Source organism: Thalia democratica, chromosome 1, assembly GCF_965202585.1.
Source record: "Thalia democratica chromosome 1, ktThaDemo2.hap1.1, whole genome shotgun sequence".
In the NCBI taxonomy this organism is placed as follows: domain Eukaryota; kingdom Metazoa; phylum Chordata; class Thaliacea; order Salpida; family Salpidae; genus Thalia; species Thalia democratica.
The window spans coordinates 30,535,481-30,607,569 of NC_139165.1; the positions used below are offsets into that span (position 1 = coordinate 30,535,481).

General features: G+C 25.5%; 2 protein-coding genes across 2 annotated transcripts; both read right to left on the reverse strand.

Moving 5' to 3' along the window:
• Positions 1-18,279: 18,279 nt before the first annotated feature.
• LOC145835168 (protein phosphatase EYA1-like) lies at positions 18,280-21,378 on the reverse strand. The gene is made up of 5 exons (XM_082942725.1): positions 21,331-21,378; positions 19,448-19,614; positions 19,134-19,304; positions 18,732-18,951; positions 18,280-18,360 (listed from the first exon to the last, which is right to left on the reverse strand). The coding sequence occupies exons 1-5, from the start codon at positions 21,376-21,378 to the stop codon at positions 18,280-18,282; spliced, it is 687 nt and encodes a 228-aa protein (XP_082798851.1).
• Positions 21,379-54,250: 32,872 nt separating this feature from the next.
• On the reverse strand, positions 54,251-62,675 carry LOC145835172 (protein phosphatase EYA2-like). The gene is made up of 9 exons (XM_082942737.1): positions 62,614-62,675; positions 61,855-61,925; positions 60,449-60,605; positions 59,765-59,949; positions 57,905-58,081; positions 55,968-56,125; positions 55,468-55,635; positions 54,893-55,115; positions 54,251-54,361 (listed from the first exon to the last, which is right to left on the reverse strand). Exons 1-9 carry the CDS (start codon positions 62,666-62,668, stop codon positions 54,281-54,283), a joined length of 1,275 nt encoding a protein of 424 aa, XP_082798863.1. The 5' UTR covers positions 62,669-62,675; the 3' UTR covers positions 54,251-54,280.
• Positions 62,676-72,089: the final 9,414 nt, after the last annotated feature.

The window sequence follows — 72,089 nt, forward strand, 5'->3', positions numbered from 1 at the left end:
ACTGATTCTATTTAAATTAAACACCATTTAAAAGTATATAGAATTGATATAAGTCGATTTTCTAACAAAAAGTTTCTCCCTGGCTGCATATATTTAAAATGTTTGTTGTAAAATACTTTTTAAAGCCATAGATGTCATAAAATTGTGAAGAAAAGTAAGATAATAATAATGTTTTGTCAGTCAGTCTGAGTTGAAAAAAGCTAAATCAGAAATCTTTTTTTCAAAAGCTTTTTTTTCAATTTATACCCTTTTCCCTAAGCCGTTTTATTCAAACCAACTAAAGCATAGTTTTGATAATTATAATTTTAAAATAATGAAAAAAAAGCTTTTATTTTGCTGACTTGCAACTTTTTTAGCTCAGACTGTCTTATAAGTGGACGCACGACTATTCAAATTTTCAAAAAAAATTGAAACTGCCAAAAATAAAAAAAGCAATGTATATTTGTCAAAAATAAAAAATATATATGTAGGTCGTAATAATATCTACAATTCATTTTTATTTTTGAACAAAATTAAATAATTTTTGATATGTGGCTTAAATAAAGTAAAAAACACAGTTAGTTTTAATAATATTAAAGAATTTGAAAACAAATTAAGGTTCTGCAAAAAAAAAGTGGCTTGTAGATAATAATAAGATATATGTATATATGATTAATTACTGCTTGAAATATAGTCTTTTAAATACTTTTTTAAGAATTTGTATTGTCCGAATTTGAATTGTCATGTTACCCTTTTAAGTACAGTAGCCAATATTAATAAACTAGGATAAGTTTATTTTGAAAGTTTTGTTTACTATTTATCATCCTTTTTCATCTTTTTTATACAAATTACAAAAAATATTTAAGTACATTTTAATTTCAACTTTGTTTAATTTAAAACTCATGACTTAAGTTCATAATAAAATTGTTCATGTTAACTTTTAAAGCAGAAATGGTATAAAAAATATATTAAAAAACAGTAAGTAGTTTACCGTTGTATAAACCAATGTCAAGAACTGATGTGCACTAATTGCTAGACAGAAAATAGTGTTTTTAGTAAACAACAAGTAAAGCAGACAACTTAAATTCACTGTTATTTCAATAAGAAAAACGAAAAGTGTTTTTTATTGTTCATTTTTTATAGATAGTCAAATTAAATTATGTGCTCAATTTGTTTCTAAAAAAAGTATTATTTTATAGTAAACACTTATTTTTTGAACAATTAAGACTAGTTTTTTTTTTAAATTGGTAAAACTTGACTGAATTTACCTTGATTAGTTTTATATTGTTTTTCTTTAGTTAAAGCAAACAGTTATAAAGTTAAATGATTTGGAAAATTCTGAAGTTTTTAAGCAAAACTAAATGTTTATTTCACTTTAAAAAAGTTTTTTTTTTTGCCTTAAATACTAAATGTAACAGGTTATAGGTAATATAAGGTAAAAGTTTAAAAAAATATGATTTATTAAATTTTTGAATGTATTTTTAAAAGAAAATAAAATCTAAAATATCAAAACTTCAAACAAAATTTTAATAGAAGTAAACCTACATAGCTAAAAACTAAACTAAGTTTAGTTAAATTTATCCAACCCACTAGTTCATTTACAGAAACAACCACATAATTTGGTTAAGTTTTGCACTCTTATGAGATAATTTGATATATAAAACCTCTTTAGCACTTTTAGTGTCTTAAAGCTTTAACCAATTGAATACATTTAAGTTATAAACAATTAAGTCATTTTCAGATTTCTTTGTTAAAACGCTTTGCAGTGCAAAATAAATCTAAATAAATCAATTAAGCTTTATTTCTTTTAATGTGAGAAAAAAAATAGTTATTTACAAAATAAGAGAGCTTTTTTTTTGATCTCACTCAGAATATATTTTACTGAAAATTTACTTAATATTTTTGTTTAATGAAAAGTATAAACATACAGAATAACTAGAATAGCACTAAATAAAAACAAGCAGTATATGCAACAACATGTAGTTTGTATTTTGAACAAGATGAGGTTTAAATTAACAAAACTAAAAAACTATAAACTTTTGATTAGGTAAAATAAACTTACTAAGTTGTATGTTTCAAAATGAAACACAGTGGTTGACAAACATACAAAAAATTAATACATTCCAAACAGTGAAGATTGTATTGTAAAGTTTTAATCAAAAAAAATTAACACGTGAACCTTTATTTGAACATATTACATCACAAGTATCAACTTTTGATTAAATTAAAATAATTTTTCGAGTTCAATGTTACAAGATCAAATCTTAGTTGATGGCAAAAACAAAAAAAAATAAAAAAAACCATTTTGAGCAATAATGATTTCATTTTTTGAAGTTTTATCAATTTTTCATCAAAATATATAAAATTTTGATAAAAGATACCAGGGGCGTAGCGTGGGGAGGGACACTGGCGCATGCGTGCCACCCAAAAAAGAAAAATTAAAAAAAAAGAATGTAATATCTTTGTCCTTTATAGTTTATTTTTTCTGCTTAATTTGCCTTTTTCAACTATGTTTATCTTGTATTCAAAAAGTTAAACAAAATTTGGAATACCAATTAGTGACAAATTAGGAAAGTATATGTTATTACTCAATATACTGATTCGGTGCGTAATTGCAAATGCGCACCGATGTTGATGAAAAACTCCATAAGGAAAAAATTTATAAATTCATTAACTTCATAAGAATTTAGACTCAAAAAGTACGCAATTAATATAGCGCACCGCTGTAGTATAACCTTATGGCAGAATATTTTTCTACAAAAAGTTTACAAAAATACGTCACGCTTAAAGAAATATTAAAAAATTTTACAAATTTTTTTTAATGCTACATTGTTAAGACTACTGCTAGTTTTCTGAACTTTATTTTTGTAAACATACAAGATAAGCGGCCTATGAGAAATAAACTTTGTTTGTGATTTTTATTTTAAACAAATACAATCAAATGAATTAAACTTAATAAGTATACTTTTAACTATTTTACAAAGTTCTAATAAACTGTAATAACAGTTATAAAGTTGGTCTATTTTAACTTCTGTGTAACTTTATTAAAATTATGTGCAATGAGGTGTTGTTATTACTGTTGTATTGTATATTAAGGAGATTGATATTTTATCGTAAATAAAACAGATACTTTCGTTTTATTGAATATATTAACTTTAAAAGATATAAAGTTTACTATAAGTAATAAAAACAGTTTTTATTGAACAAGTTTACATTTTCGCAAGTATAAGTAATTCTAATGAAATTTATACTTTTATTTAATTGTTTAATTTTGTAATACATAAATATTTTTTAAAACAGTTAACGAACTTTTTTACTTAATAAATTTATTTCAATTATATTACGTATAAAAAGTTTTTTTATAGCTAATTACAACAGTTTTAATTTAGAGGATTTTTTGAGAAAAAAATTTGCGCACCCCCTGACTAAAATACCACGCTACGTCACTGAAAGATACCATATTTTTTATCCAAAAACTTAAAGGTAAATATCGAAAAAAAAACACAACAAGACAAATAGATTTCAACATGAAAGACAAAATAAAAAACTCTAATATTTAAGAACTTAATTTTTAATAAAAATTTGTTTCATACACATTATACTTGTTTAGATAAAGTTTTAAATACAGTTATTAGCTTAGTAAATCTTTTGTGATGTACTTAAATAAGCTTAAATACTAAAAATTCTAATTAGAAAATATCAGATTTTATAGTGTAGTCTTAGTTGGCTTATGTTAAAATGTAAATTCAGGTGACAAAGGCTTAAGAAGTACCAGATTTTTTACAAAAACTTATTTTGACACTTGTTTAAAAGCTCAATTTATGGAGTATGAAATGCTAATTAAATAACATAAAAACTCTCTTTAGGTTTTGAGATATAGTCTTTTTAGAATTTTATTTAATTGTTTATTATCTCGGAATTTTAAACAATATCATATTGAAGATTTATTATTTCTTTAATAATTTACCTTGTATTGTAAAAAAAACCTAAATTACAATATAAAAAAAAATATCGAATTAATTATTTTACAGTGTGGTTATTTTAACTAAAGTAATATGTTTGTTTAATATATAAAGTTAAATAAATAGTTTTATATAGTTTTTTTGCAAATCAATTTGTTTTCTATGCATATTTTTTATAATATGAAGATGTTTTCAGAGGTTTCACTTTCTAACTTATAAAGGTTTTTCTCTATCTAGGTTTTTTTTCTTTGTATTAACAAGTTGTAAGGTGATTAACAAAATTTATCTGAATTATTAGCGTTATTTTTATTTTTAGTTATCTCAGCATTTCGATAACTGTTTTTCGAGTTTATTTTGTTTTACTACTTTAAACTTGGTTAACTTTGATTAGTAACCAAAATATTAAATTGTTTTGAAGAATTTTTTGAACGTAATTTATATAAAGCTAGACATTAAAGTTGCCCAGCAACATTTTTGAAGGTTTGTGCTGATTTTATGATGTGATTTCAAGATTTTGTAAATGTTAAAATCCATAGGGACCTTGTATTATGAGATGTGGAGCAACATACCTTGCATGCAGTTTTTTCTCATACTTCAGCACTTCATTTTTTATTGAAGTCTTAACATAACTGCAAATTCTAATATAAATACAACAAAATAAGAGGTAATTTACACCCTATCACACTTTATGACACCCTGTTACGCCATCATGAGGTTTAAATTTTTGTAGATTCGTAACTTTTTCGAGCTAGCTACGTCCCTTTTTTAGTATAATACATAGTATTATAATAAAAAAGGGTGTAGCGGTGTTTATATTTTGTATAAAATCAAAAACTAACAGCCTATTCGTTTAAAAAGTTTTACTTTTAACATTTTTTTTTTATTCTTACAATTTAACTTTCATTCAAGTTGTATCTTACAGTACAGACTAAAGTTGCGTTTAGTTAATGTTTACAAAATTATGAACAGTGTAATTAGTTACATGATAATAATAATAATAATAATAATAATAATAATAATAATAATAATAATAATAATAATAATAATAATAATAATAATAATAATAATAATAATAATAATAATAATAATAATAATAATAATAATAATAATAATAATAATAATAATAATAATAATAATAATAATAATAATAATAATAATAATAATAATAACAATAATAATAATAATAATAATAATAATAATAATAACAATAACAATAACAATAACAATAACAATAACAATAACAATAACAATAACAATAACAATAACAATAACAATAACAATAACAATAACAATAACAATAACAATAACAATAACAATAACAATAACAATAACAATAACAATAACAAAAACAATAACAATAACAATAACAATAACAATAACAATAACAATAACAATAACAATAACAATAACAATAACAATAACAATAACAATAACAATAACAATAATAATAATAATAATAATAATAATAATAATAATAATAATAATAATAATAATAATAATAATATTAATAATATTAATAATATTAATAATATTAATATTAATAATAAATACTGAGTAGGTTTATTATTTTAATTGTAATTGACACTTTTTTACGGCAACATTTTTTATAATTTACATACTTAAATTTTATCTACATACTTATCATGATATTGATTAAAAACCTATTGAAGAAAACTAGTTAAAGTAATATAAAATAGCTTGTATGGATGTTTGTTATTTATATTTTACTATTTGTCAATTTATTTTATGTATTAATACCAGTGTTATAGAAACAGGTCTAAATTGTACAAAGATAAAATTGCACGAGGTTACTAAATTGCACGAAAACAAAATTGCACCAAGAGTCAGTTTTGCTCGAGCTACATTTTGGCACAAAATTAAAAAAATAATCAGAAAAAAAAACTAATTAAAAATATTTAAAAAAAAATACTGACCGATGGTAAGGGTAAGGGGGAACAGTAATAAAAGATAAAATACCAATAAAAATAGATAAAAATAAAAAAATTTTAAAATGAAATAAAAAAACTATAAAAAAAATATATAACAACTTACCGATTGAGGGTAGGGGTTAAGGGAAACAGCGATAATAATAAAATTAAAAAATAAAGATAAAAAAAATTATAAATAAAATAATAATAACTCGTGCAAAAATGTCTCTATGCAAAATTGTCTGCTCGTGCAAAAGTGACCCTTCGTACAAAAATATCTTCGTGAAATTTTATCCCCTCAGGAAAAAGTATCTTTGTGCACTCGTGCAATTTTGTCCCCTCGTGTAATTTTGTACTTTCATGCAATTTAGACAGCTACCCCAGTGTTGCATATTTACTGTTTAATTTATTACAGAACATATAATAAAGTATGAATATTTTCAATAGCCCAGTGGTACTTTGGCTTTTCATTCTTAGCTTCTTTATTTGGATGTGCTGTGGAGGTAAGATATTTCTTTAAGCAAAAGATCTAACAGTGTTTTTATAATGTAATGAGTTGCTTTGAACGATGACAGAGATTTTTTTTTGATAAACCAGGTACTTAAATCAATTATCTCTTATGTTTTTTGTTGCATATATTTAACAGTTTTCCTTTAATTACAATCAAAAATTTTCTAGAAACACCAAAATACTGCAGGGATGATACTTTCTCAGGGCCGTGCATAGGTAAATGCATGTCAGTCAAGAAAAACAAAAAGGTTAAGGAACTTTGCATCGAATTTGAAAAGGTGGATAAAAGTAAGTAAATTTTCATAATAGCCATACAAGAAATTTATTTGATTTTTTTCAACGTGTTTAAGTTTGTAACTAAAAGTTATGTTTATTGGTTTTTAAAAAAGAGTTAACCTAAATAACAATCAATAGTAAATAAAAGTGTTTTAAACAGTTATATAAATAATGTTTTTATTTTTTTCTATCTCCATTTGTTATTTACTCTGTTTATGTTGTTATTAAAAAAACTGTTTCACAACGACAAACGCTAAATCATATTTTGTACAGTAAGTTAACTTTAAATTTAAGTTTTTTTTTATCAACAAAATATACCTTTCATAAAACTGAGCACAAAATTTCACTTCAAATTAAAAACTGACCCAAACTCTTTACTAAAGTTTTGGAATTTTAAACTGTACATATTTAACATTTGCTTTAATTTTTAAACTTTTTATAATTTTTTAAATTTTTATTTAACTAGTCATCTGCCCGAACATTAAAGAAAACCAAATCTGCCTCTTACAACAAGAAGACAAAAGTAACCTGCAACGTATTGTCCAAGACGTTGACCCTCGAGAGTTTTTGGATGACGGTTTGTATAACTTCATTAAATAACTTTTTTGGAGTAAAAATTTATGTAAATAATTACGAAAAATGCTTTTATTTTTTGTTGAAGTTTGGTAGAAAAAATTTCAGTAATTTTCAGTAAACTTTTAATATTTCAACTTTTGTTACTTAGTTTTGATACCAAAAATTTTTTTTGACATCAAAGTATTTTGGAGCCAAGTAAAACTAACCAGTTTTATTAACCACTTGTTATTTTCAAAGCAATACACATATGTATCTATCGAACTATAATTTTAAACAGCATGTCATAAAAAAGTATTATTTTAGTGTTTTTAAGTATTTCGATAAACTACGTTTCAAGCAAAATTTCTGGTTCTCAATGTCCTTCTTAGTAAAAATAACATATAATTATGTTTGAGCTGTAAAAAATTGCAAATATGGTTTACTTTTGCATGCTTTTACGTTCTGGAAAAGACTTTATAAGATGTGTAACATGGTAAGCTAAGAGTTCGTTGTGCACCAGTTACTAGGACTAAATATTTTGAACGCTTTTTTTAGTCGTTCAACAAACTTAATTAGATACCCGTTTAGTGCATTCGTAATCAAACATCACTATTTACAGTAAAATCTAACAAAACTTTTCTGGCCCTCGAAGGATGTTCTGTATATAATGTAGCCCGCTAATAACTTGTCTTGTCCGTTCCTCATTATTTGCTGCCAAGTTTTAATTTAATGCTGCTAAAAGTCTTAACATCTCAAGTATAAGTTCTATAACTTAAGATGTTTTAGGTACCTTTTATTGCTTTTTTTTTAATAAGTGTTATTTAATATAGTTATTTTAAAAAATTTGATCACAAAACTTGTTGGTGCACTGTAAAATAAACTTAACTAAAGAGAATCTCGAATAGTTTGTTTAAAAAATGTTTAATTATTAATTTTCTACTTACAATTTTAATCTACATTTTTTTATCAACCTAAGTTGTTTTCAAATTTATCACTCAAACAAAAGTAGTTTTAAATTTTATCTTTAGTTAGTTAAATATTTATTTTATTCTTTTTTTTTAGGTTTTTTTTATTCCTTTAAATTTTGAAAATTAAAGCTATTAAGCTTCAAACATTTTTCAGTTTAATCTTTATGGTTATTTAGATAAAAACTACTTTATAAAAATTTAATATCTTCAACTATGTTTTTTGATTAAATGAGCAAAATTTACTAGTACTTAACTAATCCATAATAAGGTTCCAAAATTTTATGTATTCACTTAACATGTTTATAAAAAATAAATCATCAATATTCAAGTATTTGGTACATAAATTGGTAAAACAAAACAGAATATTAAAAAAAAAACACTTTAAAACAAACTATTTAAAACAATTTTACTAAACACCGATTATAAACAAATTTAAACAGACAGTCTGTGTGGCGGCTGTAATGGAGGTGTTTGTATGGAAACAGAACAAAAAATGCTCGAAATTGAGCTGGTTGACGACAGTTTAAAAAATAAAATGTTTTACATTTGCATTGATGAAGAATACAAGAAAAAGCTTGCTAAAGAAACCGACGATAAAAAACCTGGTAAATACTTTTTTTAAATTTGATGCGTTTGTTTTTGGTGTTTTACTAGATTAAAAATTGTTTTATTGTTTATTTATATTTAATTCAGGCTTTAAGTTTTTACATGATACCTATATGTATATATTTGTTTATTTTAAAAGTCGTACTTGTTTAAACTTCTATTTAAAACTTTGTTTGATCTACAAAATACAAGACTTTTATTATTGCTGTGGTTAACGTTTTAAGTTGCTTTTAAATTTATTGCCGTTAACATTAAGAACAGCATATTAAAACTTCCTACTAATTTATAAAAAAAAATAATTTCCCATATAATTGCGACATATCTTATACATTTTTTTTTGGTAATTTGTAGAATTTCTTTTAGTTTTATGCTCATAAATAGTTCATTTAATTTTCAAATTACAGTATTAACGCCTTACATGAAGTTTTAACAATCTGCATATTATTCCAAGAACATAAGTCGATGTTGTAAATAAACATTTAGAATTTTGGATTTTTTATTCAAAATTGAGCATTAAGACATCAAATCTAGTGTACTGGTGTTTTATAAAATAATTTTTTAATGTTTAAGTTAACGATTTAGAAAACAAACACTTTTTTCTTAGATCAGTCATCAGAGTCGGTAATTTTAGAAGAATACACAAACACAGACAAAAAGACAAAAACAAACGGAGACCACCCAGATCCAAAAGAAACAAGTGGTGGAATTGAAGCAGACAAAAAGAGTAACAATGGATCCTATTACGTGTTCTTAACTGTTATGATTTCCCTCGTACTAGTTACATTTGCGAACGTTTTGATTACTTACAACTTTTTTAATAGGTACTCATTAAGCGACCTTAGAAGTGTGAGTTTAAAAGATTTTTTCTAAAACTTAAGAAAAGAGTGGTTTTTTGTGATAAGGTTCTATAACGTAAAATTTTATTTAAAACCTAAAATACTATTTTAATAGTCTTTAAAATTACATACGTTATTATGTTTTAAAAGAAAGTTTTAAGTATATTTTTAGCTCTTACAAAAAAAAATTCCATGATAATTTACAAATCTTTCTAGTGACATTTTTTTCCGACATATTTCTTGATTTAATTAATTAATAAAGTTTATTGTATGAGAAATTAGTGCATTTTGATTACTGATTGAACGAATAAAAGCTTTTTTTCTTTTTTCTAAGGTACGTATAAATTTTAATAAGCAATAAATTTAATATAAAATATATAGTTTAAGTTATTAATTAGGACCTAATAGTTTATTTAAAAGATTAGTTTTGTTTTTTGAATTTATAGTCAAAATTACACTATTAAACGTGTTTGTCTTTTATTATAACTTGTTTGTTTAGAACTAAGAATACAGTCAGAAGAAATTATACTTGATTTAATCGAAAACTAGGTTTTTATCACCAAGTAAGCATGAATAGAGTTAAGTAATTAATTTTCTTTATAAATCACCTAACTTTAACTTAACTTCCTAAAGACACAGCAAATATTTATCTATACAATTTTTAAATTTATCCGAAAATTATGATTTCTTTATATCAAAGTAAAGCATAAATACAGCTATCTAATTAAATCTTTTTAAGGATTCCTAGAATTTAATTTAATTTTCCAAAGAAACAGCAAATACTGTTTTTTTATTTATGCAAACACTCATTTAGAATCATTGTTAATTAAGATTTATCTGTTGAAAATTGAAACTAAAAACATACAAACGTTTTTAATTGTTTTTAAATATTTTTTTATTTCCCTTATTTTTTATTGTTAGTAAACATTTTTTTATTTCCCTTATTTTTTATTGTTAGTAAATATTTTTTTAAAATATTTATTGAAAAGATAAATAAAACTAATTAAGTAAACAATTCAAACACATACTTAAAATTGAGCTAAGATTACTGCAACGATCTAATTCAATTTGTTGAGTTAAGATTTTTAACTTACAACTTTAAAAACCTTTAAAGTCATTCTGAATTAAAAAAAAGTTACTTTAGAAAGTTCCAGTTAAATTTTTTTAAATTTGTCAACATTAATAAAAGATTAAAAACAAAAACATCGCAAGTAATTTGTAGAAGTCAAACTTAATAAGTTCTAATTACATTGTTAACTGTGTTTTGTGCAAGTTTAATTAGTTTAAACACCTCATCAAGCAAAAAACTAATTCATTTTCTCTTTAATTGCAGTTAAATTAACTTGAATTTAAATTACGTTGCTTCTGGTTTTATTTTTGTAACTGACTAAGTACTTTTTAAATACATTATTTATTTATATTTCAATATTAATTTTCGCAATACTGTTTTAGTTTTCCTCTAAGAAGATCAAACACTAAATTTAAACATTTTTTATTACTATTTTCTTTAATAAAAACAGTTTTATTTGTTTCCTAGGAATTTTTTATACATATATCAAATAAAAGCAACTTTTTTTTTAATTAAATAAAATTATATCAAGTTTATAAACAATTAGAAGCAATAAAATAAAAATTATCTAAAAGACAAAACTTTTAATAGAGTTCTACAGTAGATATTTTTTAGATAGATACTAAAAGAGTGATTTTTATCTTAAACTAAAAATAAACACTCATAGCTCAATCAATACGATCATTTTAACTAATAGTTTTTTATATATATACGTTGGTAAAACTACATATATTTAATATTTTAAATTGAAAGTTACTGCTTTATCTGTAAGCGCAGTGCGAGTACTAGACAATTGACTTGTAAAACTGAAAATCAACGGTTGCAAAAAATGTAAAAGTTCAGTAGGAATAGATTTAAACTGCTTCAATGAACTAAATTAAAATATGATAAATCAAATTTTAAAAAAATTTAATGTAGATATGAGTACTTAAATTACATAGAAATTACCGCAGAGCATTGTTAAATTGAATTACAAACGAAAATAACGTGACTAAGTTTAAAACCAATGATGTGTATTTTTTAGAGACATATCTTAAATACCTTAAAATAATAAATTAGGGTATAGAGACATATTTAATTAGCTTTGGAACTGATAAAGTTTGACTTTTTTTAATTTTTTTTCACAACGATTTCGTTAAAAATAGACAAACATATACTTTTGTTACACTTTATAACATTTTAATGTCATTTAAAAGAAACTACTTATTTTGCTTTCACTTACAAATATACTACTGCATTTCTTTATTCGAAAAAAAAAAGTTTAAAAACTAAGACATTCTAAAACAAAAAATTGTCTCTCATGAAATTAAATATATTATACGTTGTGTTGTTTTGAATAAACAAGCTTTGAAATAACGTTTTTATTCTATTTGAATAAAAATTTAAATTTAAGCACTGATAAGTTATATGAGCGAAACTTTTTTGCGTAACAAGATTTAGAAAAAATTTAACAGTGTGAAATTAAATAAAATAACTTAAGGTCATCTATACTCATAAGTAACAAAAACTTTGCTAATAAACATTAAAAAAGCTTACACTACACTTATAGTATTAAAATGAATATTTTAACTAATATTTAGATAAACCTCAATTATAACCCTAAATTCTCAACCGAGAATCGATTCCTCTTTAAAGAACAACTTTGTGTCTGACTACACAAAATGTTCGTACCTAATTCAAAAATCAACTTTTAATAGCAATAAAGTAATTTCATTAAAGATAGCAAAACTTTTTTACGCTGATTTATTATACAAAACATTTTCTTTAGAACAACATCTTAGTTATATTAAATATAAAGTTTTACAAAAAAAAATCAGACTTATCTGTCAAAAAATATTATATGAAATGTCTTATGTTGTAAATTATAGAATAATTCGAAACTATTTTTGCCATAACACTATTATGACGTTTTGCAGTCTTTTTTAAATTAAAATCTTTGTTGAACTTTTCTCACAAACAGTGAAACTACGAAAAACATTTATATTGATAATTTGATAATTATATTGAGTATTGATCAGTGCAACTATAATGCAAATGCAATTTGGAGATAACATGCTGAAAATGCAGCTTGTATATAAAATGAAGAATATCCCAGAAGATGAAATGAAGGCTTTGGAAGAAGAAGAAAAGATGAAAAACATCCAGCTTGAAGACGATATGAAAGCTATTCTTCGCAATGTAAGTCTTTAACTAATTGTCAAGTAATTTTAATACTTTTAAAACAACCAACTGTTTCTATTTAGTTTAAAATAGGAAAAGTACTTCTGGAGTCTAACGCATATTTTGAAGTCAACCAAAACAAAACTGAAGCTCTGAAAATATATTGTTACATTTTTTTATTGTTTTATACAGATAGCTCAACCATAAAATAAGTATCTAGTATATATTTTAGTTAATTTAAGAATTAACTAAGTACTCTTTAATGTTGTTTTACACAAGAATGAAAAAAAAAATTAAACTTGTAGAGTATATTCTTTTGTTTGTTGTTTTACAACTTATGAAAAAAAACTTTAAGGTGCTTCAATTGAGCTTAAATGACGTAAGAGGATCTGGTCTTAAACAATATTTCCTTGTTGAGCAAGTAAGTTTTGTTTAAGTAAAACTTATATATTTTTTTTATTAACAAAAGTACAAAGATTTTGTTTTATTGTAAACAAATAAAGGATTATATTGGTTACCCAAAACTAATTATAATCAAATTTAATTTGATCTAAATAGCACAAATTGTAATTTAAGGGTTTATACGTTAAGAAGAAAACTTTAGTATGCATAACAAAATATTAAGTTAGAATGCTATTTGGTTCGTTTAATGTTATAATATCTATTTTAATAAACAGTAATAGATTGAAATAGTTTACAGCCTCGACAACTGACAGACAACAAAATCAGATAAAATCATAGAAAAGAACAACAGTCGAGTCACTTCGTTAGTTTTATTTAAATGTTTCCCAAATATATTACAGGTCGTATAATAATTATATAAATTATTACTTTTAGGACTTTAAATAAAAAAATTCTAGTTTGTTTCACTTCGAGAGTTTTATTAAAAATTTTATTTAAGTTTTACTTTTGAGCAATATTTTTTTCATCTTTTACAAAATCGTACAGATTAGTAACTTCAAGTTATAATTTTTATCATATATGTTTAAATTTTTAATAGTAAAGTAAAAACCCTTAAAGTGTTAGCATGCTTAATATAAGATGTAGATAGATAACAATTGCATACTTTACAATAGTTATTACATGCATAAAAGATTTAAAGTTAAAAAAACTACTTGGTATCATTTTAACTTTTTAGTTTTATTCTGAGCATTTTGAAAATCTGTAACAATAAAGCTTTTCACCCAAGTTAATTGTGATGTTATAAATTTTATACAAACTTTGACGATTTTTCGTGAAGACAGCTTTGGAAGAAGCAGCTTCTTCTCTTGCCGACTACAATAAAGAAACTTTCAAAAAGTATTTGCAGTTTTGCACTTTGATGATGACAGAGTTAAGTAAAAGTAAGTTGAGTTTATTAATTTAAAACTTCAAATTATAAACTGTGTCTTAGTTAATAAAGTAATAATCAAAACTAAAATAAATTACCAAAAATATATATTTCCGAATTAACTTTTTTTAAAACAGAGAAAATTCCGAATAATACATTTGATGTGATTCTATAAAGAGAACGGGTCAAAAGCAGTCGAAGCGGGCGACTTTTACGAGGATGATTTCGAAGAGGACATTTCTCCACAGTCTTCTTTGATCTCCTCCAAGTCGTCCCACGGCTCCGTCGACTCCGACAAAAGTTCCCTGGACTCGATCGCCTTCTGCTCGCCTGAAGAATCGGAATGTCAAGCTAGTTGACCGGAACCACTAAACAGACACTCGACATCTTATGCGGACATAATCGAAAAAAAACTATCCAGTGTTCAGAGTTTTGAATCCTACAGTAATGCCTTGGTTTTCGAAGATGAACAACTTAGTGACTGCATTCAAAAAGAAGACAAGGGTGTTCAAAGCTCTCCATTGAGAGACAGGGTGACACTAGTTGATACGGCAACTGAAACAACAGAATCTATTATACTTACTGAATCGCACAGCGATGGTTTAACTTTTGAAGATGCACCGAATTTCAGCTGCGTTCAAAAAGAAGATAAATATGTACAAATAACTCATTTAAACTGTGACAAAATAACGCAGGTTGATACCGCAACTACTGAGAGTAAATTCACTCAAAGTCTAGTACAGCTTGGAGAAAAGTCTAGTCAAACCTCCAATCTCCAAATAGACGAAACTTCAACAGCACTAGAAAGTTCAAAAAGATCAACTTTTTCTAACCTTAAACCCTCCAAGCTCCAATTAGACGAAATTTCAAGAGTACCAGAAAGTAAAACATCATGTTTTTCTAACGGTCAAACCTCTAAACACAAAATGTCCTCTACTTGTGACCAAATCACAGAGTATCTTGCATCAACTGAGATCTGGTTTGCTGAACGTCTAACAAAACTCGATAAAAAGTTCAATCAAAACTCCTATCTCAATTTATAATACACAAGCTCGAAAACATTCAGTATTTCAAATGCTGCTAAGAAGTCTGAAAAGACGAAAACCTTAACGTCAAAAAGTTTTAAGGTAAGTTAAAACTTATTTTTAAACATACTTTCTAGTTTTTACGTACATTAATGTTTTTTAATATTTAAATATTTGTTATTAATCATGTCAACACAGGGTATAAGTGGGTTCTTTCAGAAAAATACTAAAAGCAGAAACCTACATCTTGACAAAAGTTCTGAAACTGCTAGCAATTCGAACGCTGATAAAAGCACAAAACAGAAGAAACTTTTAAGCTCCAAAAGTTTCAAAGTAAATGATTACTTAATTAGTTCAGTGTTTTTTAAAGTTTTTGAGTTTATTTTTCAAAAATTATATCTCTGCAGATTTTTCGCGAGAAAAAGTCTAATCAAACAGCAAATCTCCATTTAGACAAAAGTTTAAGACCAGTAACTAGTTCGAACGCTTTTGAAAAAACAAAAAAGAAGAAAACTTTCAGCTCTAAAAAATTCAATGTAAGTTTTACTGGAATACTAGTTTCCTTTAAGTATTAAAATATACTTTTAAATTCTAATCTTCACAGGGTGTTCGTGGTTTTTTCCACAACTTCATGCAGAGAAAAAGCAACAAAATTTATTGCGAAAAGAAGAGCTGCTTGAAAGTTGAAGGCGCTACTGACGTGGAAAACTGAGTTTCCACACAAACACCAAAACAATTCTTATTGAAAACTATATGTTGAATGTAATAAACCTATATGTTACATGTTAAATTCATAGTAGTTTGATTCTTTAGTATATTCAAAATAAATCTTAAGATGTATATTTACTAAAGTTGCTTAAATGTTTATATTCAATATATAGTTTCTATTATTGTAACTATTTTTGAACCATTTTAATAAAAATGAAGTGAACAGTTGTATGATAAACATTAAAATTTGTGTTAACATACAATTATATTTTAAATTTGAGAAATAGATTAATTAAAAAATAAAAATATACTTTTTAAAACTGCTTATATACCGAAGAAATAACATTAAAAATGACACGTTCTTATGAGTATATTGCTAAAAGACAACTATTAAAATATAAAACATATAACATATTTTCAGACAGTAGCATTATTTTAATTTCAAAAGCTGCTTATTAACGTATTTTGACATATTTTGATTTATAACTATAAAAGAAGATTTGTCGTATGTTTGTTTTTATTGTTAGCAGTGTAAAAATACTTTCTTACAAATAGTATATGAAAGTTTTAAAGTTTTAAAACATAAATTTTAAGGAGTAATAAGAATAATAATAAAGTATTAAACAAAAAAATCATGACTTATTATCATATAAGCAAAGGTAGAGCACTAGTAATGTGTAATCATTAAACTGTTTTTAAAAAAGTACGTTTTGAGCTGAAAATACCACGTTGGCCGCAGGTTTTAGCTTTGAGGACCGAATTTGGGTCGCAGTTTGCTGAACCCGGCTTTAAATTAAAAACACAATATTTTGCATTGATAAAGAAAACTTGAAAAGTGTGCTTGTTGAATAAATAGTTGAAAAAAAAAACATACTTAAGTAAAACATAGCTTGTTAAAAACATAAAAACAAAATAAAAATATCTAGTTTCAAATATAAATCAGGTTACAAGTTGTTAGTTTTATTTATATTTTTACAACAAGTATTGAACACACTTTTGTTAACTAACACGTTTTGTAAGAACTAGAGCAAAAAGTAACTGACCAAACAGCAAAGCTGTTTTCATAAGGATAAAATTATTGATGATTATATTTTTAATGTGCTGGTACGACCGATTAAAGTCTCGTTGATGATGTTACTTAAATACGAAACTGTAGTTGTCCAAAACTAATGTTTTTTGGATTTATTTTTGATGTCAGTATTATTAGAACTACTATTAATATGTTTTTAGTTTCGAGAGTTCGGATTAACAACATCCTATATTTTCTTAAGTTGTTAAAAGTGGTGAAAAATTGAAAAACCATCCAGATTTTTAATTTTTATTAATACTATTTAATACAAGTTTTAAATAAAGAATAAAGTTCTTTCTGCATTTCGAACCTTTGTTTGGCAATAGTCTAAGTTTAATTTTTTTTGCTTGAAAAGGTCGCAATCTCTTGCCACCGAAACCGGTCGCGAATAAAATATACTATTTGCATAAATCTTTTGCAATAGTCTAAGATAAAACAAATAAAAGGTTTCCTCGTACAAAGAACAATTTACCGAATTCAACTAATTTGTCAATTAGCTTGTTGTAATTATTAGAAATAGTAGGCTTCAGATATATTACATTGCTAGTTATAATATTTTTTTAATGCTTTTTACTTATCTTCAATTTTAATTACCAAATCATTGACAGTTGTTTTTATATGTTATTATATATAACTCTCTTTTTTAGTTTTATTTCAAAACTTACTATATTTAAAACCAAGTAAAATTTGATACATTAGTAAGTATATTGTTACCATCGATACTTCAAGTATTAAGCTAGTTTGGTTCTACAAATAAAAATATTACTAATTGTACAAATAAACAATGAATATCCAGAATATTTATTATAAAATAAATCTCTAAGTAGTATGCAACTGCTATATCTAGTATACAATATTTTTTGAAATTTTTTTAATCTTGAGAAATAATTATTATTATATTATCTCTAAATTTTTTTTTAATTAGCTATTATCTATCTGTTTAAGTTTCTATTGGAAAAAACTTCCAAGAAATTAAAAATTCTACGTTGCAACTAAATTTGTTTTGCTCTTTATCAGCCTAATTGACGTAAACTTTAAAGTAATAAAGGCAGTTTTTAAAACTACAAAAAATATCAATTAACAAAAACTAATACCTTTATAAATTAAACTTAAAGTACGCTAATCATAATGAAAATATTAGATCAACGAGTTTTTCAAATCAAAAAACGCAAAACTTTTATGCGGAGGTTTAAATCATAAAATGTAGAGCAGCATCAAAGTGGAACGTTTTAAATTTATTAGTTAAAATGAACAAGAAATATCATGTACTAAAAGTAAATAATCGAGAGGCAAATAATCTAGTAAATGTTGTTTTCTAAAAAACTTTTGAATAACTTCAAGTCTCCCATTTTGCGAATTGGAACGAAAGTTTTGATGCTCTGTAAAAAGTAAGTTTTAATATTTCAAACTGTTGTAGTTTTTATAAGACTACTGAATAAAAAACGTTGTAAACTATTACAAAATAACAAACAACACTTTTTTGGTTTACATATTAAACTAATAAGTTATATTTTTTCTATTATCGTTTTACTTTAGCTTGAGTTAGTCGTCATTTAAGTAAGAATATTTATTTTTTACATTAAAGTGATCTAAAGGGTTTTTTTAGATACCCAAAAATTTATCAAATCAAAATTGAATACCTTTACTTTTAGTCTGTCACAAACACAGTAATATTTAACAAACTTAAAAATGTTTTTTGACATTTACTTAAAATTTCGAAATTAATAGGAAAATAATTTGCAAATATAACCTGTTGGGCCTGCTGTTTGCTGTACACAGTCCCAATAACCACATACGAGTTCTTGTCCCCATACTCCTTCTTGATGCGGGTGTACACCGAGCTCTTGCCCACCTTGTGAGAGCTGTACACGTTCGCAATGTCCACGTACCGGTCCAGACCGAACACCAGGAGCTTAGAAGCCGCCTCAACCATTTCGCTGTTCGTGCAAATCACTATCTCGGTTTCCGATCTAATCAAGGAGTTATAACTTTATAATATAATTAATTGTTAGACCAAGACATATAGAATAAGAAAAAAAATCAATTAGAGTCCTAAAAAAGCAAAGTTTATAAGCAAAATGTTTAAGTAAAAAAGCTATTATAAAAATAAATAGTTTATGATTGAGTTTAATTAGTAAGAAATAAATCTAACTTGTTACATATAACATCGAGAACGGCGGTGGACACGTCCAACCACATCTTCACCGGTCCAGTCATCATCCGTTCCTTGTTTCTTGCACATCTCTCCTTGGCGTCTCCTACCTCATTCTGTTCTCCTTGCCAGTTATGAAACTTCCGGTAGGTGTCACGGATCATGCGGTACCTGAAACGTTTAATGAACGATATTTATAAAAGTTCAAAAGATTTTTTTTCAAAATTCACCTATTAATGGTTGAATAAAGTTTGCTAAAAATTAAATATGGAACAACAACTTTTGATATTTTTTATTAAAAAAAACCTGCCAACCTGTAAGCAAGCCTTTGCAGAAAACCAATTGAGTCATGGGAGGGATGCGTTCCAGGGGCATAAAGAGCAATATCGTAAAATCCATCTTTGGTGAAGTCGTAATTGGACAAGTCTTGGTTCAAGTTGTCGTCTTCGGCAACATCTTCTACATTGCACTGGCCATAGTTCTGATTAAATAGTTTATTTCAAATAGCTTTTTGTAACTAACTTGTCAAATATTTAACTTTTAAGCATGTCGAACATTACAACTTTAAATTATTTCAACAGTTTAGATTAGTATAGTAAGACCTATATTAACACAGTTAAAAAATAATTGAGTCACATAATTGATATTTGATAGAATTGCAGCGTAATAAAAAAAGATATGAAACTATTGTTTATTTACTAAAGATTTATAGCAATTATAGCACTTGTTTTTATTAAATAGTTCTGTTGCCTAACTCTTAAAAGTTAAAAAAATTAAAAGATCATTTTCAGTAGTTTTCCATTATAATAAAAATTACACAACATAATTAAATTAAATTAAATTAATTTTAAACTGTACTTAGATACCAGTTAAACATTTTAAATTATCTTTTTTTACACTTGAAGACACTTGGAATAGTTTAAATGCAACGAAATATATTTATGTTACAGGAATTAAATTCATTTGGCAAACTAAATGTGAATTTGTTTATGCAGTTTACATTCTCATGCATTAAAAATAATTGAGTCACATAATTGATATTTAGTAGAATTGTAGTAATTATATAAATTTAAGTACTATAAATACGATATGAAACTATTGTTTATTTACTAACGCTTTATAGCAATTATAGCTTTTGTTTATATTAAATAGTTCTTTTGCCTAACTCTTAAAATTTCAAAAAAAAATCAAAAATCATTTTCAATAGTTTTACATTATAATAAAAATTACACAACATAATTTCATCAAATTAAATTAAGTAGAAACTGTACTAAGATGCCTGTTAAACTTTTTTAAATTATCTTTTCATACATTTAAAGACACTTGGAATATTTTATATGCAATGCAGTGTATTCATGTTACAGGATATAAGTTGATTAGGCGAACTAAATCTAAGTTTGTTTTTACAGTTTACATTCTCATGCATTAAAAATAATTGAGTCACATAATTGATATTTAGTAGAATTGTAGTAATTATATAAATTAAAGTATTATAAATACGATATGAAGCTAATGTTTATTTACTAACGCTTTATAGCAATTATAGCTTTTGTTTTTGTTAAATAGTTCTTTTGCTTAACTCTTAAAGTTTCAAAAAAGTCATTTGTTAATTTTAAGTTTGTTTGGCTTTTAAGTAAAAGATAATTTTCAATAGTTTTACATGGTAAAAAAAAATTACACAACATAATTAATTAAGCTAAATTAAGTTAAGTTGAAACTGTACTAAAATGCAAGTTAATTTTTTTTTAATTATCTTTTCTTACACTTGAAGACACTTGGAATAGTTTATGTGCAACTGAAAGTGGTTATGTTACAGGATTTAAATTGATTAGGCAAACTAAATGTAAATTTGTTTTTACAGTTTACAGTTTCTTTTTAAATGCTAATTAAAAATTTATATTCAGTATAAGAATACAATGCAGTTCATAATTGGTATAAATATGCATAGTAGCTGTTACAAATTATTTTTTATATATGATTTACAACTATGTGCTTGAATAAGAATAAAAAGCTTGTATGAGTTTTTGATATTTTATTAAATTAGTTGAAATCTCATTTCATTACACTATAACATCTGAAAACTGTGCGTGTAAAAAAATTTTTGACGGTGCAATAGCGATATATAAACAACAAAATAATTTTAAGTGAACAAATTAACAATGCAAACAATACAAGATACTTAAAATTCAAAACAAACTTCAAAATCTTGCTTGAAGAAGAAGTTGTGTCCGATGTAATCTATCATGTCAGTGGACCACTCCAACAGCATTTTGATGTCTTTCTTGTTCCTTACCACTCGATGCAAGCATTATTGCTGCTCCAAACACTTTGATGTCCGGTATAAGTACGTCGTTTAAGTCGAATACATACACTCTCTGTAAATAGAGTTGGTTTTAATACAACTAGTAATATGTAATGAGTTAATTATAACATACGTTAATACATGATGGTATACATAAGGCTGACTTAAGTTTGCAAAATTTTTTTTTTTTTGAGTAATAGACAATGATCAACTATAAATAATCGGGTTATAAGTAGTAGGTAAATCTCAGTAAAAAATGTAGTCGACGACATCAACTCTTTTTTCAAGTTTGAGAAAAAAGGAAACAAACAAAATTATGACACCTTTGGTAAAAAGTAAGAATATTACTTGTATTATACATTAGTTTGAGGTACTTAAAATAGTACAGTACGGACGTAATAACAATATAAAATTTAATTATTACTTTAAGTTACAACAAAAAAGGTTATACACAAACTTCAGCACGTAAACAGTTCCTAAACTAAGTTTTTTTAAAAGTTTATGGTACTTATTTAGATATAACTTTACATTTATGTTTCAAACAAACTTTTTTAGGGGGAGGTATTAAAGCTTGCTGGGTTCCATTCTTTCGTTTTCATGGTCGTTTGTTGAAATAACTTGCTGGATACTTCATCTCAAAATTCTTAAAAGCTGGAGCTGAAAATGATTAACTGTATAAAATTTGTTGTTTACTTTCTGTTGTTAGAATCAAAGCAAATTATCAGGTTAAATTTACAGCTAACATAAAGTTACAAATTAAAACTAAACCATTTCAAGTAAAAAACACATTAATTTTTATTAAGAAAAAACATAAAACTTACTATTTCTTCCTGCAGTTTTCAAGATTTTGTTTTCATTTCGTTCCAAACCCAAAGTGATCGATAAAAATTAATACAAACTAAATTTACATACTTAATGAAAAAATGAAACTTTGCGACACATTGATTAGAAGTCATACAACAAACTTATTAGAACTAACACTATAACCTCTCTTGCATGTATGTATAAAATAATAATAAATTTATTTTTATATTATTGTAAAACTAAATAAACTAATTAATTTAAAGTAAAGCAATTAGAAATTAGTCAAGAAAAATAATATGCTAACAAAAACATTGCAAAGTTACGGAACTTTAAATATTTATAAGCAGATGTTTACAAATTTAACTACAAACCTTCAGCTATCGCAAATAATGTATATGTTTTCATTTGTTGTGTTACCAAATTATTCCCATTGTTCAAAGTAGCCATTTGGTTTGAAACAGCTGGCTTAATAGAATTGGCTCGGTCCACACTAGCTTGATTGTTAACCAATGAACTGTTACTTGCTTGGGGCTGATTATCATTTGCCATCAGGTTGTAATTGGATGTACTTGCTTGATAGTGAGTTGGACTTCTTAGCCGAAAGCTACCTGGTCCGCTTCCTTGAGGGTTATTTAGGACAGATATTTGGGGTTGGGGAACTCGAGTTTGGTTGAACACCGAATTGTTGCTTGCTTGGGGTCGATTGGCACTCACATCGGCCGGCAGATTGTAATTCGATGTACTCGATTGAGATGTGGCACTTCTTGTTTGGGAGCTACTTTTGACGCTTCTCTGACGGTTGTTGGATATCGGAGGGTTATATGGGTTAGGAATCGGGGGTAGAGGAACCCGTAACCGAGGTGGATAGGAGTATAGAGGGTAAAGAGGAGGAAATCGCATGTGGTTGCCATAGTAACCTGCTGGAATCTGTAAAATATTTTTTGTGAATTTAAACTTAAAAGCGTTAATTGATGCAAAATAATTGATGACAATTATTAGTTTGAAAACAACAAACTTGTTTAGTAATGTTCAAATTTAAAAAGTCATTAAACATTTTTAATAAAAAATTCTTATTTATTATAGTGGCTTGTTTAAAAAATCCTGTTTTTTTTTTAATTGCTTATTAGTATATACTAGTAATTTTACTAATATATTTATTAATTATCGTTTTTACGTAATAAAAATTATGCAGAAATATAACAAACTAAACTAAAAAACAATCATACAGATAAATTTCGTAAGAAATTTAAAATAATTTTGTTTAGCCAATCTTATGTATATATTTAGTCTAATTAAGTATAAAACTAATCTAATCTTAATTTGAGACGAACAGTTATTAATACAACTATTTCAATGAAACGTTCCCAAAAAATTGTATTGTTAAAAAAACTTGTAAATATATATATATATCTATACATATATATATATTTGAACTAACAGAAGACTTAACTAATCTTCAACTAAAGCGATAAATGATTAAAACTAATTTCGTTAAACATTTTTAAGGAAAAACAAACTATTACAAACATTAGAATGAGTGACAGTTCATATACAAACGATCAATTACAAGTAACTTACATTAAATCTATAGTTTGGTACATTCCATGGATATTGGTTTGGATTTAATCCGGAAGTTGATGGCAAGTTATTTCCTGTTAAATATTTTATAGTAAGTGACAGCTAATGGTTTATTATTGTTTTAAATTTGATTCTATTAACTTATACTTTTTACTTGAAAGTGATTTAAAATTTATGCTATAGTTCTACAAATAGTTTAATACAATACAGCACTAGTTTCAAATATCTTTTAACTCTTCTAGTAACTTAACTAGAATAGCTAAAAGTCTACCAAGTAGATACATACTTTTTTACATTAAGTTTTTTAGTTACATGGATGAACCTACAAATTTATGTAACAGGCTTTATAGCTTATAACAAAATCTTCAAATACAGTCCACAGTTTTCTATTAAACTACATATATAACTATAATACGAGTTTATAAATACAAACCTTAATAAAATGTTTGTTTTGCTTTTCTTACATAAGGGCAACAAACATTATGACTAAACTCTAGGATTCAAATTTCTATAAAGCTTTCTATGGATCTAATCAATATTTTAAAACAATTTTATAAGAAACAACAATTCCCTCTTTTTGTTTTGATCATAAAAAACTCTGATTTACTGGAACTTATTAGATTGATTTGTTTAAAACTGATCAACAAAAACTTACTATTGTTGTTGTTGCTGTTGTAGTTATCATTGGTAAAGTTGTTGTTATATGACATTTTATTTTATTAGATATTTTTTAAATATTTCTAAAAAGTTTTTTGTAATGAAATATGTTTTTTAAACTGAGGTTTCTACTTATACTTCAACAACTAGCCAGTTAATATAATTTTACATATAGCATAATGTTCTACTATTTACTTATTAGCATTTTTCTTAAAAATTACTAGAGCCTAAAACAATCTACTTTTCATTAGAGGTTAAATTAACTAAACAAGTTTAACTTTAAGAATCTGTTGTTATAAATTAATTTCTTAAAAACATTCTATTAAAGTTTACTGTACATTCTAATGATAGTTTGAACATAACATTTGATGTTGAGTTTAAGTTTGTCAGACTAAATAAAAAAATTCTACATATCATTTAAAATAAACTAACATGTGGAATTAAATTTACATTAAGTTACTATTTAAAATTATCATACAATTATAAAACCATTTGTTTTTAAGTCACTTATAAACTAAAACTTCTTAAAAATATTCTATTGAACTTTTTTGTCTAATGATTAATGATTAAACTAATGATCAATGATTAAAACAAGTTTCTAGTTGGCCTTTGTTTTATCTGTAAATTAATAACAATGAGTTATAGCAGTATTAAACCAAGTTAAACCATCAAAGCAAAACATACAACTATAGTGAAGCAAAAAATGAAGTAAAAATAACTATCAAACTTAAAAACTTCGTGAACTATACAAATTTGGTAGTCTCGTTTTCTATTTATTTAATGTAAATACTTGTTGGTCTAGTTTTTGTTAATCAAAAAAAAATTTTTAAATTGATATAGCTTTAGTTTTTACTTATCTTTTCTTATTCTTACTTAATAATTGCTATTATTCCTTTTAAAGTTTATTTTTACATAACCAACAGCTGCATCAAATACTTTTTACCTTTTAATTTAATTTTATAATATTTTGTCACTAACGTGACTAGAACAGATATCGGAAAACTGCGGCCCGCGAAGTGCTACAAACATACTAATCAAAAAATAAAACATAAAGTCTATGTGATAAAAACTTACAACTAGGATCTATGTTCTATAATAATAGCCAAAATTGCTTTAATATAATTATTCCTTTAAAAAATTTTTGACTTAGTGTAACAGTTTTATTCTGATTTCTACAATATTTCAAATAACTACGGCTATTTCTATATAGTGCGGCCTGCAAGGAATTTTTACTAGGAAATTTGGCAGTTGACTTGTATAGGCTGCCGATCCTAGGACTAAAATGTAAATATAAGAAATTTTATAAAAATATTAATAGTTAATTTCTTAAAAAATAAAATAAAGTTGCAGTTGCTTTAAAACTTATTTAATAGTTTTTAGTACAACTCATTTAAACAAAGTGCATTTAAAAAAAATTATGTTCAAAATAATGTGCTTTATCAGTTTAAGTCTTGTACATGGAAGTTAAAAAACTTTGATAACTATCATTGCAATTCTAAAACTCCTTTACATGTATATTTTGTAACACAAATATGATTTTTTACATACAGCCTGTATTGTATTTTTTAAGTATACCATTTGAGTGGTTTTTGTACACGAACTGTTATAAAACCATTAAAGTTATTAGAAAATAATTTAGTTTCACAAACTTTAGAGTTACTTTTAATAAATAACTAATCGACGGCTTTTCTATACCATTGATTTACATGATTGATTTTTTAAACAATTTTTTGGATTTCTATAAATTGTGTAAGACAAAACCTATCAACAGTTACTAACAGATGAAAAAGGTTATGTAACTTTTTATTTTACACACTCAAAAGTATTTTTATTTTTAAGAAATAAAGTTTTTTAACGGTCTTGAGTTAAAAACAAAACTAGAGATCTTTATTAGGCTCATTTAAAAAGATATGAAAAAACTTATACTTACAGATGTTTCTAGTTTTAAAAGACCAATTTTGTTTAAAAACCAAAAATACATTTGAACGTTGCCAAAAAAAAGTATTTATTTATTTTGAAAAGTTACCTTGTTAAAGAAATTAGTTCTCTAAAATTTACACTATTAGGTTGTTGGCTGTTGATTGATAACAACTCAGATTACAAAAATAAAAACAACAAAAAAAAAGAACACAAAAACGCAAAATCTCAGTTAAAGTGATTCAGTTATATTTTTTTGACATCAATAAAAACATAAAAAACATAAAATATTTACAACTAGCGCTTTAACTAAAAATAAATAAGTAAATACAGTTATGTTAAAAAAAAACTCTGCGTAAAAAGAACTTACATTATAATATAATAGTAATTGTAGCCTGATACAATAAGCTTTTGTAACAGATAATAAGCTGGAAAAAACAATTTTTATCGAGTTCATTTTTTATATTCACCTGGGTAGTTGTAAAAAACAATAGCTTTTAACAATAAGAAAGCGTGAATTTTTTTTTGATAGATTACAGTTTTGAAGAAACATAAAAATAAACTAAATTAAAAGTAATCAAACAAAAATCGTATAAATTCTAAAGCAACTTGAAGTTTTAGGATTTCGTGAAAAACTTAGATGATATATTTTGAAAAAAATGTACAACTAACACTAAATAAAACTGTTTATTTGAGCATCTGTGTTAATAAATAGTTATTTTAATTGTAAAAAAACATTCGCAATTTCTAATATTGTTTCAAAAAAAAACAGTTTTCTCTATAGCTGAAATTTATTTTATTGTAATTTAAAAAAGGTAGAGAGTTTTTTTAGCCTGCTTGCCGGACTCACTTTAAAATTTATTTATCTAACTGTAAATTTACAGCTAACATTAAGTTACAAATTAAAACTAAACCATTTCAAGTAAAAAACACATTATTTTTTTTAAGAAAAAACATAAAACTTACTATTTCTTCCTGCAGTTTTCAAGATTTTGTTTTCATTTCGTTCCAAATCCAAAGTGATCGATAAAAATTAATACAAACTAAATTTACATACTTAATGAAAAAATGAAACTTTGCGACACATTGATTAGAAGTTATACAACAAACTTATTAGAACTAACACTATAACCTCTCTTGCATGTATGTATACAATAATAATAAATTATATTTTTATTATTGTAAAACTAAATAAATTAATTAATTTAAAGTAAAGTAATTAGAACTTAGACAAGAGAAATAATATGCTAACAAAAACGTTGCAAAGTTACGGATTTTTAAATATTTATAAACAGGTGTTTACATATTTAACTACAAACCTTCTGCTATCGGCAAGAATGTATATGTTTTCATTTGTTGTGTTACCAAATTATTCCCATTGTTCAAAGTAGCCATTTGGTTTGAAACAGCTGGCTTAATAGAATTGGCTCGGTCCACACTAGCTTGATTGTTAACCAATGAACTGTTACTTGCTTGGGGCTGATTATCATTTGCCATCAGGTTGTAATTGGATGTACTTGCTTGATAGTGAGTTGGACTTCTTAGCCGAAAGCTACCTGGTCCGCTTCCTTGAGGGTTATTTAGGACAGATATTTGGGGTTGGGGAACTCGAGTTTGGTTGAACACCGAATTGTTGCTTGCTTGGGGTCGATTGGCACTCACATCGGCCGGCAGATTGTAATTCGATGTACTCGATTGAGATGTGGCACTTCTTGTTTGGGAGCTACTTTTGACGCTTCTCTGACGGTTGTTGGATATCGGAGGGTTATATGGGTTAGGAATCGGGGGTAGAGGAACCCGTAACCGAGGTGGATAGGAGTATAGAGGGTAAAGAGGAGGAAATCGCATGTGGTTGCCATAGTAACCTGCTGGAATCTGTAAAATATTTTTTGTGAATTTAAACTTAAAAGCGTTAATTGATGCAAAATAATTGATGACAATTATTAGTTTGAAAACAACAAACTTGTTTAGTAATGTTCAAATTTAAAAAGTCATTAAACATTTTTAATAAAAAATTCTTATTTATTATAGTGGCTTGTTTAAAAAATCCTGTTTTTTTTTTAATTGCTTATTAGTATATACTAGTAATTTTACTAATATATTTATTAATTATCGTTTTTACGTAATAAAAATTATGCAGAAATATAACAAACTAAACTAAAAAACAATCATACAGATAAATTTCGTAAGAAATTTAAAATAATTTTGTTTAGCCAATCTTATGTATATATTTAGTCTAATTAAGTATAAAACTAATCTAATCTTAATTTGAGACGAACAGTTATTAATACAACTATTTCAATGAAACGTTCCCAAAAAATTGTATTGTTAAAAAAACTTGTAAATATATATATATATCTATACATATATATATATTTGAACTAACAGAAGACTTAACTAATCTTAAACTAAAGCGATAAATGATTAAAACTAATTTCGTTAAACATTTTTAAGGAAAAACAAACTATTACAAACATTAGAATGAGTGACAGTTCATATACAAACGATCAATTACAAGTAACTTACATTAAATCTATAGTTTGGTAAATTCCATGGATATTGGTTGGGATTTAATCCGGAAGTTGATGGCAAGTTATTTCCTGTTAAATATTTTATAGTAAGTGACAGCTAATGGTTTGCTATAGTTTTAAATTTGATTCTATTAACTAATACTTTTTACTTGAAAGTGATTTAAAATTTATGCTAAAATTCTTTAAATAATTTAATACAATACAGTACAAGTTACAAATATCTTATAACTCTTGTAGTAACTTAACTAGAATAGCTAAAAGTCTACCAAGTAGATACATACTTTGTACATTAAGTTTTTTAGTTACATAGATGAACCTACAAGTTTATGTAACAGGCTTTATATCATATAAAAAAATCTTCAAATACAGTCCACAGTTTTCTATTAAACTACATATATAACTATATTACGAGTTTATAAATAAAAACGTTAATAAATGTTTGTTTTGCTTTTCTTACAAAAGGGCAACAAACATTATGACTAAACTCTAGCATTCAAATTTTAATAAAGCTTTTTATGGATCTAATCAATATTTTAAATTATTTTATAAGAAACAACAATTCCCTATTTTTGTTTTGATCATAAAAAACTCTAATATACTGATCAAGAAAAACTTACTATTGTTGTTGTTGCTATTGTAGTTGTCATTGGTATAGTTGTTGTTATATGACATTTTATTTGTTTAGATATTCTTCAAATATTTCTAAAAAGTTTTTTGTAATTAAATTTGTTTTTTTAAACTAAGGTTTCTACTTTTACTTCAACAACTAGCCAGTTAATATAACTTTACATATAGCATAATGTTCTACTATTTACTTATTAGCAAGTTTCTTAAAAATGACTAGAGCCTAATACAATCTACTTTTAATGAGAGGTTAAATTAACTAAACAAGTTTAATTTTAAGAATCTGTTGTTATAAATTGATTTCTTAAAAACATTCTATTAAAGTTTACTGTAACATTCTAATGATAGTTTAAAAATAACATTTGATGTTGAGTTTAAGTTGGTCTGACTAAATAAAAATATTCTACATTACTTTTAAAATAAACTAACATGTGAAATTAAGTTTATATATAGGTACAATTTAAAATTATTATTACAGTTATAAAACCATTTGTTTTTAAGTCACTACAAACTAAAACTTCTTAAAGATATTCTATTGAACTTTTTTGTCTAATGATTAATGATTAAACTAATGATCAATGATTAAAACAAGTTTCTAGTTGGTCTTTGTTTTATCTGTAAATTAATAACAATGAGTTATAGCAGTATAAAACCAAGTTAAACCATCAAAGCAAAACATACAATATAGTGAAACAAAAAATTAAGTAAAAATAACTATCAAACTTAAAAACTTCATGAACTATACAAATTTGGTAGTCTCGTTTTTTATATATTTTATGTAAATACTTATTGGTCTAGTTTTTGATAATCAAAACAAATTTTAAAAATTGGTATATCTTTAGTTTTTACTTATCTTTTCTTAACCTTACTTAATAATTGTTATTATTCCTTTTAAAGTTTTGTTTATATAACCAATAGCAGCATCAAATAATTTTTACCATCTAACTTACTTATACAACATTTTTACACTAACGTGAATAGAACAGATATCGGAAAACTGCGGCCCGCGAAGCGCTACAAACATACTAATCAAAAACTAAAACATAAAATTCATGTAATAAAAACTTACAACCATGTTCTATAATCACTAGCCAAAATTGCTCTAATATTAGTTGCTTTAAAACATTCTTGACTTAAAATAGCAGTTTTATTCTGATTATTACAATATATTTTATAAAATTTAATTTAACTGTAAAAACATTCGCAACTTCATATATTGTTTCAGTAAGATAAAATTAGTTTTCTCCATTGTTGAAATTTACTTTATTGTAAGATATTAAGGGTAGAAAAGTTTTTAGCCGGATTGCCGGACTTACTTGAAAATTTATTTATCAAACTGTAGAAAAACCTTTGCGGGCTTCGTAATTTTAAAAATAAAATAAGTTAATGTCTTAGAACAAAGTAAGTTTAACAGTAGTAAATATATTGAATTAAAAAAAAATAAGGTTTAAAATGTTTAGTCTAAGTATATTTTTGTACAAAAAGACCTATTGGGCATCCAATAGTACACCATATTTAAATTAGAACTATAACAGTTTTAGATCCACCATGTCTTAATTATTACAGTCTTACAACTAAATCTATAAATAAGTAAGTTCCTGAGAGTTTTAAATAAATTTTGTTATATTTTTGGAATCGTTCTGTTTATCTAAGAATTCGTATAAAATATATATCAAAGTAGGTTGTTTTTAGATAGATATCTTTAAATAGTTACAAATAAACAGCTTTAAATTTGTAACAAGTATTCAGTTATTAAAACTAACTGCTTTTGCTTTTTATAACAATTCTATCTTTAAAATCTAAATACAAACACTTAAAGTTTTTAAAACTTTGTTACGTAAAAATAATTTTGTAACTCAGGTTTTATAAAACTATAAAGCTGTACATTTTTTAATATTTTTAAAATAAGATTCAAAGTTTTCAACTTTTATCCAAAGAGAAGATTACAAGTTTTTTTAATTTATAAATATATAAAAAAATTAGTAATATAAAAATTACACATACTATTATAAATTTTTACTTATAACGAATCTTTTAATCGAATAAAATTTTAAAATAAACAAACTTTTAACTATCATTTTTAAAATTTTTAAGAAGACCTTAGGTATAAAAGTTTATGAAGTGATAAAGCATGCTTTTTAAATTTATACTTTAAATTCATTATTTTAGTTGTTGATAAATTAATTATCATTTGAAAGTTTTTACTGCAATGAAATCTCTAAGTACACAAGTTGATCTTTAATTTAAATTAAACAACAAGACAATATATAAACTACATAACCTTAAAACCACATTTGCACAATTAATGGCTTCAACAGTTTGGAATTATAAATAAATAGTTATTTATTTTTATTTTTGCAAGCTCATTTCATATGTTATTTTGACTGGAGGAATCATATTTGTCTTGGCTATACTAAGCAGCACACATGACTTTGTATCATTAAAAATTAGCGTCTTTTTGGATCACATTTTTCGAGATCACAATTTGTTGAAAACAATTTTCTAGACAACATTTTTTAAGTGTTCCGTGATTGGCTTACTAAAAGGTTACTAAAGGTTAAAGTTAAATTTATTTTATACTTACAAACAAATATATGATATGTAAGCAAGTTAAAATAAATATTACAATTTTAACGTTAATAGAAAAGTAAACAAAACAAAATTTAGATAATCAGCAAAAGATATTTTATTAAATAAAAATTACAAAAAAAAAAATTAAAAATGAGAATAATAAATAAAAAAAACAAATAAATAAATTAAAATACACCTTCAGAAAAGAAAAAAAAATCAATAGAAAATATTGAAACATAAGTTTTATAAAAACCTGAAAAATATTTTAATAAAATAGTAACAAGTTTAAGAATAGTTATTAAAACCAAAATACTAAATAATAAAAAATTATGTTAATGATATAAAAGTTTAAAACCAATCTTTTATAAGTTTAGGTAATAAACCAATTTATATCAATCTAAAAATTTATTAACAAATAAAAAGAAAATATAATCATATTAAAATTTTATGCCATTTAATTAAAAAACTATATATATCTGCATAAAAAAAAAATTATTCGTGTAATGTATAGAAGTTATGTTTAAAACGTAACGTGTATCATTTACTAATCGACCGTTTGAAACTTATCATCAAAAACATTCATTTGGTTGTAATAAACAGTCTAGTACCAGTACAAATCTGACTGACTCATTTCTCAATATAAATAACTGAAACTTTGCAAATATGTAATTTAGGGGTATTTCTTGGTACCGCTATATTTTTATGCATCTAGCTTAAATATTTTTGAAGCTGTGACCGCCTGAAATTTACCTTAAATAAACACAGTCGGTTGACTTTTAAAAAGACAACTTAGTACTGCTGGACCTCTAACTCCTTTATTTGTCAATAAAAACATATAAAACTTTGCTAATATGTTCTCTTATGTTTTCACTTGGTAAAAATTAATTATCTCATTTCTAACATGTTCGGTTTTGAAAATATGATTTGACCAAATAAATCAGCAAAATTGTTGTAAATTCCGTATGAAAACACGTTCATTTTATTAAAAACAAAACAACGTAGTACCAGTACAAATCTGACTGACTCATTTCTCAATATAAATAACTGAAACTTTGCAAATATGTAATTTAGGGGTATCTCTTGGTACCGCTATAATTTTATGCATCTAGCTTAAATATTTTTGAAGCTGTGACCGCCTGAAATTTACCTTAAATAAACACAGTCGGTTGACTTTTAAAAAGACAACTTAGTACTGCTGGACCTCTAACTCCTTTATTTGTCAATAAAAACATATTAAACCTTGCCAATATGTTCTCTTATGTTTTCACTTGGTTAAAATTAATTATCTCATTTCTAACATGTTCGGTTTTGAAAATATGATTTGACCAAATAAATCAGCAAAATTGTTGTAAGTTCCGTATAAAAACACGTTCATTTTATTAAAAACAAAACAACGTAGTACCAGTACAAATCTGACTGACTCATTTCTCAATATAAATAACTGAAACTTTGCAAATATGTAATTTAGGGGTATCTCTTGGTACCGCTATATTTTTGTGCATCTAGCTTAAATATTTTTGAAGCAGTGACCGCCTGAAATTTACCTTAAATAAACACAGTCGGTTGACTTTTAAAAAGACAACTTAGTCCTGATATTTTTTTGAAGTCTCTTTTTAAAAGAGACATCCAGCACTTGTAGTTATGTTTGTCTGTGTGTACAGAAATCATATCACTTACTACAAGACATGGTGTGTTTTTCGTTTAACCGTCTTTTCTTTGGATTTTTCGGAACCTGTAAAATATATACTTATTTATTTTCATAAAAAATATAAAAGTATATAACAGCTTACCTCTTAAGCATGCGGCTGAGTAACATATATTGCTGTCATCCAGTTTATCAAAAAAACCGCTGGTTGAGTCAATATGAAGCGTCTCATAGATACTTTTTTTTAACTTTTCCTTGGCTACTCTCATTTGGCCTTCTTCATGTGTTATTATCCTTAGTGGTTTTGAACAAAATTCTTGTATTACTCCTTTAATTATCTGTAAAATTTTAAATGTAACAATGCTGCGTAACATTTTAAAATGATTAACATACCTTGTTGTTACGGTAGCGTTCGTTTGATTCTAGCGAGGTTATTGCCTTTTTTATTCTCTCATCAAAGCTTCCTTCGTGTTTTTTACGTTGTTCACTAGCTTGATATTTTATATTACGTACACTCTTGGGTCTAACAAGGCGGTTCAAGTTTCCTGTCGCAGTTTAAAGTTAGTTGTGTAACAATTTGTAATTAAAACAATATTTGTTTCTTAAGATGAAATTATTCAACAAAAAAGTTAAAATTTGATATGTTTAAAATACTAAGGATCTGTTACAAGAAAATAATATAGTTGAGTTATCAAAAATACAAAAGTGACTGTATGTTTACCGTGAAGAAAATCATCTCTTTCAAAACTTTGAGACATTTTCTTTGCAACAAAATTGATGTTACAATTCTTATCCAGCTCGTTTACAATACGCTCTGCAAAAGTATTACTATGGTTGAAAAATTACAAATTTAATTGAATTATAAAATAGACTAAAGTAAATACATTGTACAATAACAACTTCTAAAACCAATGTACATCTACAGACCGGTTAAAGACAGTTCTTTAAAAAATGTATAATATAAACATTTTAGCCTAAAAGTGTAACAATTTTACCGCTGTCACTGCGACCAATTCTTGTTCTCCTATTTGCATCGGCATTTTGATGATTTCTCTGTCCCGTTCTTGATAACTCAATTTTATCTTTGTTGATGTAACCCTTCCATATAACGTTACATTCCTTGACCGAGCATTTTAAGGTAAGCGCGAATGATTTGGTTTTAAGCTTATAGTACGTACCTTTAAATGCGTAACAATGACAGTGCTTTATTTCAGGGTGCAACTTTTTGCGTAACATCTGTAATACAAAAAACATGATTTTTTTAAGGTTTATGTACATTGTATGATTATAATTAATTATAATTTAGAAGTTTTTTTCAAAATGAATAAATTTATTATGTTGAAACATTGTAGTGTTTGAAGCTTAAATACATAATACCAATAAAAAGTAACTACTACATCAGTCCAACCTAACTTAGTCATTTTGTATCTTTGATCATTTGGTTTTAGATATTCCTTGGTTTCATCATACATCTTTTCCCATTCATCTTTAGAAACTGTTAATGATATGCGTGTATTTTCTTCTTCTTCTAATTCTTCATTCCTCTCTTCATTTGAATAATGCGCTGGTTGTGGAGTTTTTCTAAAAAAATCATTTGCTTCATCATTTTGAAATGGCGATTGAGAACTATCACTCAACACTGGTAGTAGTATCTCTTCATCATCATTTCTTAGTTCTTCATCTGAATTCTCTAAATATGCTCTGCATGCATTTTCTTCTTCTTCTTCTATTTCTTCCTCATCTTCATTTCTTTCTTCATCAAAATAATGCGCTGGTGGTGGAGTTTTTCTAAAAAAATCATTTGCTTCATCATTTTGAAATGGCGATTGAGAACTATCACTCAACACTGGTAGTAGTATCTCTTCATCATCATTTCTTAGTTCTTCATCTGAATTCTCTAAATATTCTCTGCATGCATTTTCTTCATCAGAAATAGGAGGAGTTTCATCACCTAATTCTTGGTTTATGTTGTGCTCATTTTCTCCTGAAGTTTCAGGTTTTTTCTCTTCGCCCTTTTCCTCTTGAGGAACTTCTTCAACTATTTCTTGGTTTATTTTGTACTCATTTTCTCTTGAAGTTTCAGGTCTTTCCTCTTCGCCCTTTTCCTCTTGAGGAATTTCATCACCTAATTCTTGGTTTATGTTGTACTCATTTTCTCTTGAAGTTTCAGGTCTTTCCTCTTCGCCCTTTTCCTCTTTAGGAACTTCTTCAACTATTTCTTGGTTTATGTTGTACTCATTTTCTCCTGAAGTTTCAGGTCTTTCCTCTTCGCCCTTTTCCTCTTGAGGAGCTTCTTCAACTATTTCTTGGTTTATGTTGTGCTCATTTTCTCCTGAAGTTTCAGGTCTTTCCTCTTCGCCCTTTTCCTCCTGAGGAATTTCATCACCTAATTCTTGGTTTATGTTGTGCTCATTTTCTTCTGAAGTTTCAGGTTTGTCCTCTTCGCCCTTTTCCACTTGAGGAGTTTCATCAACTATTTCTTGGTTTATGTTGTGCTCATTTTCTCCTGAAGTTTCAGGTCTTTCCTCTTCGCCCTTTTCCTCTTGAGGAGCTTCTTCAACTATTTCTTGGTTTATGTTGTGCTCATTTTCTCCTGAAGTTTCAGGTCTTTCCTCTTCGCCCTTTTCCTCTTGAGGAGCTTCTTCAACTATTTCTTGGTTTATGTTGTGCTCATTTTCTCCTGAAGTTTCAGGTCTTTCCTCTTCGCCCTTTTCCACTTGAGGAGTTTCATCAACTATTTCTTGGTTTATGTTGTGCTCATTTTCTCCTGAAGTTCTAAGTTTGTCCTTGTGACCCTTTTCTTGAGTTTGAATAAACTCTATTGCTGCTCTTTTACTAAGTAACATAGATTTGTACTTGTAAACCTTTGAAACAATTATTTGTTTCATTCTTGAAGTTAAAGTAAAAGTGCGCTTTGTCTTAAGATACTTAAGGCAAATTTTTTTCATAATAATACTTCTGTTCTTTTTTTCTTCAAAAAATCTGAAAAAATTTTCAGGATCATTTTCAACCTTTCTAAACTCAGTTGGAGAACTGAAAAATTGTTCCATTTTCTCGGTGAATTCTTTTAAAGTAACACGCATTTTGACATTAAACACAATCTATAAATTATTAATTATGTTAATAGCATAAGAAATATGAAACTGCGACCTTACTTTAATGGCTAAATATCATAGACAAAATAACTAATGAAATAAAACTAATTAAAATCATTATCTGAAAGAAAACTAACTTATGTTTAGTAGAGACTATCTAAGAAAAAAATACAATTTTAAAATGGTGTTTACAATAAAGAAGTTTGCTTAATATTTAACACCTAAAAAAACTAAAGTTAACCCAAATTCAATACTATCTGTGACTTGACTAAAAAATAAAAGTGAAAAAACAAATCAAATTTTCATTCAATAATATGTTTAAAACCTTAACATTGTTTTTAGTTCAGGCAGTTTTTAAACTATTAAATTAAAAAAAATTACACAAGTATTTTTTTAAAACTTTTTAAGTCTAAAAAATTAAAATTTTCTCAAATAAAGAAAATTCTGTGACCTTACTTCACATTTAAAAATTAAAACTGAAAATTTAATAGTTGTGCATAAAACCTTTATATCATTTTTAGTTCTAAACTGTTGTGTTATTTTTGAAAAATTTATGCATTCTACTATGCTTGATATAAAATTATAAAAGAATTTAAAACTAATTTCAATTAATTATATCTTTTTATCTTACTAAAACAAAAAGAAAACAAACTTTTATTACTCTGTAAAAGGATATCAAATATTATTTGAATTATTTATAAATTCAGTGTAAATCTTCGAGCCTAAATCCATGTTTATCCGAGCGTTTAAGAGAAAGCTCGAAAGATCATGTGTTATACTGATGCAAGTTAACATAATGAGAAAATAAAATGCAGACAAGATATTACTGATGTAATGTTGCAAAAGTTTAAAACGCTGCTTTACAAACCAGCCATAGAAAGTATTGGGAGAATCTAGCCACAGCCTGCTGCAGTAAACATGTTATTCATGTTAAATAGACACTTTTAATATTAAATTGTGAAATTTAAAGTAAAGTTTTAACAATGTTACTTTTTATGTTCACTTTTAAATAAGTCCTAAGTATTTGAATGTTAATTTATTTTATACATACTTAAGTATATTGCTGTTAGAATGATTACTAAGTAAAGTTTAATAAAATGAACGTGTTTTTATACGGAACTTACAACAATTTTGCTGATTTATTTGGTCAAATCATATTTTCAAAACCGAACATGTTAGAAATGAGATAATTAATTTCAACCAAGTGAAACCATAAGAGAACATATTGGCAAGGTTTAATATGTTTTTATTGACAAATAAAGGAGTTAGAGGTCCAGCAGTACTAAGTTGTCTTTTTAAAAGTCAACCGACTGTGTTTATTTAAGGTAAATTTCAGGCGGTCACAGCTTCAAAAATATTTAAGCTAGATGCATAAAATTATAGCGGTACCAAGAGATATCCCTAAATTACATATTTGCAAAGTTTCAGTTATTTATATTGAGAAATGAGTCAGTCAGATTTGTACTGGTACAACGTTGTTTTGTTTTTAATAAAATGAACGTGTTTTTATACGGAACTTACAACAATTTTGCTGATTTATTTGGTCAAATCATATTTTCAAAACCGAACATGTTAGAAATGAGATAATTAATTTTAACCAAGTGAAAACATAAGAGAACATATTAGCAAAGTTTTATATGTTTTTATTGACAAATAAAGGAGTTAGAGGTCCAGCAGTACTAAGTTGTCTTTTTAAAAGTCAACCGACTGTGTTTATTTAAGGTAAATTTCAGGCGGTCACTGCTTCAAAAATATTTAAGCTAGATGCACAAAAATATAGCGGTACCAAGAGATACCCCTAAATTACATATTTGCAAAGTTTCAGTTATTTATATTGAGAAATGAGTCAGTCAGATTTGTACTGGTACTACGTTGTTTTGTTTTTAATAAAATGAACGTGTTTTTATATGGAACTTACAACAATTTTGCTGATTTATTTGGTCAAATCATATTTTCAAAACCGAACATGTTAGAAATGAGATAATTAATTTCAACCAAGTGAAAACATAAGAGAACATATTGGCAAGGTTTAATATGTTTTTATTGACAAATAAAGGAGTTAGAGGTCCAGCAGTACTAAGTTGTCTTTTTAAAAGTCAACCGACTGTGTTTATTTAAGGTAAATTTCAGGCGGTCACAGCTTCAAAAATATTTAAGCTAGATGCATAAAATTATAGCGGTACCAAGAGATACCCCTAAATTACATATTTGCAAAGTTTCAGTTATTTATATTGAGAAATGAGTCAGTCAGATTTGTACTGGTACTACGTTGTTTTGTTTTTAATAAAATGAACGTGTTTTTATACGGAATTTACAACAATTTTGCTGATTTATTTGGTCAAATCATATTTTCAAAACCGAACATGTTAGAAATGAGATAATTAATTTTAACCAAGTGAAAACATAAGAGAACATATTAGCAAAGTTTAATATTTTTTTATTGACAAAAAAAGGAGTTAGAGGTCCAGCAGTACTAAGTTGTCTTTTTAAAAGTCAACCGACTGTGTTTATTTAAGGTAAATTTCAGGCGGTCACTGCTTCAAAAATATTTAAGCTAGATGCATAAAAATATAGCGGTACCAAGAAATACCCCTAAATTACATATTTGCAAAGTTTCTGTTATTTATATTGAGAAATGAGTCAGTCAGATTTGTACTGGTACTAGACTGTTTATTACAACCAAATGAATGTTTTTGATGATAAGTTTCAAACGGTCGATTAGTAAATGATACACGTTACGTTTTAAACATAACTTCTATACATTACACGAATAATTTTTTTTTTATGCAGATATATATAGTTTTTTAATTAAATGGCATAAAATTTTAATATGATTATATTTTCTTTTTATTTGTTAATAAATTTTTAGATTGATATAAATTGGTTTATTACCTAAACTTATAAAAGAATGGTTTTAAACTTTTATATCATTAACATAATTTTTTATTATTTAGTATTTTGGTTTTAATAACTATTCTTAAACTTGTTACTATTTTATTAAAATATTTTTCAGGTTTTTATAAAACTTATGTTTCAATATTTTCTATTGATTTTTTTTTCTTTTCTGAAGGTGTATTTTAATTTATTTATTTGTTTTTTTTATTTATTATTCTCATTTTTAATTTTTTTTTTTTGTAATTTTTATTTAATAAAATATCTTTTGCTGATTATCTAAATTTTGTTTTGTTTACTTTTCTATTAACGTTAAAATTGAAATATTTATTTTAACTTGCTTACATATCATATATTTGTTTGTAAGTATAAAATAAATTTAACTTTAACCTTTAGTAACCTTTTAGTAAGCTAATCACGGAACACTTAAAAAATGTTGTCTAGAAAATTGTTTTCAACAAAAATGTGATCTCGAAAAATGTGATCCAAAAAGACGCTAATATCATTAAAATAAGAAAAAAAATTAGAATAGTTTTAGCCAGCTCTTTACCTGAATTTTATAAAACACCCTTGCTTTTATCTAAACGTTGTTTTGTTTTTAATAAAATGAACGTGTTTTTATACGGAACTTACAACAATTTTGCTGATTTATTTGGTCAAATCATATTTTCAAAACCGAACATGTTAGAAATGAGATAATTAATTTTAACCAAGTGAAAACATAAGAGAACATATTAGCAAAGTTTTATATGTTTTTATTGACAAATAAAGGAGTTAGAGGTCCAGCAGTACTAAGTTGTCTTTTTAAAAGTCAACCGACTGTGTTTATTTAAGGTAAATTTCAGGCGGTCACTGCTTCAAAAATATTTAAGCTAGATGCATAAAAATATAGCGGTACCAAGAGATACCCCTAAATTACATATTTGCAAAGTTTCAGTTATTTATATTGAGAAATGAGTCAGTCAGATTTGTACTGGTACTACGTTGTTTTGTTTTTAATAAAATGAACATGTTTTTATACGGAACTTACAACAATTTTGCTGATTTATTTGGTCAAATCATATTTTCAAAACCGAACATGTTAGAAATGAGATAATTAATTTCAACCAAGTGAAAACATAAGAGAACATATTGGCAAGGTTTAATATGTTTTTATTGACAAATAAAGGAGTTAGAGGTCCAGCAGTACTAAGTTGTCTTTTTAAAAGTCAACCGACTGTGTTTATTTAAGGTAAATTTCAGGCGGTCACAGCTTCAAAAATATTTAAGCTAGATGCATAAAATTATAGCGGTACCAAGAGATACCCCTAAATTACATATTTGCAAAGTTTCAGTTATTTATATTGAGAAATGAGTCAGTCAGATTTGTACTGGTACTACGTTGTTTTGTTTTTAATAAAATGAACGTGTTTTTATACGGAATTTACAACAATTTTGCTGATTTATTTGGTCAAATCATATTTTCAAAACCGAACATGTTAGAAATGAGATAATTAATTTTAACCAAGTGAAAACATAAGAGAACATATTAGCAAAGTTTAATATGTTTTTATTGACAAATAAAGGAGTTAGAGGTCCAGCAGTACTAAGTTGTCTTTTTAAAAGTCAACCGACTGTGTTTATTTAAGGTAAATTTCAGGCGGTCACTGCTTCAAAAATATTTAAGCTAGATGCATAAAAGTATAGCGGTACCAAGAAATACCCCTAAATTACATATTTGCAAAGTTTCAGTTATTTATATTGAGAAATGAGTCAGTCAGATTTGTACTGGTACTAGACTGTTTATTACAACCAAATGAATGTTTTTGATGATAAGTTTCAAACGGTCGATTAGTAAATGATACACGTTACGTTTTAAACATAACTTCTATACATTACACGAATAATTTTTTTTTTATGCAGATATATATAGTTTTTTAATTAAATGGCATAAAATTTTAATATGATTATATTTTCTTTTTATTTGTTAATAAATTTTTAGATTGATATAAATTGGTTTATTACCTAAACTTATAAAAGAATGGTTTTAAACTTTTATATCATTAACATAATTTTTTATTATTTAGTATTTTGGTTTTAATAACTATTCTTAAACTTGTTACTATTTTATTAAAATATTTTTCAGGTTTTTATAAAACTTATGTTTCAATATTTTCTATTGATTTTTTTTTTTTCTGAAGGTGTATTTTAATTTATTTATTTGTTTTTTTTATTTATTATTCTCATTTTTAATTTTTTTTTTTTGTAATTTTTATTTAATAAAATATCTTTTGCTGATTATCTAAATTTTGTTTTGTTTACTTTTCTATTAACGTTAAAATTGAAATATTTATTTTAACTTGCTTACATATCATATATTTGTTTGTAAGTATAAAATAAATTTAACTTTAACCTTTAGTAACCTTTTAGTAAGCTAATCACGGAACACTTAAAAAATGTTGTCTAGAAAATTGTTTTCAACAAAAATGTGATCTCGAAAAATGTGATCCAAAAAGACGCTAATATCATTAAAATAAGAAAAAAAATTAGAATAGTTTTAGCCAACTCTTTACCTGAATTTTATAAAACACCCTTGCTTTTATCTAATTTTTGCTAAATTTTACTACTTTTTACCATAACTGTAAGATAAAACTTTAGCACCATAAACTGATTAAATTTTTTGATTTCAATAACTACTGTGACTACACTGCATATTAAACAGCTTAATTACACTACAAAATTATACCAGGGTTGCCACTAATTTTTAAGTAATTTCTTTATGGTTTTCTAAATTTCCTCCAGTTTATTCAAGGTACACATTTTTGGTCTTTTTTTAGTTTAAGGTTAGGTTGAAAGTAAAAGTACTGTGTAAAAAAGTATTACAACATTGAAAATATAATATAAAGCTACTTTAAGAGTGTTTTTAAAAATAAAAACATTTTTATTTAGGACAAAACGTAGTTATCTAAATGATAGATTTTTCGCCTCAAATCAAAGTTTTACTGCTTGTTTTGTACAAATTGCTTAAAATTCCAGGCTTTTCTAGATTTTTTAGTGATGTTTGTTAAAAATTCTAGGTTTTTCTAGATTTTTTCAAAATTTCTAGGTCTTTTTAGCATAAATTGTCAAATTCTAGGTTTGTTTAAACTTCCAGGTTTTTAAAAACCCTGTTTAACTAACAGTAATGTTAAAACAAAAAAAATAAAGTGTTCATGATTTTTTGAACAGAAATATCCTATTATTTTGAAAACATTTAAATATCTACAGCTCTAAGTGCTACCTACACTTTCCACAACTAACACTGCTTATGGTTTAATTACCTATTATATTTTCTACCTGGATTAGTTAACTATTATCTACTAAATTCTATGCTGTAATACAGTGTTCAGTAAACATTTAGTGATTTGCTCATAAAGGCTTTAAAAATTTACACTTGGCTGAGCAATTTCTATGATTCGAAATTTTAAATAAGCAGGGCTATAAATTTATTTTTGTAAAAAACATTAAATAACTCGTATTTCTTGAAAGTAGTTGCAGTGAATTAGTGGTTTAAACTTAAACTACGTTATTAAATTTCAAGAAAATGTTCAATTAAACCAAAGTGAACTAACATCTTTGTGAATTCAGGTTATATATTTTTACAAATAACAAATTATTAAAAATTATCAAAATTTAGTTCATAAGAACCTAAAACTCCATGCTCGAGTAATCAAGCAGCAAGGAAACTATGTGTAATTAAAAAAACTACAAAAAAAAAGAACTAAAATCTAACAAAAAATGTAAAAAAAACTAATTGATAATATAGACAAATAATAAAATTGTTGTAAATCACTTACAATATTTAAATTATTAACATGTTTTAAAAACTAATTTATCTATACGTGAACTTAATTACAACAAAAAAAACTAAAGTAAAAATTATGAATTGATAATTTTTCTAATAAGCATTTTTCTATTACAGTTCATTTTTTATTGGTTTTTAAGTTTAAACTTTAAAATTTTTAAGTACAAAAATGTCTATACCAGTAATTTCACTTATTATTTTCTTTGTTTAGCAGTGTTATTATTTTTTTCACTATCACATCAATCATCAAACAAATTCACAAAACAGTAATCATCACAATAGTTAAAAACCTTTTAACATTTTACAAACTAGCTAAAGATTATAAATAAACAAGCAAAAACCTCTTATGATTAAGAATTTCTTTTTGCAAAACAGTTAATTAAAAATAACTATATTCTATCGTTTGATAAGCAGTATATATAAACGGGTGTTTTGAAGAATATAACTAAAAATATATAACTAAATTGTCTCCGATTACAATTTGGAAATTTATCCACAAAATATTTTTTTCAACGTAGCTTCTTGGTTAAATACATTATAAAAACTTTTAGTATTATTTTCCTAAACTAACAGGGTTGCCAGAACGCTGTTATTTCTTTGTTAACTGAATAGTGAGCACTTTAAAAAGCCTTGCTTTTTTAACTTTTAATGTCAAGCTTGAATTAATCTTTTTTAACAAAAAAATCCAATGTTGATCTTACTGTAATAGCACTACTGAATTCTGCACAAAAAGTAGGTAAGTAGTAAGCTAATTAAAAAAATATGTACACTTTTTAAAATTTAAGCAAGTGTTTGATGGAAGTTTAAAAGCTACACATACTGTCAGTTTTCTAATTATTAAATATTGGTTTTATATTATAGTACATTAGGAAAGAGTTTTACTAGCTATGTACACTAGTGGTTTAAGATGTAATCGATAAAAATGTTCGAGCTTAAACTTTTTGATGGGTTCTTTATAAAAAAAAGTTTAAATGTAGAATAAATTTTGTAAACTTCGATACGCTTAATTTTTTATTGAATACTCTTAGATTTTTGAATGTGTTTAAATTTGCAAACCGTCGAAAAACTATTAACTGGTTTTAATTGTTTTTCTGTTTAATAATGTTGAAACGAAAAACTATGAAAATTATGTTGAAGCTGAACAAGCTACTAAAGTTATATTACAAAATTTGTTAACGACTGTTTACTTCACAAACTGTGTGAAATACATACAATACAGATTATATATTAAATAAACAGGTTTTAAATTTTTTAAAAAGGTAGCTGTAAACATAAATACTAAATTATTAGAGTAATGTTTATAAAGCAGTTATTATTTATCTCAAATAAACCACAAGTAAACTAAATTAAACTGTTTACTCTAAATACATACAATAAAGTATATCATTACAAGAAAAACAACTTAAACTAATTTCATAACGTAGCTTAAAAAGTTTACGATAAATTGACAAAAAAATAAGGAAAGTATTGATAAACAAATTAACCACTTGTTTTGAATAAATACACAAAAATGGTTATTAGTATAAAATTCAAACTATTTCGTATAAAAACTAATTTAGTTACAGTTTTTTCAAGTTTAAGAAAAAAATCTAAAATTAAAGAGTATTTTTATACATATATTTTACAGATTTTAATCATTGTTTATAATTTGATGTTAGTATTAAACAAATACTACTCACACACATAGTGAGTCTACTAACATAGTAAAACTTACTAAAAAAAGTAAAAGATTAAGATATTAATCGAACAAAAGAAAAGTTCATCACGTTTAAAGCTTTTTGTTTTTTTTAAACGTAATAACTTAAAATAGCTTATGCAGCAGTTGTTTGGTTAGAGTTACTTATTTTACAGTTTTAAAATAAAGTTTTTGAAAAATTTAATAAACTACTTGAATAAAAAGGTTACAGATAAAACTTGAAATTAGTTTTTGTTTGTCAAGTTTTGTGCATCATCTTATTTAAAATAGATTAATAGAAACAAGTTTGACTAAATGCTTCCTAGCTTTTAAATGTACATTACAAACGCGTACGGTGAAAAATCAAGTAAAAACCTCATGTATAATGATAAACTTTTAAGCACCAGTGTTCGGCAAAATCTAAGAGAAGCAAAAATTTTACGCTGTTTTAGTTGTAGTTCGTTGCTTACTTAAACATTTAAAAGTGTTAACTAAACTTTACTTTTATATACAATTGAAATTGTATTCTAACTACTTTATGCAACTTTTATTAACTACTCTTAAACAACTAAAACCATGTTGTAATTAAAAACTAAAAAAAAAGTATTTTAGAATAAAAACTTATTTCAATAGAACTGTTGTTGTTGTTTCTTCTTCTTTTAAGAACATACAAGGTAAGAATTGTTATTAACACCATAAGAAACAGTACCGCTAAAACTACTAGACAAATAACAAGTGTTTTGTTGTTTGATGTGTTCATGATTTGTGTTATGGCAGTCATTGTAGTATAATTATCACTTAAATTTTTTTTCTCACACAGACTTTCAGTTTTCAATGCATAATACATATTGCTTTCACATATTTCTTGAATAATCACAGAATTGAAAGGTTTCCTTAGCAATTCATAGCATTCAGATGTTGAATTTAGTTTAACTTTGTTATTAAAAAGCTTGAGATTACTAAAATTAAAATCAAAATACTTTTTTTTCACAAAATCAACTTCTTTTTCTGACAAAATAGCTAGTTTGTAACCTTGGTCTAAATAAGAAACTTTAGCTTCATTTAAGTGTTTCTTTTCTTTTAATCACAAGATAGGCTTTCGAGCCATATTTAAATTTAATGAAATCCGACATACTTGTAGCTCTTACTATGTTCCTGTTATAAAAATTTAATTCTTTACTCAAGCTTTTGATTTTAATTATCAATACTTAGAACTTATATAGCAGGGTAATTTATTTTAAACCTTGAGTAAGTTACTAAAGTGCAATAAAACAACAGTCAAAATTGCACTTTTATTCTACAATATTAAAAGGCTAATACAACTAGTGTAGCTAAACTTCTATATTATAATTTTTGTCTTAATATTAAAAAGTATTGGCAATAATTGCCTAAACTTTGAATTAATTGTTAGTTAAAGAATAAAAATAAAATTTATTGTGACTATTACACAAAGCTATATGTTGTGTTAAAACTTAAAAAAAATTCAACTCAAACAATTTTTTAGCACTTTTTTATCTTACGCTTTTCTTAATAACAATAAATATTTTGTGTTGTTTATAGAAAACAAAGTTGCGATGTTAAAGTATTATACACTAACTTTTTAAAACGATTTTTTTTTAATTTCAAAATACATTAACCAAAAATATGATTTAAATATTAATTAAAAATATAACTACATAATAATCTTAAACATAAAACAGCAACTAAATAAGTAATTATTTTTAATAATAAAGAAAATCAGCAATAAACTGTTATACTTAATTAAAAAGTTTCTGTGAGTTTTTTTGTTAAAATTATAATTAATGTTAAATATGTAGCGTCATTTAGCGGTTATAGAAAAAATTTCAAGTTTTCATACCTATTTTGATGTACATTTTTTAAAATATTAAAATGCATAACAACTTAAAATATATATAAAAAATAAATGTTGATAGTAATTCTTTTGTTAGATTAAATTTTAATTTAATTTTTTTATTATAAAATAGTAAAATATAAAACACCCTTCAACGATAGCTGTGGTTTACAAAATTATTTTTCTTTACAATTTTTATTCTCAATTACAATTGCTAACTATATATGTTTATTACTTAATTTATACTTAAAGTATTTCTTATTTATTTCCGTTTAAAATCATTAAAAACACTTGCTATTTTAATTCTTCAATTTTTAATTTTTAAATTTTCAAAACGTGCGAGTATATATTCAAAAAAAAAACCTGAACTAATTAATTAAATCTAGTTGTTTAGCAACCTTAGTCTAAGCAAAAAACCAGTAGACATTCTCTTAAATCATAAACTATTTCAAAACACAATTCAATGTTTTAGTTACAAGTACTCGAAATTTGTTTCAAATTTGTGTTTAATGTTAACAAAACCTTAAGCAATAAATTAATCTTACTATTTACATATCAAAAAACCTAGTCATAGTTTTTTTTACTTTGTGTTAGATAAAAAGATACATATAAGGTTAACATTTGCTGTGAATACCAACTACTTCTTATAAAAAGTTTACATATATACAATTCTAATATATTTTTAGTTTATAATAGCAATGATATTTTTAGTAAACAAACTGTTAAAGTTAGTGGCAGCTTTCCGACTTTTCAGCTTTTTTGATACATAAAACAAATTTTTTTATACTTTTACATATTAAACTATTTGTATATGAACTAGATAAAAAATGTTTGTATATTCTAGTTTACATGCAACTGCTAATAAAAGTTAAATTTAGCTTTTAAAAAGAAAGTAGCCAAGGTTTTGAATTTATAACTTAAAACAAAATGAATGAAACTGGCAAATACAAAACATAGAGCAAACTAAATGGTTATTGTTTGAATTATACTTCAATATACATAATAAAATAAAATTGATGATAAACAAATAACATTAAATAACTTGTTCAGCTTTTAAGCATTTTAATACATTTTACAACTATAGTAATATATTTAAAAAACTTGTTAGTTAAGTTTTTTTAGGATTAGAAATTCAACTATTTTAGATATATTTATTTTATTCTTGCAAAATATAATCTCTATTCTTAACCACAATTACATATGAATATAGTATAAACACGTATAAACCTTAGATTTAGCAACTAGTAAATAAGATATTTACTTTTTTTAGTAATTTTATTGATAAACTTATATGATTAAAAGCTTAAGTACATGGCTGATAAGTTTTGTTCCAAACAAATATTTTAACAGGTATGAATATTTTGATAAATTCTTAGGGGATTCTTTAAAGTTTTGGTTTTTAAATAATAGCATTCATTTTTGCTTTGAAACATTTATATCAAAACAATCTTAAACCTATTTTAGTGTGATTTGTGACCAGTGTGTATTTTTGATGAGATTTAGAAAAAAAAAATTAATGTAGTTAATAAATTTATTTTTTAAAACAAAAAATACCTTGCTTAATTGGTGAATAACGTTTTAGTTTAACTAGTTTGATTATTTTAATTTAAGACAACTTTTGTGACAGGAAGTTTATTACACAACTGTAAATAATATTTAGTTACAAGTTGTATTGTTAGTAGACGGGTTTAAACAAATAAACTCATTTACTATTGGATAGCAAGGTCCGTTGTAGTTAGTGTGCATTCCTCTTACGCTTTCTGGATAAGTACCAAAGTAAGTATTCCAGCAAGCAGGTAGTTTACCTTTGCTATTGAAAACGTAATGAAATGAACCGTGAACTTCTTCGTCATAAACAACACCGTTTGTGAACCATCTCGTTTCGGGATCGATCATTTCCAATCCAACAAAATAGCTTCTTCCAATTCCAATATTTGTACAACCGCTGGCAAACTTGTGCAGGGCTTCCAAGTCAGCCCTGTTCGTTATTGGAGCTAAAATTCCGCCTTCCTTTTTGCAAAACTTTTTTGCTTCTTTTCTTGTCACCATCTTTTCCGGGTAAAAAGTAAACTTACCACTAGTAGTTGTAACTGATGTGTCATCACAGTGTTTGTTTGCAGTCCATTTAATACGAACACCCATTCTTATTGCTGAAAAAAATTATAGGTACTAAATTTTTTGTAGTAAAATTTTTTTATTTAGTGAATATTTTCGTGTTTATAATTTTGTTTTAAGCTTTTTAATATTTTACTTCAATGTTTAATATTTTGTTCTATAAATGAAAAACAATATATAAAGTTTGTTTAACTTAAGCAACAACACTTTTATTAAACAAATATACAAACTAAACAAACTAGTTAAGCATTATTATGATACTTATCAATTTTTACTGTCCGTTGTTTTTTATACATTATACAATTTATTTTCTAAACTTTTTCTAAGTTCTAAATTTCTAAGCCAGCAAAATATTTCCAAATCAATTATATTTAATTTGAAGATATAATTTTTAAAGTTAAAAAACTATTTTAAATAGTTTTAAATTTGGCAATTTAACGTGTATTACGATTAAATAAAGACCATAGCAGTTAAACAAAAGTCTAATGTAAAAAATAAAAAAAAATTCAGTAACAAAGTTACTAACATTAAAGTTAAGGATTTACTACAATAAATTGACCATAGACAAGTTTATGTTATTAAATATGTTTTTTTGTAACTTAACTTGTTGAGAAACAAAATAGAAAGTTTTTCTTTTTAATCAGGCGGTTATAACTTTACTGATTTTATGTTAAAAACCGGTGTTTTTCAAAGTTTGCGCATAATCTTAGTTTATTTTGTATTTTGTTTTAAAGATTGATATTGCTAATTAAGTTTGTTTTTAATTATTTTTTCGAGTGCCTAAATAGCACCAATGTATTTTCTAGTTAATTTAATAGTTACTATTTATTATATTTTTAAAGTAAATTTAAGAAAAAAATGTTTAACCTATAAAACTAAGTTTTATGGTACTTGCTGTAGAATACTGAAACCTTCGTAATACTAATGTACTAAATCATTTGTATAAACAGTCTAATATTTGTCTTAACATTCCATTTTTTTATACAAATAATTAATTTAAAAATTTTACAATATTTAAAGCTTTCTTATCACATATAACTTTTTTATGAAAAGCTGATTATATCAAACATATTTAAAAAGGTAAAAGTTCTTTGTTTTAAGTTTTCTTTCGTTAGAATGAAAACAACTAACTTTAAAAAATAGTTAGTAACATACATTTGTTTTTAGGTTAAACTCAAAGTTTTTTTTTCACCAGTTGTCTAATAGTTGCCAAATAGCCTACGTTTGTGCTAAGCGGCTAAATTTTCGTTTTTTAAAAAATGGACAAAGTAATTTATATCAAAAAATTTAAGTCAAGTTATTTTTTAAGTACACAGTCTAAAAAAAATTATAGTAACATAAAATTTTTATGTATACAGCACATAAATACAGCTTAATAAATATTCTCACCCTTTTTCAAAAATTCTCAATTAACATATAAATAGTTTGTATTTTTGTTTAACATACTCAACAAGTATTTCTTACATAATAAATTAAACTCTATGCACAATATATCCGATTAACTTAACACTCTAATCACTTGATAAAGTTAAAAGCATTTGGAACTATATATATATTACTTTTGACAGTGAAAGACAATGAATTTAATCCTTTTTTATTAAAATTAACGTAAAAAAAAATTAAACAAAGGACCGGATTAAGGTTAATCTTGAGCTTTTTTTGATACAGTTGTATTAAAATAAAAAGTTTTGTGTTAAAGCTAAATCCTTGAGTGGTAAAAAGTGACACTAAGATTATGAGCAATTAGTATTATTACTTGAAATGCTGTTCAAATACTTAATACACTAAATAAAATAAATTAATATGAGTTACTAAGATTAGTTTATTATTTTTTAGTAAGTAGTTAGTTTATAATGATATAATCAAAAATGAACTTACTGTTTTAAAGATTTAGTTTAATAAAAATGTAATTAACGTTAAAATATATTTAAAAAGTTTTTATTAGTTTTGTTTTGAAATATTTAGTATAAACTAGGTTTGTGTAAAACAACTTGTATTTTATTATAATTTCTATTAAGCAAACTTTAAAAGATAGTTCAGTATAAAAGTTTTTGATAAATAGTTGTACTTCTTTCAAACAGCAATCAAATATTGTTTAAAAAGTTTGTACTTTCATTTTAAAATAAGTTTTAATCTTTTTTCTTCGGTTGTTACTCATTTATAGTTGATTGATTAAATCAATAATTTTTAACTTTAATTTTGTATTTGAAACATTTGTAGTAAACCTTTAAAATTATAAACAGAAATAAATTGAAAATTTTCTCAAGTTGTATCTACATTAAAAAAAACTAAAACAAACATCAAATTTTAAAAACGTTACTTTGAAGAAAAAATTATAAAAGTAGTCTAAATTTTATTTTAGGTTTATTTAATGAACATTTTAAATATAATTTTTCAGCAACAGTTGAAAAAAAAGCTTTGCAAATTAAATAGTTCTGCAAATGTTTTTATTTTTAGTTTATACTGCCCTAAAAGTTATTTCTTGTAAACCTGGCTTAACAACTAGAAAATTCCCGACAAAGTTAATGCAATACTCTTGAATAACAAGCAACTTGAAGTTTTTAATCTTCAAATCAATAATTTTTCATTTAAACAAATTAGTTTATCGTTTATATGCAGTAAAGCTTCGTGAAAAAAAAAGTTTTAATACACACAGCAGGCACGTAGCTTGCTACTTTTTGCATATCTACAGAAACGTAAACATTTTTATTAATTGTTTTTTTAAATTATACCAACACTTTTACTCCTAACCCTTACCTCATTATCGTCATTAAGTTATTATTGATTTCTGAAAATGTTTACAAAGTCGGTTGTTATAATTTGCCTATATATCATACTCTTTGTATATTTAATTAAACATTTATACCTTCAAAGATAAATTTTATATGCTTAGGTTTTTTATATTAAAGTGATTTAAGAGATATAAAAAAGAACAGATGTAAGAAGTATGAATTTAATTATTTATTATAATTATTAATTATAAATTAAATTACCTATTTGATTTTGTTTATTTTTTCGGTTTGTTTAATATAAATATATAAAAAACATGTATATTTTAGTTTTTCTTTTTACAATTTAAATAAATTTTACGTTTCCGATATATTAAAGTACCACGAAAACACTCTGCTACTATTTACACTTATCTAAGTTTAACCTAAAAAACCATTTAATAATCAAGGTACTTTGCGAACAAGCACGGGATATATATTTTAAAAGCATATATTTAGTAATTATTATACTCAATAAAGGTAATAAATTATTTTGCACAAATTAGCATACAATATTAAAAAAATATTTTTTTGCCGAAAAATACATTAAAATTACCCTAAAAATCTTATTTCTTAAATGTTTATTAACTAAATTCAACTAAAAAAAGTTCGTTTGAAAAAAGTATCTATTTAAAATTTAAAATCAATTGTACCACATAAAAGATAGTTTGTCTAATATGAAAGTCAAATCTTTAAAAATATCGGCGAAAGCCTGCAGAGCAGAAGCTTGGACTTTCGTATGCCGTGAGACAAGCTCAAGTTTAACAAAAGGGTTGATTATACCAATTCGATTATCTGACCACAAGCTTAAATTAAACCTTAAAAAATATTTATATATATTTATAAAAAAACCTAAAAGAAAAATTTTTAAATTTAAATTACTTTAAGTCTATTTTTGCCCAGAAAATACTAAAAATATTAAAAAAAAAATAGTTTAAAAAAAGTTTCCGTGGAATTAAAATATTCAAAATTCTTATTTCAAACTGAAAAAAAAGACATTGGGTACACTGCACTGTACAGTACCACAAATATTGAAATACCTGTACAAAACAAAAACCATAATCAAAGTGCAACTTATACTAAAAATGTAGAATTACAAAAACTTATAAATATTCTTATAAAACAAATATCAACAAACTGCGGCTCGCGAGGTACTTTTCAGCATAAAACAAAGCCTTTAAAAACAATAATAAGAACGTTTTTTCTAGAACAACTAAGTTTTTAATTTAAGTTTTTTAATTACAAGTCATCTACTGGCAGCTATGTTTTATGTTACTAAATACAACTTTATACTTAAAGTTTTACTTCAAAACTCACCAAGTTTAAAACCATAAGTAAAAAGTTTTCAAGTACTATAGCAAGAACATTTCTAAATATCAAAGTTTCAAACTATATATAATAGTTTTTATGACTTGTGAAAACTTACAATTTATATCAAGAATATTTCTTTAAAAAAAAAATTTAAACAGTATGTAAATGCTATATCTAGTATACAATATTTCTAGTCAATTTCTAGTAAACTTGAATAATATTTTACTCTATTTTATCTGAAAAGTCTTTTTTTTAAATTTATCTCAATATATCTATGTAAGTTTCTATGTAAAATTAAAAATAAAACTTTTAGGAATTAAAAAAATATGTTAGAAATTTATAGTTTTTTACTTTATCAGCTCAATTGACGTAAACTTTGAAGAAATAAAGGCAGTTTTTACATCTAGAAAAGAAAGTCAAGGAAAAAGATCAAGTACATTTATTAATTTAACTTGAAACAGGCAAATAATAATAAGAACTTTAGATCAACGAATTTTTCGAATATAAAAACGCAGTGTTTATATGAGGAGGTTTAAACAATAAAATAAAGAGCAGCATTCAACTGGAATGTTTTATATTTATTAAGAAAAAATAAGACAATATACTAAAAGCAATTAATAGATCGTTAATAAAATAATCTAATAAATGTCGTTTTCCACAAAATTTTTGAAAAGCTTCAAGTGCTCAATCTTTAATTTTTATTCCTAAGTTATGCTTTAATTTAAATACTGTAACAAATCACAAATAAAAATGATAAAGCTAAAGTGACAAACCATGAAACAGTTTCAGATATAAAAATATAAAAGTCATAAAACGTCATAAAAAGAATCTTCCGTCAACGAATTTTACAATTATTAAGACATACTATTTTCAAATTATGTTTTGGAAATAGAGCTTTTTATTTGACTAACTAAACTAACAAATTTCAGAAAATTTCAAAGTAATAATTGGAAGATAGAGGGTGTTTTTCAAAGAAAGTAAAATATTTTACAAGCAATCGGATTCCAAGCACTGTTTGGCCAAACTCAAGTGTGACATCTTATTAACTTCGAACATACTTATGTTGCTCTGTAAAAAAAATAAAAGTGATTATTTTGTTTATACACAATACACATATATAACTTAAGAAAATGTAGTATTATGTAAATTAAAATGTAATTTGATTGTTGTTTATGAAAGACTATCTTATAATAACATAATTATTCTATTTTTTTAGAAGATAAATTGATGAAAAAAACTTTAGATTTACAAGTTTTGTTAGTATGTAAGTATGCATTATTTTTAGCTTTTACTAATCGAATAAGACATATTTTATAGTAATATTTAGTAATAAAATTTATAAAACAAGTACTTTAATGACTTAGTTATTAAGTATAAACAGCTCTAATTATGCAATTTCTAAAAATATACTTTTGTATTCTAAAGTAAGCATTAATTTTACAACCTTGTAAAACTTTTTTAGCTTATATACCTTTAAAGTTATTTTGAGGTGTTAGCTAAAAACAAGTAGACGTGTTTTAATGTACACTTATTTCCATTATGTATACTTATAGATATACTTGTAACAACATTAGGTTTTTATATAATAAATAAACTAACCGCATGGGCATGCTGCCGAGTATCACCGCATCCAATCACGACGTACGAGGTGTTTTTGTTTCCGTACTTCCCCTTAATACGGTCGTACAGCGAGCTCTTACCCACCTTGTGAGAGCTGTACACGTCCGCAATGTCCACGTACCGGTCCAGACCAAACACCACAAGCTTGGACGCTGCCTCCACCAATTTGCTGTTCGTACAAATCACTATCTTGGCTCCGGGCCTGATTGATTTATAACAAGTTTTAGTTTTCGCAATAGCTTAAACACTTTTATTGTTAAATATTTACTTTTAACAAAGTTTTAAAGTTTATTTTTTTGATAGAAATTTTACTCATTTGAAAAATTAAAACTTACAACTTTTATTTCCTAATGTTTTTTAAACGTAAAAAGCTACTTTAAATACGACCACATAACAAGCTTACATTCTAGTCTACAAATGAGTTTTTGAAATTAATTTTAAGGAATTGTAGTAAAATTTTTATTTCAAAACAAAATAAAACTTATAAAACAAATTAAAAACGAAATACAGAAAATAATAATTTGTAAGTTTAAACAGTAGAAATTCAAACTCACTTCGAAACAAGTATGTCCAATAATGCTGCGGACATCTTCAACCACGTCTTGCTCGGACCGGTCATCTTCTGGTTGTTCTTCTCAAGAGTCCTCTTGGCCGTCAGCACCCCGTCCCTTTCCCCCTGTCGGCCCTTGAAGTTGTTGTAAGTGTCCCGGATGTGACGGTATCTGTGTTGGTGGTTTTAAAATGAATGCCTGCGCTAAACACTGAAAACTTAAAAAGTGCGCGTGAAATATCTGCTGAAAGTGTTCATGAAACTAAATTTCAAAGTGTTTTTTGTTTGAAGTTTAAAACCCATAAAAAATGAGTAGGTAAGGAAACTCAAAACCACAAAACAACCTTTAACGTCAGCTTATATGTTTTAGTATCAGTTTTAAAACTTTTGCCGAGCATACTATATTCATAAAGCTTTTGTTACTTTTTAATTGAACTTACTTTTATTTAAAGTACCACCAGTAAGTCAATCAAAAAAAATATACAAATAGCTACCAGTTTTTACCTAAAAGCCATTTTTTTCCTCCAGTCGACGGACCCCCTCACGTGGTGGTGGTACCCCATATCGTGGGGCACGAACCCGTCCTGGGAGAAATTGTACATGGACAGGTCCTGACCGTTGTCGTCGCTCGAAGCGTCTTCCACGTTCGACTGGTCGTAGTGCTGGTAGAAAAAAAGTTTAAATAAAAAAATTTCAGAACAATAATACTTTCTTAGAAAAGCAAGCATCGGCTGACTTCAAACGAAACGAAATTGCGCGTCCTCTACATTCGACTGGTTGTAGTGCTATTAAAAAACATCAAATTATAAATGAAAAAAAAATGTGTCGCTTCCTTTAAAAAGAAAAGCAGGCATTGATAAATTACAAAGAACAGGCTAAATTTTGCGCATCTATATGATGTGCTGGCCAGTGGCATGCCTTTTATTAATCCAAATTTAACTTTTGCTATAAAGCAATGTTTAAATGCATCCCCTAAGTTTAATTGTTTGCAACTAATATCATTAGTATTATATATGATTTTGCCTTTAAAAAGTTTTTATATTAGTATAGTTTTTATGTTATATAGATCTGCAAAGTTTTTCTAGTAAATGTTTCCCATTACTTTTAAATAGCTACTAGCTTTTACACTTGGAATGAATTTTTAAAGAGTTAAAGTATTTCAAACTACAGATTATAAAATAGTTAAGAAACATGAGACTTTTAGAAATTAATTTATATTTTTGCATAGTAGTTGTATTACGTTTTACAAAATTAGTACAACTGTAAATAAAGCAATATTATGTTTCTAAAATATTATTTTTTAAAGGTTTTTGGTAGGACATTTTTTAGCTAAATTAACTTCAGTGTAATTTAAACATTGGTAAATCTATACTTTATAAAACTTAAAAGCTTAGTTTTGGTTTTCCCTGTTAAAAAGTACATAATAAATACTCTAAAACTATTATTCTATACATATCTTCACACAACTCTAAAGTTACTAAATATTTAACAGTAAGGTAATATTAGCCAAAATATTTTTTTTATAAAAATAGTGTTTAAAAAGTTATAACTGCTTTTATATATTTACATTAAATTAAGATTTTTTTATACCCTGGGAAAATTCTTTCATAGCACTTTTAAATTGGAATTTGATACTTGTTTTTTTGTTTATTCACAAAAAACTTTTTCATGGTAGATTATTTCTGCTGATTAGCCGAGCAAAGGGTGAAAACTAAGTGTTACCGTAAACAACATTTTACTGATAGCTTTTGGAATAGTTTCAACAAATTTATTTTACCTTGTCTCTAACGTTTTGTCTTATACTATCCAATAAAAACATTGTTATACTTCACAATATACTAAACTTAAGTAGAATTTTTTAAACTATTTATAGCTTACTTTATTGAAGACCTTTTTGAGAAATAAAAAAAGATTAGATTTGTTAACATCTCTTTAAAAGCATAGTATATCTAAAAGATTTAACACTGCCTACTAAGTTCTTGATGCAATAAAGATTAAATGTGTAATTTATAAACAACAATAAATATAAAAAGTTCTTAAATGCATAGTATTTTGAAACGTGTAATTACTAAACAGATAAAAAAGTGAAATTAATTGATTAATAAAACTAGAAAACGATAATAATTTTACTTCAAACCTCTTATTTATTATATAAATCGTCATTCTTAACAATAAACTTTACAAATGTAAAGAAAAATTTGAATTTAAAGAATATTTTTCTACAAAACTTCACCAGCACTTCTATAATATTAAAAAGAAAACCGACTTTGCAGTTGTTTTTAAACAAAAAAATCGGTCCAGTTATATTTCGTATACTTTACTACATAAAAAACCATTATCAACGTTGAACTTTAATTATGTAATTAAAAAAATAATTTTAGACAATACTTTTACAAAAAATATTTTACTAGTACTTCCATTATATTTAAAACAAAACAAACTTCGAGGTCGTTTTTGAAGAAGAATGTTTGTCCGATGTATGTGATCATGTCCATGGACCACAACTGCTGTGCCCGGGCTCGCATTTTATCCGCTTCATTGAACGCGAGTATTCTGGCGTGTCCAAACACTTTGATGTCAGGTATGAGTACATCGTTCAAATCGAAAATGTACACTCTCTGTGAATGTTGTTTTGAATAAAATGTTATATTGCTTCAAGTTTGAATAAATAAGCTAGTAGTGTTTTAATTATACTGTTTCAAATCGTGATAAAACTATAAACTGAGAAAATCTTTTGGTATTGTAACTGACAATCAGTGCAATTAACTAACAGTTTAAACTGGAAGCTCATTGCAGTCGTTGTTTAAACAAAAACAAATGGTTTCACTTAATAAAACAACAAACCATCTATTTAGCAAGTTGTTTTTAACATTTTCAAAAAAAGCTTTTGTTTCTTTTCCATTTCGACTGCGTAAACTAAACAAAATAACAAACAACAATATAAAGTTTCGTTTGAAAATAATTAAACAATTAAAAACTATGGTTCACAAGCAATTTGTACAAAAGTTTGGAAAATAATTGAATATTTCCAAAATTGCACAACAATTTAAGCATATCGCCATAAAAACTGGTATTGTAACTATTTCACAGTAAATTTTTCCCAAGCATTCTCAATTAAATTTTAAAAAGTCATACGCTTAAAAACGCATGTAAGAAATTTCCATACAAATAATTGTCTCGCTAAAGTTGCAACCGAATAAAAACTTTTGTTTTGAACTCGCTATGTCCTTTACACCTCTCATCGCTCAATTGCACTCACCTGAGAATGACGCGCAGGTTTTCATGGGGGCGAAGCGAAACTTGAAGCAATCAAGCCCATCACTCATCGCCACATAACAGCAGTTATAAATCACTTACGCGGTTCGCTTCAAACAAAAACTTCACGCTTTCTCGCGATTTTCACTCTCCGCTTCCGAAACGTCAATTTTATATGACGTCACAATGAGAAAGTTTTTTGTGTGACATCGAGATTGTTATCTCAGTGATCGGTTGCACTTGTAAACTTGCGGCGGTCGAAACTGTGTCATTGAACTTTTCCGTTTTTAAAGGGGAGTAGTGCCAACTTATTGTGACGTCATAAGTGTTTGGGCAAGGAGTAATTAACTCGTTGCTCCAAGTTGTTTTGTTGCTTAAATTAATAACAACAAGTGCATTTGAAATTTTGTTTTGCTTTATTTTGTTAATCTAGTTTTCTTTGTAACTTTAACGAAAAATACTAAAAAATACTAAAGCGAAGGTAAAACAAGCTTTATAAAAAGCTTATGAAAGTTTTTATTTTAAATTTTATATTTAATGTGTTTAATACACTTGAAAATTTTACTTTATTTTCTTTTATTAAACTAACGTTGCTTGTTACTAAATTAAAAAAATTTACTACTATAAAAATCGAAAATAAACTTGAAAAAAAATTTCGAAAAAACTTATGTAAGCTTTTGTTTTAGTTTTTATACTAAATATGTTTAATGCACTGCACAATAACAAAAAAACTTTAAAATATCGTTTTTAATAAATTTTAAGATAATTAGAAGTCTAGGTTGTGTACTTATTAATCTTTTTTATCAAGTTTAAGGAGTTTAGACAAATGTTTTAAAGTAAATATCGAAATACTTTATTTTTTAGCAAGTAAAGTTTTATCACCTTTTGCTAAATCTTAGTTTCTTGCCTATCAAGCTAATTCGTCATTTATTCTCTAATTTTGTCTCAACCATAATTTTATGTTTTGCAATACATGCATCGTATTTTCAATTTGTAATACTCCAGTATACTCAAATTTTACAAAGATAAACATTACAAAAACTAACAGTTTTGATGTTGGGGGAAACTTCGGCGCCAAACTCAGTTTTCAGACCTGACTTGATGGCCGCCAGCTCCTGACCACTAGGTGGCGCCTGAGACATCTCCGAGGCCTTCCGCTTCTTCCCTCCCGACTTCTTCTTGTCGAAGTAGGTAGACGGGTACTTCATCTGGAAGTTCACCACTTTCGGATCTGTCAGTTGTGATTGGATTATAAGGTGGTTGAGAGGTTAATTAAAGTTGAACAGTTTTCAATGCTAAATCGTTTGATAAGATTAAAATTAGTGATTTCATTTGAAAGTAGTGAGCTTGTCTATAAATTCAAAAACTCAAACATACCGTTTTTAGCTGCAGTTTTCAAAAGATTTCAGTTTCAATTTGTTTCAAATCCAAGATGAACATGAAAAAAAAAGAAGTAAGTTACAAACTTGAGTCATAAATTCTCATATAAAAAACTAACAAGTAATAGGAATTTTTTCATACAACTTTACTATAGTAATACAATATAAAAGCTTTTTTGTTTATGAGGACTGGGTAAAACTTTTAAAATTTGCAGTGCTTTTACTTTACTTAAAAAAAGCAATATTTTCTATGTGTTTAAAAATTTATATTAAAAAATAACAAAAAACATTTATAAAGACTATAAAACCAACGATCATCAACAATAGTTAAAATAAACTTCAAATTCAAACCTTCGGAAAGTGGTAAAAGCGAATAGACTTTCTGGTTGATCGGTTTCAAGTCTGCTGATTGGTTAATCTGGAAGTTGTTGCTTATCTGGTGGTGGGGGGTCGGATAATAGGGGTTGTAGTAACTTGGGTGACGGTTGCCGTAGTAACTGGCATGGTCCTGTGTAAACAAGTGAAGTCATTGTAAACAAATGGTTTTGTTGTAAAAATAAAAACTTGAATGCTTTCTGTCAAAGCTTTCTTAAGCTGTTTGAAAAAGCAACAATTATTGTGTTTCGGCGCGTTAGAGATAATTGCTTAAGAGAGGCAATTAAACGAAACGCGATTTTCGGCAGGTTGTGCAAATTAAGTGATTTTCCTTTCAATGTTGTCAGCTTAAGTTCGGCTTTAGTTTTGCAACTTTAAAAACTTTTCTTATATTTTTAATTTGTTAAAGTAATTTGAAGTTTAAAATTTTATCTACAGCTAAACATACAAAACTTAATAACTGTTTATAATAAACTTAATATAAAGTTACCAAAATGACATGAATTTGTAATAAAAACAATACCTTCAAAGAAATTTTATGCTTTAAAGTTGTTCATAACTGCTTGCATAACTTACTTTAGAGCTTAATTATATGTTTTTACATTTTTATAGTTTGAAAAAAATATGTTTAAAGTTTTTGATGAATTATTGAAAAATAAGCTCAAAATAAGCTGCATTTCAAAAATATTTTAAAACCCTTACAAAAATATAAAAAAGAACTAATACAAAGAAAAGCAAAAATTTTTAAGCATTTAGTATAAAATAAATATTTAACAAGTTATATTTTATTTTAATATCAAGTTTTTAACTGGATTTAATTAGCTAAAACTAACCTCTTTATTTGCATTTGTTATAACTTTAAGGTTAATGTTAAGATAGTGATTGTTTTTCATATTGTCATAAATACAAAGGTAAATTTTAAATATTAGCTTATTTAGTCCTTCTATAAAAGTACTAGTAACTTAACTTATTTTCTAAAATTAGATGAGTATATTGAAATTCTAGCTTTAATTTTTAAACAAATAAATTTGATAAGATACTCAACAAAAAGTTTAAGGTATAAAATGATAAGAGAACTAGATAAAATCCAGTAACAAAATAACATGGCATAACGTAAACCTGTCAGACATTTTAAATTAACATCAAAAGTTAAAAAAAGTATGATTGACACATAAAATGTTTTATAACTAACTATTTCAACATAATAAAAAAAAAATCTATTAACTAATAAAAACTTACATTAATAGCATGGTGTGATACACCTCTATTATGATGGTAAACAAAATAAAATAACTAATAATAAAACTCACATTAATAGCATGGTGTGATACAGCTCAATTTTGATGGTAAACAAAATAAAACAAATAAATAATAAAACTCACATTAATAGCATGGTGAGGTGCTCCTCTATGTTGATGATGTTGAAATCCGTGCAATGGTAAGAAACTGCCTCCTATGAAAACATATAGTTATTAGTATTTATTTAGTTACTAGGTTTCATAGGATTCTACATAGATTTACATCAAACAGCACGCCATGAATACATATGTTCTTATTTTATGTCAAAAACTAACTTTTAAATATTAAAGAAGTTGGTTGCTAAACAGAAAACATTATGCTTTACACGTTTTGAAACTAGTTTTTTTTTTTCAAAAATTAGTAAAAAGTTTTTTTTTTTCAAATTCAAAAGATAAACTTTAGTAGCAGAAACGGACAATTAACCAAAGTATGTAAAAGTTGTAGCAAATATTCCCTTGTGAATATAATAAGATTGTTTGTAGCTATATAAAATTATTTGTTTCTCAATTTTGGAAATTTAAAACTATTATGTAAAAGTTAAAAATTTATTAAAATTAAGTTTCATCAAAAATTTATAAGGTTTAAAATAAAATGAAACTATATAACGGAATAAAATAACTTATTACAAGTCATATAATTTAAAGGTGCTTGCAGTTTTAAAACCATTTTTTTAATTTTAGGAAGTCTTTATTTATTTTTTTCACCCTAAATAAACAAAGTTATTGATGAATAGTATGCTTTAAATTCTATATTTATCTTACAATAAAACATCTGAGCTGCAGTTGAAAAATAGTTTAGACCAAAAAAAATCTACGATAATACAAAAACTCTTCTAGACTAACTACCGAAAATAAACGCTTGTATTTCTTCCTTAGTAAAAGTTCGAAAAGGATTCATGCTACAAAGAAGCCTACAATCTACTGTAATTGAATTTTAACTGGTGTGTTTGGAAGTTGCCGCGGTGTAGCGATGAGACAATTAAAAGAAGGAGGATTGCATCCAACCGTGTAATCAAGTAGAGCGCGGAGATAAAAGACAATTAGCGGGCGCTTGTGGATCTGCTTAATTCTCCCCTCGTGTTTAGAGTTGAATAAATTTTACTTTTTTTTTGGAAAAATTTAAAAAAGACTTGTCTTTGACTTTCGATTTTATAAGATCAAATTGATAAAAAAGATTCGAATGTTTTTAAAAGTTTTTTTTTTGTTTTGTTCGACCCTCACTTTAGTTTTTAAAAGTTGAAAATTTAGTTTTATTCCAAATTATAATCAAGGTTAATTATAAAGTATAATTGTTTGTATTGTAAATAAATAAACAAATCTTATGTTTACCATCAAACAAAATATAAAAAGTCATTTAGAAAACCATTTTAAAAATCTTAACCTTAAACCTAACACTCGCAAATCCTTAAATAATTTGAATAAAATACCTTAACTCAAATATTGATGAGAATTTTTTTAAATGTATCGCGTTTCGCACTTAACATATGAAATTACACACCCCTGATACGCACGAGAATATTTTCATTTCGCGTTTGGCAGCATTAAAACGATACTTTTCACAGCACGGTGTGGGGTTTGTTTGTTTTCAAATAACTCAAATAATTTTGACACTTTCGCGCATGAGTGGTTAAGATGTGGGGTGTAAAGTGGGGGCAGTTAAATCCAAACGCCAAGTGTTGTTTAGTAAACACATTATTGTAATTAGATTAAAATTTTAAGATAGTTTTTGTTTTAACTAAAAATATTAATAAAACGTTATAAAATGCAAAAACAAAGTACCTCAGTTTCGCTTAATTTAAAGTTGTTTTAATTAAAAAAAAAAAAAATCCAAGAAAGCGGTTTTTTTAGACGAAAGAACGAGATATTTATAACTAATCAAGCTTTTTGTAAAGACACATAAATTACATTACTTCTATAACTCATAAAATAATAGCTAATATTTAGCACAAAAAAACTAACGCTTTTTTATTGGAAATACGCAATTATTAAAATAAAAAGCGGCCAGCTTGAGCTAGAAGTAATTATTTTGCAACACTTTTATAGCGGATATTGTTAAGATTTAACGACTAAAATGTCATTTGAAAAAAAAGAGTATGTATTGAAGCCATAGTGAAGTAGCTTTTTCTAAAGCTGAATGAAAATTCACTAAAGTTAAAACTTTGATCAAGTAAAACTTTTTAAAATAAGTACATTGTTTATAACAAATTAAAACCTCTTAATTAATAAAAACTTGTAGTCTAGTAACAATGATAAATATTTCAAATTGGATTTTTTTTTTTAATTTTAATTTACATTATCGTTTATTAATGTAATGGTTACCAAACTTTTTTGTAAAAATCAATATTTCATTATTAAGAAAATTCTGCGAAACAATTGATAATTGTTATGCTAAATTATTAGTTAATTATTTAGTCTGCATAGTGCTTAGTCATATAAGTTAATCTATTTAATCAATTATTAGTCAATAAAATGCTTTTCGTTAAGTTGTATGTGATACTTGTGTGTTTTATCGTTTATCGATTTTTTTTTGAATAAATATTACAAACTTCGAAGTTTTTTATATTTTTATCTGTTAAAATATACCGAAACTAATATGTAATACGTTTTATGACAACTATAAACCAAACGTTTTCTTATTTCAATAACATTCAAGCATTTACAGATTAAAATGACGTGTATAGTGTTTAAAAAATCATAACTGTAACAGAATTATTAGTAAACACAACACCTTAATAAAATTACAAAATATAACTTTGTATTAAATTTTTAGATTTTGCATAATAAAAATAAATAAACTTTTAAGATACACCCATTTTCGGACTTTGTCTAATTTCGAGTAAACTATTTTTAAAAACAAGATATTAAAATATTTTTAAAACTTTACTAAGGTTGAAATTTTACACTTTTAATAAATATAATATCGCACTGTTTATTTTTAGTACGTATAAATTTTGAAACTAGCCTGCAATTTTTGCTTTATTTCGGTAAAAAAAAAACTACTTACTAGGTAAATTAAAGTATTATATTGGTAATAAAACTCCTGTGATTTTTAAATTTAGTATTTAAATGACGCAGTGAAATCATTAAAATATAAAGTTCTGTTATCAAACAGGTTTTTTTTACAATTTTAAACTTAGATTTTGTATTTTTAGTTTGCATTGTTTATCTAGTATTTTCAAAAATATCTTTCCGTTTGGGTTGAATTTCAACACATTAGGCAATTATAATGTTATTTAAATGTCAATAAGCATTTAACAGTTTGTAAAATATTTAAAAAATATTTATTTTCACTAAATTTTGCTCGTAACAAAACAAGTTCGTTTGAATATAGTAACAACAACTTGAAAAGTACTCACATAACTAAAAGCTAAAAATGTTTAACATGTTAAAGTAACATATACTCTAACTTAGTTTAAAAAAATCAGTTAAAATAAAACAAAGTTTTAAAACTGCAATTGTAAAAAAAAGTTCTAACTAAAGTTGAACTCAGTTTATTAGAAACCAAAGCATAAATAAAAACTAAACTAAAACAACATTCATAAGCTGAAAATACACAATACTATAACTCTATTGTAAGACTTTATCTAAGTAAAGTTTAGTTAATTATTTTGTTTAAAATACCAGCTATTACAATAAACTCACAAAGCAGTTTTTGCGTCAAACTAAATATATTTGTCAGCTATAATTTTTTATTCAAAGAGAACCAAGTAAAAGTTTATTATTTATGGCACTTCTGCTTAAGTAACTTTTATACTATTTAGAACATCATTCAAGTCAAGGTTTATAATATTTGTGTTTCTAATATATTTTAAAAACAAACTTTTAAGTATGATGGTAAGTTTGTATGATATTTGAAACTAAGTTACTGATTTTTATACTTCGTACATAAACTACCGAATTAAAATTAACTAAATTGTAACTAAAACTGTAAAACGTAGCGAGTTTCAAAGTAAATCAGTTGAATTTTTGTCTGCTTTCAATACTAAATAATCCTATATTGTATTAGTTTTGAGCAAATAGTTAAACATGACTTTTGACTCAATCTGTTTTAAAGTATAAAAACAACTCAAATAAATGCTTTAGTATGAATCTCACTGAAAAATAATAAAAAGTCGTTAGGAGTGATTAGCTTCTAATGAGCGTCTTTTCAAAAATGAACATCTCCCAATCACCTCAGCTTACTAAATAAATTTTATAAAAATAAAGTTTTAACATTAGGAGTTTTAGCTTCTTTTTAACAATTCACAACTCCTTACTCTGAGAACACGAATCGTTTATTTATAAATTGAAAATATTTTGATATTTCATTTAAACTGTTTAATGCAGACTGCGACTAACCGTAGAGCTGAAAAAAACCGACTGCCGACTGAAAGGTCATTTTAAAAGTTCCTGTTTTTTCAAAATTCTCAAATGTCTAGATGGGAACCGAATGAATGATGAAATGTTTTTGACAATTTGCTTATGAATAATTTGAAGGCTCGCGAGCGAAGAATTAGAAAAAATGAGTTCAGAAAAATGTTACGACAGCTAGCGGTTAAAATTTTATTATTGACATGATGTCTGCGCAGTTTTTTGTAGTTTAGTTCGCAATGTTTATAAACTTGAATGTTTTATTCAACTTTAAGCTTAAGTTATTTTACTAACCTGTAAGCTTAGGATAAGTCTAACAAAAAAGACGGTAAAATTGAGCTTTGAATTTTAACAAAAAAGTTATTAAAATGGTAATGAGTTTAGAAATACTTTTTGTATAACCACCTTCTTTATAAAATAAATATAAATCACTATATATAACATTTAAATAAAACTGATAATAAAATTCTAATAACAACATGTTCACAAATTTTTTTTTGCCATAAAAACAATTTACATCTTGAAATCGGATGTTTAGTTAGCAGTATTTAAAAGTAAGTCATACACAGTATTTATTTTTTTAAACTTAGACAATGAGCATTTCGAAAACTGCCTTAAATTGATCAAAAATGTTTTAAGTAAAAAAAATAAAGAAAGCTTAAATATTATAAAACTATAACATTATCAATTACCAAATGTAGGCTTACTTGTGCATTCAAGCTAACAATTAGTCATGATTTTATTGAAACTTGTACCTACTTAAACAAAAGTGATTTAAAACAATAATCATTGTAATCTTTGTATACAAGAACTTCAAAAATCATTTCATGGCTTTAATGAAATACTTGATTATTTTTAATGTTAGTTATTTATAGTTTAAATCGATTAGATATATGAAAGTATAAACTTAGTAAATTTTCATTTATTTAAAAAGAAATAAAATAAAACTTTGTAGTACTTAACCTACAGTATACATTTAATTTCAAGTAAAACTTAAAACTTTTTTAAGTTATATACTCTACCGTTAAAAACATAAATGTAAGTAAAAAAATTGTGGTTTTTAAGGGTGGAGTAAAACACTGCAACAAGTCACTACTTCCTGAGCTAAAGACTAAATAGAAGAAAAAAAATATCAAACTAATTCTTCTTAATACGCTTTAAAATAATAATACAACTAAAAAACAAAGAATAAAATAATAGTAACATGGTTTTGTAGCATGAACAATGTAGTAACAAAAATCATACCATGTAGTACCAATTATAATATAAAACAAAAGTTATTTCTTATAAATCTAAAACAAAAAAAAAGAAATGACCTACCGTTGTAGTATTTGTCCATAAAATATTGTTTGAATTTTAAAACAGTTGTCGAAGAAATTATGTCTTCTTTTAAAAAAATACTTTAAATGTTACTTTTATTAAATTAACAGCAAGTATTATAAAAATCATAACAAGTTTTAGTGGTAGCTGTAGAAGTTAATTTATTTATGTTTAATTGTAGCTTGGTACCATTGTATTCCTTACTTTTACTTATTTTTATCTAAGAATAGATTATAAATAATAAGTGTGTATAGGTAATATAAAATGTCGTTTAATTAGATTAAGGTTCAAGGTAACATATAAACCATGAAGCCTGATACTAATGAAGATTTAAATTAAAATAAATTCGATTCTAACAAGTTTAGAAGTTTATTTGTAGTTACATTCATTAGCATTAAAAAAATTGCGGTTAGTATTAAACAGTACGGCTTTAGTATCAAAATTTACGAGTTTCTAGAATTAACAAGCAAAAACTATAAATGTTTTAAAAACATTCTAATTTCAACTAATTCAAACAGTCTACAGCTGGAATCCTATATTACAGATATTAAGAAAAAACGCTTCATATATGTTACAGTTTAAGAATATTACAGTTTATTACCAGTAAACTACATATTTACTTTTTCGCCCCTTGCTAGTTGTTGACTTTTGATTGGTAAAATCACTCACAAGATGGCGACATCCGGGCCATAGTTACTGCAAAGTTTTTGTAGTGAGCAGTATAGAAATATTATTTTATACCAAAGTTTTGATAGAACAAAGAAAAGCAAAGCACTAGTAATCTGTAATCATTAAATTAAGAGCCTAACTGTAAACTTTTACTACGAACACTTTTCACATTAATGTTTTTAAAAGATACGTTTTGAGCTGAAAGTACCTCGTGTGCCGTAGGTTTTAGCTATCAAGGCCGAATTCGGGCCGCAGTTTGCCGACCCCTGCTTTGAGCTAAAATATTTTAAACAACACTTAAGTTCTGTATAAAATAAACAAACTTAAAATGTTTGTTCCATAAATAAAAAGTTCTAAAACAAATATACATTTAAAGTAAAATCTAGCTTGTTAAAAACATGAAAACAAAATTAAAATATCTAGTTTCAAATGTAGCTCAGCTTTAAAGTTGTTAGTTTAATCTATTCTTTTACAAAAAATATTGAAAATATTTTTGTTAACTAACACGTTTTGTAAGATCTACAGCAGAAAACGACTGACCAAACAATAAACCGTTTTCATGACAAATGAAATTACTGATGGTTTTATTTTTAATGTGCTGGTACGACCCATTAACGTCTCGTAGATGATTTTACTCAAATACAAAACTGTAGATGTCCAAGGCTAATGTCTTTTGAATTTTTTTGTTGATGTTAGTATTGTTAGAACTACTGTTAAAATGTTTTCAAGCTCGAGTTTGCGTTAACAACAGCCTATGTTTTCTAAAGTTGTTAAAAGTCGTAAAAGATTGAAAGGCCATTCACTTTTTATTTCATTAGAAATATTATTTGATACAAGCTATAAATAAAGAATAAAATTCATTCTGCGTTCCGAACCTTTGTTTAGTAATAGAACAATTTACCGAATTCAACTAAGTTGTCAATTAGCTTGTTGTACTTATTAGAAATAGTATGCTTCAGGTATATTACATTGCTAGTTACACTTTTTTTTATGCTTTTTACTTACTTGCAATTTAAATTACCAAATTATTGATAGTTGTGTTTTGTGTTATTATATAAAACTCTATATGTTTTCAAAGTTTTAGTTCAAAACTTACTTTATTTGAAACCATAAGTTAAAAATTTAGAACACAACAGTAAGTATATTTATATTATATTCTGTAATATTAAACTAGTTAACTTCTACATATAAAGTATTTTATAAATTGTACAAATAGACAATGTATATCCAGAATATTTATTATAGAATAAATCTTTAAATAGTATGCAACTGCCACATCTAGTAAACAATATTGTTTGAATTATTCTTAAAACTTGAGAAATAATTGTTATCATATTTTCTCTAAATCTTTTTTTAAATTGATTATTATCTATCTGTGTAAGTCTCTATGGAAAAAACCTTCTAGAAATTAAAAAAACTTTTGTTTTTTTATCAGCTTAATTGACGTAAACCTTAAAGTAATGAAGGCAGTTTTTAAGTTTATAACAAAAATCAATAAAAAACAAGAACCTTAATAAATAAATTTAAAATAGGCTTATCGTAATAAAAACTAAAGTTCAACGAATTTTTCTAATTTAAAAACGCAAAATTTTTATGCAAATGTTTAAATTATAAAATAAAAAACAGCGTAGTTAATGTTTTATATTTATTAGTAAAAATGAAGCATATAGATCATGTACTAGAAGATAATAATAGATCGAGAAGCAAATAATAGATCGAGAGGCAAATAATCTAATAAATGTTGGTTTCCAAAAAACTTTTGAATAACTTCAAGTCTCCCATCTTGTGTATTGGAACGAAAGTTGTGATGCTCTGTAAAAAGTAAGTAAATGTTAATTTTAATCAGACTACTGAATAAAAAATGTTTCAATCTGTTTCAAAATAAACGTACAACACTTTTTCGGTTTACATATTAAACTAATAAATTGTATTTTTTCTAGTAACGTTTCACTTTAACTTGAGTTAGGTGTCATCTAAGTAAGAACAAATATTTTATACACTAAAAAGGTTTTTTAGAAATTAAATTATGAAATAAAAATTTGAGTACCTTTACTTTTAGCCTGTTAAGAACACATCAGTGTGTAACAAACTTGAAATACTTCGAATTTAGAAAATGCTTCTAACTATAATTTTCAGATTTAATGGGAAATTAATATGAAAATCTGACCTGTTGGGAGTGCTCTTTGCTGTTCACAGTCCCAATAACCACATACAAGTTCTTGTCTCCGTACTCTTTCTTGATACGGGCTTACACGGAGCTCTTGCCCACCACTTGAGAGCTGTACACGTCTGCAATGTCCACGTACCGGTCCAGACCGAACACCACAAGTTTGGACGCCGCATCCGACAATTCGCTGTTCGTACAAATCACTATCTTGGCTCCTGGTTTTTTTAGAAAAAATACATTATCTTGGTGTCTGATCTAATCAATGAGTTATAACTTTATTTCAAACTTAAACTACTTGTTAAACCAAGACATATAGAATAGGAAAAAAAAATAGTTAATAAAAGCAAAGTTTATAAGCAAATTGTTTAAATAAAAAAAATTATTATAAAAATTAATAGTTTATGATTGATTTTAGTTAGTAAGAAGAAGATCAAACTTGCTATGTTTAACGTCGAGAACGGCTGTGGACGCATCCAACCACATCTTAGCCGGTCCGGCCATCATCCGTTCCTTGTTTCTTGCACATCTCTCCTTGGCGTCTCCCACCTCGTTCTGTTCTCCTTGCCAGCTCTGGAACTTCTGGTAGGTGTCACGGATCATGCGGTACCTAAAATGTTGTGTGGATTATTTTTATAAAAGTCAGAAGTTTTTTTTCCAAAACTTACTTAAGAATGGTAGAATAAAATTTTCTTCTTATATAACATATCGTAACACCTGATTTCAATTTTTTTTTTAAATAAAGACAACAGTAAAAGCTAAGTATGAAATGAAAACTTTTCATACTTTTAATCAAAACAAAAGAAGACCATACAAACCTGATAGCAAGCTTTTTTAGAAAACCAATTGAGTTTTTTTCTACATGGGTTCCAGAGGCATGGAGCGCAACATTGCAAAATCCATCTTGGGAGAAATCGTAAGTGGACAAGTCTATGTTAAAGTTGTCGTCTTCCGAAACATCTTCAACATTGGGCTGGCCGTAATTCTGATTAAATAGTTAAAAATGTGTTTTTATCATTAAACTTTTATCTTGTCGAACATTCAAAGTTTTAAAAAAGTTTTGTTTAATATATTTTGACCTATATTTACACGGTTTAAAAACTATGAGGTCATGCAATTGATATTGAACAATGTGGTTGTATTTAGTTTTATTTAATTATAACAAAACAGATGCATAAATATGAAGCTAATGTTTATTTATTAGCGCTCTATAGAAATTATTGCACTTGTTTTTGTTAAACAGTTCTTTGATTTATCTAATTAAGTTCAAACTTAAAATGTTACTTTCAAGTTTATTCCATCCAATAATAACATGGTAATAAAATCTAAATATAATATAACTATGATAGTAGTTAAATTAAAAAAAAAATCTTTTCTTACACTTAATGACACTTGGAATGGTTTATATGTAATAGTAAGTATTTATTTACAGGATTTAAATATATTAGGTAAACAATATTTATGTTTTAATCAATATTTCACGGTTACTTTAAAAAAAAATTGGTCCAGAAAACGTTTATAGATTGTTTTGTTAAAAAGCATACTAAACATTTATGTTTAGTATAACATTATATAGTTTCAGTTCACAGTTGGTTTGAACATGCGAAGTAGCAGTCATGACACAGATTACTATTTTTACATGTAATTTACAACTATGTGCTTAGATAACTATATAAATTCAATGTATTAGTTTAAGATAAAATTATTTAAATTAATTGACGTCTTATTTAATAAGTTCTTTAAAAAGTTTGCGCGTTAAAAAACGTTTAGACGTTGCAATTAAACTATACGAACAAAAATAATTGAACTGACTAAC

Coding starts and splice junctions, on each gene's coding strand:
- LOC145835172 (XM_082942737.1), bottom strand. CDS start 62,668: ATGAATCCTTTTCGAACTTTTACTAAGGAAGAAATACAAGCGTTTATT. Junction 61,926..62,613: donor ACAAGCGTTTATTTTCGGTA/GTTAGTCTAGAA, acceptor ATGTTTTCATAG/GAGGCAGTTTCTTACCATTG. Junction 60,606..61,854: donor CACCTCACCATGCTATTAAT/GTGAGTTTTATT, acceptor TTGTTTACACAG/GACCATGCCAGTTACTACGG.
- LOC145835168 (XM_082942725.1), bottom strand. CDS start 21,378: ATGATAGATTACATCGGACACAACTTCTTCTTCAAGCAAGATTTTGAA. Junction 18,952..19,133: donor CTCGATGTTATATGTAACAA/GTTAGATTTATT, acceptor CTCCTTGATTAG/ATCGGAAACCGAGATAGTGA. Junction 18,361..18,731: donor GCAAACAGCAGGCCCAACAG/GTTATATTTGCA, acceptor TACTTTTTACAG/AGCATCAAAACTTTCGTTCC.